The sequence below is a fragment of the Impatiens glandulifera genome, chromosome 7, assembly GCF_907164915.1.
Source record: "Impatiens glandulifera chromosome 7, dImpGla2.1, whole genome shotgun sequence".
NCBI classification, from domain to species: Eukaryota; Viridiplantae; Streptophyta; class Magnoliopsida; order Ericales; family Balsaminaceae; genus Impatiens; species Impatiens glandulifera.
Genome location: NC_061868.1, coordinates 40,328,803 through 40,389,806, shown reverse-complemented (window position 1 = coordinate 40,389,806; position 61,004 = coordinate 40,328,803). Strand labels below are relative to the sequence as shown.

The 61,004-nt window shown below is 28.3% G+C and overlaps 6 protein-coding genes and 1 long non-coding RNA gene across 7 annotated transcripts; 3 read left to right on the top strand and 4 right to left on the bottom strand.

Annotated features, from left to right (window-relative positions):
• Nucleotides 1-4,739: 4,739 nt before the first annotated feature.
• Nucleotides 4,740-10,290, top strand: LOC124945701 (protein disulfide-isomerase 5-2). The gene is made up of 5 exons (XM_047486180.1): nucleotides 4,740-5,058; nucleotides 7,010-7,113; nucleotides 7,437-7,807; nucleotides 9,423-9,730; nucleotides 9,825-10,290. The coding sequence occupies exons 1-5, from the start codon at nucleotides 4,855-4,857 to the stop codon at nucleotides 10,179-10,181; spliced, it is 1,344 nt and encodes a 447-aa protein (XP_047342136.1). The 5' UTR covers nucleotides 4,740-4,854; the 3' UTR covers nucleotides 10,182-10,290.
• Nucleotides 10,291-12,443: 2,153 nt separating this feature from the next.
• LOC124945423 (receptor homology region, transmembrane domain- and RING domain-containing protein 2-like) lies at nucleotides 12,444-15,922 on the bottom strand. Its single transcript, XM_047485860.1, has 4 exons — nucleotides 15,424-15,922; nucleotides 14,735-14,965; nucleotides 13,677-14,081; nucleotides 12,444-13,296 (listed from the first exon to the last, which is right to left on the bottom strand). Exons 1-4 carry the CDS (start codon nucleotides 15,551-15,553, stop codon nucleotides 12,662-12,664), a joined length of 1,401 nt encoding a protein of 466 aa, XP_047341816.1. The 5' UTR covers nucleotides 15,554-15,922; the 3' UTR covers nucleotides 12,444-12,661.
• Nucleotides 15,923-19,244: 3,322 nt separating this feature from the next.
• Nucleotides 19,245-20,860, bottom strand: LOC124945010 (protein ROOT PRIMORDIUM DEFECTIVE 1). Its single transcript, XM_047485369.1, has one exon. The coding sequence runs from the start codon at nucleotides 20,778-20,780 to the stop codon at nucleotides 19,437-19,439; it is 1,344 nt and encodes a 447-aa protein (XP_047341325.1). The 5' UTR covers nucleotides 20,781-20,860; the 3' UTR covers nucleotides 19,245-19,436.
• A 709-nt stretch (nucleotides 20,861-21,569) lies between these two features.
• Nucleotides 21,570-23,375, bottom strand: LOC124910687. The gene is made up of 3 exons (XR_007096448.1): nucleotides 23,300-23,375; nucleotides 22,528-22,845; nucleotides 21,570-22,088 (listed from the first exon to the last, which is right to left on the bottom strand). It is a non-coding gene; the product is annotated as an uncharacterized LOC124910687 (long non-coding RNA).
• Nucleotides 23,376-43,993: 20,618 nt separating this feature from the next.
• LOC124910432 (ABC transporter G family member 25-like) lies at nucleotides 43,994-50,802 on the top strand. Its single transcript, XM_047451073.1, has 3 exons — nucleotides 43,994-44,133; nucleotides 44,233-45,061; nucleotides 49,487-50,802. Exons 1-3 carry the CDS (start codon nucleotides 44,059-44,061, stop codon nucleotides 50,503-50,505), a joined length of 1,923 nt encoding a protein of 640 aa, XP_047307029.1. The 5' UTR covers nucleotides 43,994-44,058; the 3' UTR covers nucleotides 50,506-50,802.
• A 2,474-nt stretch (nucleotides 50,803-53,276) lies between these two features.
• Nucleotides 53,277-55,828, top strand: LOC124945252 (calcium-dependent protein kinase 11-like). Its single transcript, XM_047485650.1, has 7 exons — nucleotides 53,277-54,044; nucleotides 54,131-54,274; nucleotides 54,353-54,505; nucleotides 54,595-54,710; nucleotides 54,785-54,952; nucleotides 55,034-55,258; nucleotides 55,344-55,828. The coding sequence occupies exons 1-7, from the start codon at nucleotides 53,453-53,455 to the stop codon at nucleotides 55,503-55,505; spliced, it is 1,560 nt and encodes a 519-aa protein (XP_047341606.1). The 5' UTR covers nucleotides 53,277-53,452; the 3' UTR covers nucleotides 55,506-55,828.
• A 356-nt stretch (nucleotides 55,829-56,184) lies between these two features.
• On the bottom strand, nucleotides 56,185-59,544 carry LOC124945253 (transcription factor MYB25-like). The gene is made up of 2 exons (XM_047485651.1): nucleotides 59,172-59,544; nucleotides 56,185-56,984 (listed from the first exon to the last, which is right to left on the bottom strand). Exons 1-2 carry the CDS (start codon nucleotides 59,527-59,529, stop codon nucleotides 56,218-56,220), a joined length of 1,125 nt encoding a protein of 374 aa, XP_047341607.1. The 5' UTR covers nucleotides 59,530-59,544; the 3' UTR covers nucleotides 56,185-56,217.
• Between the last annotated feature and the right edge of the window lie 1,460 nt (nucleotides 59,545-61,004).

The following is a 61,004-nucleotide window of genomic DNA, read 5'->3' as shown; positions in this document are numbered from 1 at the left end:
AGGTTACTTTGGGAAACCGTTCTCAGCATAGTTGGGTTATTTGGTTGAGAAACGATGATAAAAACACAGTTTTTTCACGGAGTCTCTAAAACTCGAGTTAGTAATAATGTAATTAATTCAATAACGGTTCAAGGTTCAAGTTTTATAAGGACTTATTGTATGAACAGTTCAAAGTTAGACATAAGTTGGACGAAATTATTTTTGATTCTATTAGTCTAGATCAGACGACTTCGTTGGTAGCTCGGTTCTTCGTTGAGGAGGTAGAAGAGACTATTATGTCATGTGGTGGTGACAAATCATTGGGCAGTGACAATTTTACTCTCGTCTTCTTTAAGGAGGCGTGGCCGTTTTTATGGGAGATATTTTGGATGCAATAGAACATTTTTATTATTTCTCATTGTTCGATAAAAACTAGAATTCTTAATTGTGCTTATTCGGAAGGTCCTTGGGACTACCGACATTAAAAATTTATGACTTATTAGTCTTGTTTCATCTTTCTATAAGATTATATCAAAATGTTTGGCGAACATATTGTGTGGAGTTCTAGATGCGGTTATTTCAGGCAATCAGTTGACTTTCATAAAGGGGAGACAAATATTTGATGTTGTTTTGACTGCTAATGAGTGAATTGATTCGGCTAACTACGGTGGCAATAAATGTGCATTTGTCAAACTTGTTGTTGAGAAAAGCTTATGATCACGTTAACTAGGAGTTTCTATCTGATATTAGGAGAAGAATGAGTATGGAGGAGAAGTGGATCGAATGAATAAGATTTTGTGTTACAACTGGAAAAAAAAATATTATTATTAATGGGAGTTCTCACGGCTTTTTTGAGAGTACGAGAGGAATTAGATAAGGTGATCCATTATTTCCTTATTTGTTCGTCATTATCATGGAAGATCTTACTAGAATGATGATATTCGCAGAAAACATGAATCTTATCCGAGGAGTGGATTATGGGTCGAGAAGGTCCCCTTTTTATATCTCATTTGTTATTTACGGATGACACACTTTGTATGATTCATGCCATGGATAGAAACATCAAACATTTGCGAGATATCCTTTGGCTATTTGGAGCTTGCTTTGGGCTTCGCGTTAATTTTGGCCAGTCCAAAATCTTATTTTCTAGCTCTATTTTGTCTAGAGGAAGGAATAAATTGGTCAGTGTTCTCGTTTTGACGTTGGGATTTCCCTTCTAGGCTCCCATCTAAAACCTTTTGGAACCCTATTATTAGTACATCATACATTGTAAGTATTAATTAAATAAATTAAATATGTTAATATTTAAAGATTAATTAAATATATTAAAATAAATAATTAGATAATAAGAAATCAACGTTATTATAAACATCAATAATTTATATTAAAGTTTAAAAAGACATTTTAGAATTAATAATTAAGATCATATGTTTTTTTAAATTATTTGATAAATTTTAAACTAATTCAAATTAAATATTAAATGTACAGACAAAATTTTAATTAAATTGATTGATTTTATATAAATTTATATGAAAATAGATAGAATTGAAATTGTGTTTAATCGAAAAAATGTTATTACAAATTTTAATATATATCATTTCAATTAAATTGAAATAAAATATTTTAAAAAATATATTTTTAATAAAAAAAATTATTGTTAAAAGTGAAATTATTTTCAAATAAAGTCATCATTATAAAGTAAGAAGTAAGAGAAACTATTAAATAGACATTTAAATATAGTGCAATTACAACCATAAAAATATATGTGAAAATGAGCAAATAATAAAAAATTTAAACACCAAAAACTAATATTTTGATATATCTGCGACTACATCTACTCACACATTAGACATTTTGTTTTATTTATTATCGACCAATATCTGTCTTCACTTTGGACATTTTTCTCCAACTAATTCGTCATTATCGATCACATATCACATTATACCATCATTTTATGCATTTGATTCAATTCGAACCATCATTCTCTTAATCCTCAAATTCGCACTCATCCCATCTAAAATCTAAAATCTAAAATCTGACAATTCTTTTAATCTCTCAAATTTACACTCACATATACCATCATTATAATCATTTTGATTTTTATAATACACCATTTAAAATGCGCATCAACTAAGACACAAAACATAATCTCAAATTTGAAATATGAACACTTTAATTTTGTGTAGGTATATATTTTGTATATAAACTCAAATATATAAAAAATATTTTTTTTAATAAATTATTTGAAAATTTTAATTAGAGAGTTAAGAATATTTTTAAAATTTAATATTTAATTATATAGTATAAAATAATTAATATAAATAGAATTATTGATATATATATATAATTATTTATTTAAAAAATCCAAGTAAAGAAAAATATAAGATTAAAAATTACAAATGAAAAAAATTAATATAGTGACCTATCTAATAATTACAAAGAAAAAAAAAGTAATATTTTAAAATAAAAAAAATTAATATATAAGAGAGACAAAATAAATTAATTTATTTTTATTTAAATATATTATAAATTAATTTTTAAATAAATTATTATATATATTTAATATAAGCATATAAATTATAAAATTGTTAATAGATTACACACTTTGTAAATACATATATTCACCATGAATGAAAATCTAAAGTCATATTATCTAAATATATTTATTATTTTGATCTACTTTCCAGAAATGGTCGAAAAATATCTAATCACTCACCACACTTATATTCATTTGGAACATTATACACTAACAAATTTATCATTATTAGTCACATTTATCCTCACTAATTCGTTGTTATTGGTCACATTATACCATCATTTTAGGTATTTGTATCGATCATTTCTTTAATCCCTTAAATTCACACCCACATATACCACCATCACACAACTTTATTTTGAACATTATGCACTAACAAACTCATTTTAGACAAACAAACTCATATTTTAGACATTTTGATCCATAATTCTTTAATCCCTCAAATTCACACACATATATATCACATTTTTAATATTTATAATATCCCTTTAAAATCCGCATCAAGGACTCGATCTCTAGTCTCAAATTTGAAATGTGAACATTTTAATCATTACACCACTTGTATATGTATACATAAAGTGAGAATTTATTTTTATTTAAATATATCACAAATTAATTTTTAAATAAATTAATTTTTAAATATGTTATTATATATATATATTTAATATATAATTATAGATTATAAAATAATTAATTCAAATTTATTTAAATATATCACAAACTATTTTTTAAATATGTTGTTATATATATTTATATTTAATAAATAATTATATATATTATAAAATAATTAATACATATAAAATTATTAACATATATATATATATTTATTAAAAATAATTCATAAAAGGGAGATAAATAATCAAACAATATTATTTATTTTTGTTTAAATATATCACCAATAATATATCAATAAAATTATTAATACAAGTAAAGTTATTAATATATTTATTAAAAAAGTCATTAAGGAGACAAATAATAAAAAATAATAATTTACTTTATATTTAAATATATCACAAATAATATATCACAAATTAATTTTTATATAACTTATTATATATATTTAATATATAATTATATAGATTATAAAATTATTATTATATATATATTTCTGTATAAAAATATAAAATATAATTAAAAGAAAAAACTTTTTGCATTCATATAACTATATGTATTAGTTATTATTTTAAATATATAATTAAAACAAATAAACTTTCGATATAAGTTATATCGACCCATTAACTTACTATTGAGTTTATATTTAAATGAATCAACCTGATTCATTTTGTCTAACCTAAAAAAAATTAAATTACTCACATTGCTTGACCGCTAATTTAAAATTAAACATTTTTATATATACATAAGGGAGATTAAACTTCTGAATTAGAAGAATGCAAATTAAATGAATTAAACTAATTCATTATTTGCGATATTATATATCTGATTTTTAATATAACAAAACTCTATATTGATGAATACAATGTTTTTGGGTTCGGATATATACATATATATATATAATTAAACATCTTTAAATAGTACCTTTGAGATTGAAAAAAATATTATTACTTTATCGATAAAATAATATTTTATTACTTTAATTATCGATAAAATAATAAACGAGGTAAGATCTTCAGTTACTAATTAGGCCTCGATTCCCATGCTCCCTCTCACATAGAGGACCTCTGCTGGTAATAAACACCAATGAAAGAATTGATCATGAACCAGACGATATTAATGTCATATCAAGCATGTCATCAAAGGAAACATTTCAAACATTCAACACTTTAAACAATTATTTGATATAACATGAAAAAAACATATTCAGAGTTATTTATGATTTATATAAAATCAAGAATGAGATTAATTTTGACTTTGTTGAAAAGAAGAAACAAACTACTATAGATTCATATTTTAAAAATAATTAAATTTTATAATTTATATATAATATATAACAGCGAGAATATAATTTTACAACATTGGTCCAAGTTGGGATCGAACATAAGCGATGTTATTACTCTATCTTATTTTAAAACTCTATCTTATATTATTTTAAAGAGGTTTAAATGTATATATTATAATGGGGAGATTTAGTTTTATCTTATTAAAATAAAAAGATATGTTGAATTTGAATATTTGAAATTTATAAATTGATTAAGAAGAAATAATAATAATAATAAAAATGAAGTAAGAGAAAAGAAGTAGTATTGTGTTGTGTTAGTGAAGAAGTTGAAATAAGGGAATTGGTCAAATGCAGGGTCGGTCTGCGTTCTTGAGAGGCAATATCATAGATAGAACTATACTTAGCATTTGAACGAATCTGAGCTCGATTTGTAGCTTTAATCATGCGATTTCTCTTCGTATTCGCCACTCTATCGATCCTCCTTCTCTCTCTTCCTCTGTTCAGTTATTCCGCCCAATTCACCCTAGATGGAACCGTCTTGGAACTCACTGATTCCAATTTCGACCAAGCTATTTCCTCCTTCGATTACATCTTCGTCGATTTTTATGCTCCATGGTGCGGTCACTGCAAGCATCTCTCTCCCGAGGTACAGCGATCTCTCTCAGTGGTTTTTCTGTTCCGATCGGATCTTTTGGTTGGAATACATCGGATCTTATGTTGTTCGATATTATTAAATGGAACTTAACTCCTTCAGATATGGCCTTACATCTCAAATTGAACAATTTAGTAGATGCTTGATCATAGACACATAAAAGACAACCAGTAATATGATTAGATGATTATACATGTTAGTTCTTAGAACTAACTAAGCTACTCTGGCTAATCAGTGTTTCATGATTATGAAATACTGGAAATAATAGTTAAAGTTAGGTATAAGAAAGTTCCTAATAGATCTCTTTTCTGAACTCATAAGCTGACATTATTAATACCTCTTAACATTTTTTAAATCTGTGTTGGATAATTGATCACCATTACCTAATGGGTATTCTGATAAACAGTATAGTAATTAGGGAAAGGATAGTGAAGAAGAAGATATACCTAATGGATGTCTCATGTTTAGATTTGTGTTAGGACTGTAGTTGACTGCTTGAGACAAATTTGGTATAAAAACGTAAAAGGAACCATGTTTTGATTGAAAAATTACTACATAACTCACTGAAGTTCATCCGAAATTGGAACCTCACAGTTCATAGGTTAGGACCGTTAGGTAAGGGAAAACACTTCCGTGTCACTTGTTTTTCGGGAACAAAACTGGCCAACATGTGTGGCAGGTCCTGAGTAAGGCTTCAATGAACAAGGGCAGTCTTCTCATTGCATTCAACTTGGGAAAATTTCATTATCTTAATGTAGAAAGAAAAGCTCTCTACCCGTTATCAGCTTATACCAACTTCATCCTTACAGATTGGAGTTCTCCCTCATTCCCTTTACCAGTTTTGAAAATTCCCGTGTTCTCTAAACTAATTATGAACTCCTTTGGGATTGGGTATGCTATTTTTCACTGACATCTTGCTTATGGGTATTGGACACTGTCTTTTTTTAATCATGTGCATACATTGTCCCCATTCCTTTTATAACCAACAGCTGCAATGGAATTTATAGAGGTAAAGTGCGGTTCCATATTGCTGATTCATTCCTCCAGTCATATTGTCTCCTTGAGACCTTCATCTAATCTTCTCTCTCTCCATCCGTCATTTCAAAACTACATGTAGAATTAACTGGACTCAGAAGTTGTCAATTTTAGTGGAGATTTATAGTTTAATGGTAGTGTGCAAGAATTCTTTCCTTAAGATCATGAGTTCAAGCCTTCACGCCCGGACCATTTAAAAAAAAGTTTAATTTAAAAAGTTTGTCAATTTTAGCAAATAAATTGTGGATGGTAACATAAACAGTGTTCATCATCATGTGTGTTATTTATTAGCATCAATATGAGATAGTGTCCATCAAAATGCAATTCGAATAAAATTTGGCTTATTTTCATGCAAAATTAGTGACAACCACTTCATAGTTTGATTGAGGTTTTACAATCATAATAATCTTTTTGTTTCCTTCAGTTAATAGGTTTTAGTAACTCCTTCAGAAATCTATTTATCTTGTCCACTCTTGATTTTGAGAAGTTCACATGAAATTTTCTTCCGATCTCAGACCCATGCACAAAATGTGATGTTTTTTGAGTGTTTGTTTCAGTAGTGATTCTTGACTTCCATTTATACAGTTTCAAGGCTTATTCCTAATCTCAATTCAGTCAATCTAGTTTTTTTGGCGTTCTCTGCCCCGTTGCATTAGAATAACAATCTACCCAAAAAAAACAATCTAACAAAGCTATCCTTTTTAACCTAGATTCTTGACTAATACTATTATTCAGCACATAATCCATCACAATTCCCAATCAATAGTTTTGATAATTGATTTAAATATGAATCTTGCTTGTTTATTGGTATTGCGAGATATACTGTCTTTGTGATTCTCAAAACCTCTTTTGCTATGTAAGTTTTCATTTCAAACAGGAAGAATGACGGCATTTATTTTTGGTATCGCAGTTAGATAAGGCAGCTCCTATTCTTGCACAACTCAAGGAACCGATTGTAATAGCAAAAATAAACGCGGACAAGTATACTGGAATTGCCAGTAAATATGAGATTGAGTATGATTCTATTCATATCTGTGTACCTTTCTCTGCTAATGATTATTAAACTATACAGAGTTCTTTTATTCACAAAAAAAAACTCTATAGTACTTTGAAGACGGCTTTTAATTATTATTGTTATATGTAAGTTGCTTGTTGGGCCATTATTGTAGGGTCATGCAAGCTTCCTAAAATTAAAAAAATTGCAACCAATGCTTGCAGCTTATTAAATAAGGTTTATTTTTTATGCTGATAATTTCATTATTTCTATACTATATAACCTCCAAATTTCAAAATGATATTTTGTCTTGTTGTACTACTGAACTACATAACTTTTCCAGTGGGTATCCAACGCTAAAGATATTTCTGCATGGAGTTCCTACTGATTATTATGGACCAAGGAAAGCTGATTTACTTGTTCGATTCCTGAAGAAGTTTGTTGCTCCTAATGTTGCCATCCTTAGTTCTGATGCTGAGATTAGAAATTTTATTGAAGAGGCCGGTCTTAACTTTCCCATTTTTATTGGTTATGGCTTAAATGAATCAGTAATAACAAATGTGGCTGTCAAATATAAAAAAAGGGCTTGGTTTACTGTAGCAAAAGATTTCTCAGAGGAAGCAATGGCGCTGCATGATTTCGACAAGGTTCCTGCTTTAATAACTCTTCATCCTACCTATGATGAAAGAAGCGTCTTTTATGGCCCCTTTGAAGGTTAGTCATATAACTGTTGAAACATCACAAATCCCCATATTGATGCTTTTGCAATTTTCATTAATGCTTTTGAACTCTTGATCAACTCTTCTTGCCACAGGGTTGGTAGGGCTCCTCTAAACTCCCTGAAATTTTGTCTTAATATAAGAAGATATATTTATTCCATAAGGAATTTGATGCACTAAAAAATCTTTGAGCATGTGGATTTCTTGCAATGTGTAGTTGTTAAGAATAAATGGTTCCTTGGAGAATTTTGACAACGAGCCTATCTGAGAACTGGTATTTTGTCACCATCATGATCCTATTGAAAAATTGCCCAAACTAAAATTTTGAAGTGATTTTATTTTTTCCATTTGGTATAAGATTTTTTCAGATTTTAATTCAAATATGATCCAATTTATACTGTTATATATGCTTTATTTGGTATACAAAATATTTCTAGATCATGATTCAAATGATGCTGTAGATTTTTCTTTATAGAGTTTTCCTGGATCATGATCATATATTTTTTCTATCATATGATCTAAGATTATTTTCTAGACCATTGTGATTTTTTCGTATCATCATGAACATGAACAACAAAAATTGGCCAATAGTTGTAACTATTACTAACACAAATATATGATTTAGGTTAACTGAACAGTTGGAATTTGGTCTTTTATAACCTAGGCTATCTGAACAATTGAAATTCAATCTTGGGCCTATTCTTACCATTTCTAGTTACCACGCACATTATCAGTCATGACCTGTGATTACATTTTGTTACTTCTCGTGTTCTAAAATGTTGGATGTGGAAATTTGTCATGTGTTATTTATACTCTCTAAGGCCAATGAGCCATTTAATGGCTGTATTCTATAAGGCCCAGTAAGATATTGTAGAGTATATATATATTAGGGTTAGGATATGAAGGATGAAACTAGAAAAGTTTGTATCCGCATCCCCATTCTTCTAAGTCTCACCCCATTTCTCTGATTCTCATCCCCTTCTTGTTATCCTCAATATTATAAACGTTACAAAATCTGAACAGCCATTGGTGCATGTCACCCTTTGGAGTCATTTTGTTAGAAAGAACTAAAATGAAAAGGAATAAGAAAAAACATAATTGAATTGTATATGGTTAGATGAATAACTTAACAAGAAAGTTGAAGACAATATTATAATTGGATAAAACACCATCTTCAGAAAAAAATAGAAAGAATAGGCAAATACAACTCTTTCCTTATTCAAACTAACCTTCTCTTCATCATGAAAAGTTTCCTTTTTCTTTCTATTAAAGTTCTAGGGAAGTCGAACTTTCATTATATATTAAGTGTGTTATCTTGTTCTTTATGTCTTTCCCTAACAGCTGGCTTTGTTGTGACCATTAGAAAATATGATATCCATTTGGGAACACTTTTTGTTTTAGGCGTTTTTAGTGGGAATCGAACATGAAAACTTTTGGTTTCTTAAGCTAGACTCTTACCACTTGAACTTCGATATTCAAAAAGTGTTTCCTAATGGAGCCATAACGAGATTAGAATAATAATTTTAAGAAAATCATACGTGGTTAAATTTGATTATATTGGAAAAATCAATTTTTATGACCATTGTATTTTGAATACATTATTATTACAGAACCATTCTTGGAGGAATTTGTACAGCAGAATATGTTCCCAATTGTTATTCCTATAAACTACGAGACACTAAAACAGTTGCGAGATGATGAGAGAAAAATTGTGCTAACAATTATGGACGACGCAAAAACAGAGAAATCCAGACAATTAATCGAAACCCTAAAAGCAGCTGCATCTGCCAACAGGGATTTCATTTTCGGTTACGTAGGAGTGAAACAATATGCAGATTTTGCCGAATCTTTTGAGGTTAACAAGAAGACTAAATTGCCCAAAATGGTAGTGTGGGATGGAAACGAGGATTTTTTCTCTGTAAGTTGATCTCTCCTTCGAAGAAAGAATTTGTTTCTTGAGAAAAGAAAAATAGTCAGTCTAATGTGATTGGATTTTAATTCTACCCGGGCAGGTTATAGGTTCAGAAAGCATCGACGAGGAGGAAGAACAACGATCCCAAGTAACACGTTTTATCGAAGGATACAGACAAGGAAGTGTGATACAGAAACAAATTGGAGCTCTATCGTTTATGGGTTACATAAATTCGCTGATTGGGATTAGAACAATTTACATAATTGTTTTCGTGGTTCTGATTATCATGATTATTCAAACCATTAACAAAGAGGAACCTCTTACAGTTGGAACGCGTGAACAAGCTGCTGCTGCTCATGATCGCCCTGGAAGCTCTACTTCCGAGGAGGAAGAAGACGAGGATCATCGTCATCAACACGTATCTTCTTCTTCTCGATCTGGAAAGAAGGAAGATTGATCAACTTTTGATGAAACTAAACATATAACTTATTGTTTTTTTTGTTTTGGTGAAACTATGTGTACTTTGTTTTTAATTTATTTATCAGATCAGTTTTTAAACTTGTCTAGATTAGGGTATTTTTGATTTGTAGAATTTTAGCAATCATAACAACTCCAATTAAGCTTTTTTATGGTGATGAAATATGATGTTATAAAGACTGGAAATTTAACAAATTTATCATTTACGATTTTAAATTTAAGATAATATGATTTTACGAGTTTATAAATAATTTTGATTTTACGATTTTATACGATTTTCCGTTTGAAAATGAATTTATATTTAAAAATTAAAAAATAAAGTTATTATTTATTTAAATAAATTAATTAATATAATTAATTTTGTAAGTATAATTTTTTTTATAGTGTTATTTACTCATTATTATTTTTTAATTAATTTTATATTTAAGTATATAAATTTTTAAAATTGACTAGTATAAAATATTTAATTATATATATAAATAATAATAATATATAATTATTATTTTTTTAAATTAAACTCTTACGATTTTAAATAAATTCTAGATTTTATGAGTTTATATCTAGACAACGATTTTACGTAAACTCTCGATTTTGACAACATTTGGTACATGCAACTAAGGTTTAAGATTAAATATTTGACAAAATAAAAAGTGTTTTTAACCAATTTTATTAATCATTTTTTTTCTTTCCTAAGCTCAGTTTTCGTTCAATTTCAGGAAAAATGTTGTTAAATGTATGAATACATGTACAAGTAAAATATATTTTAAAATATTATTATCTCATTTAAATTAATATTAGAATGAAATGTTTTATAAAAAAAAATTATTGAAAAAAAGTTTATTTTCAAATCAATTTATAAATGTTTTTAAATTCACTCAAATAAAACTTTGGGTATGAATGTTAATCAAATTTTGTTGAGAACTTGACCAAGGATTTGATCTTGGTAATTTGGTACTATACAATTCTTTTTGTGACAAAGAAGCGCTATTAAATTGTAAAATTAATTTTATCAAAAATTTGGAAAAAAACTTCTATTAAACATCATTTCACTTTCAATCTCATTATTTATATTATTAAATTCATTACCAGTGAATAATTATCTTTTATCAGTGAATAATTATCTTGGTCGTTCATCTATACCTTTAATATCTCATTTTCAACAAAAAAACACTTTTAAAGATTTCCCTTTTCTTGGCCTGTATGTTTCATTTGAACTTTTTTTTTAAATTTTTTTAACTTGTTATTAATGTACTTATTAAATAAATACCACACATTCAGTTTATTAATAATACACTTCATTATTAAAAAAATGGAGAAAAAAAAAAAGATAAAAAATTCAAGCCAAACTTCACTAAATATCAATATTCGATGAAGAAAAATAAGTATCACCAAAAATCCAAAGAATAACATTCAAAACAACCTTTAAACTAGAACAAATCTAAATCTCACCTCTCTTTTTCTTTCAACTCATTTTTTTCCCTACTAAAAAGGAATTTATTCAATACCAAATAAAAATTAAAAGAAGACAAAGTACATTTGAACCATAGTTTATTCAAGAAAATATAACTTAATATAATTACAAGAAAAAAAGAAGTTAATAATGTTCAGAAAAATATAATTCTGATATTTTATAAATATTATTTAATAATTTTATATTAATTTTTATTGTAAGAAATATTAAAATATTATTTAGATATCTATGGAAAGCGATGATATAGAGGGAAAATTTGTTGTCATAAATGAGGTTAGTTCGATACTACTAGTACAGACAAGAAAAAATCAATAAATGAGAAAGATGATACTTCACTATTGTATATAGGTGTCATTTTATAAGTGGAGTACAGGCACGGGTAACATCGAAATAACCAATAAATGGTATCTTACCTCTTGTCACATCATTTCCGATACAATTCATGTCACAAAATTTTCGTTGTATCATTACTCATCATAAATATGTAGCAATAAAGACATCATTTAGGGTCGTATAATAAATATGTATAATAAAATTAGGTCTCTAAAACATATAGATAGTCCACCAATTACAATCCATAAAAACAAAACAAGCATCTAATCCCTCGATTAATTTATATAGAATATTAAGACCAATTATTAAAAACTAAAGATTTAAATTAAAAGATAATTAACTAGATTTCTTAAGAGAACATAAAGTAGTTTCTTGGCTAATTAACTTCGGGCCTATTTGTCACTCAAATTCAATGAGAAAAAAGTAAGCAAATAAAAGTTGTACTAAATTGATTGATGATACCTTTTATCTTTAAAACTAGATTGATAACCGTTACAAATTTTCAACACTCAAAAGCCGATAAAACTAAGATAATGACCATCACAAATCCTACAATATGAACAAGACACGCAAATATCAATCCTATCAAATTTTCGACCGCAACCAAAGTAAACAAACCAAACCAACTGAGACAATTAAGTGCTAACAGAGAGATTTCAACAACCTGGAAGTGATTGGGCGGAAGCAAAGGGAGAAAGGCTAGCAGCCGATTCGCTATAATGAAGTGTATTGTTACGTTGACGGCTAGAAGATGATCCAATATAACTCGAACCTCCAACTGGGCTCGGATAATAAGGAGACAAATATCGTGAGTTAAGAGGCGAAACCGATGGATAATAAGCCACAGATTGTGGAGACGAAGCTAGATGAGAAGTTTGCGACCTATGAGAAGAAATAGATCCATTGTGGTTCCTTATATCCATTGAGCTTCGGCTAGCACTAAGGTGGTAATTAGATGTTTGTCTATGAGAAGACTGGATCGACTGTTGCTGTTGCTGCTGACGACTGTAATAAGAGGATGATGACATGGCAGAGGCTGAATGGATTCGGGGAAAAGAAGAATGGGGTGGTCGAGATGATGACGAGGACTGATAGATATGTATGGCCGGTGACGAGGCAAGTGACGAGGATGCTGACGTGGATGGTATTGATATTGAGGATGAGGAGGAGAGCAACGGTGTTCTCTCCGATGGTGGTGGGTCACCTGTGCCCGTTCTTGCGTCTCGTTTGCAAACAGGACAGAAGGTTCTCCATGTTGTTAGCCATGCATCAACACATGAAGCATGAAATTCTGCAAATTTTTAAAACATTCAAATCATCGACCAAAATACATAGGCTTTTTACTCGAGGGTTGGTTATTTGAACAAAATCTGGGGATTATTTAGTATTTTGATTCGCGATTCAGAATAAATACAAATAACCCCACATCAAACAGGCTCTTGAATTTAATCCAGATGACTCTTTATCTCACATTAATCACCTCATCAATCAAATTACCAACTAAAATTCCCTTAGTTTATATTTAATATCAATTAAGGGATTTTAGTCATTTAATCCAAATAACCCAGTTTTTTCATCAAACAATCTTATTTTCAAAATTTTAGATTATTGCAAAAGGAACGAAATTAAATTCCTGAATCAAAGACCAGAAGTATAAAGTCGAGGACTTACTATGTCGACAAGGCAGAACTCTCAGCTTCTCTCCAACGGTATAGTCTTCAAGACATATGGCACATGTTGTTGAAGTGCAGCTTTCATCCAATACAGCAGTAAATATTAGGCTAGGCATTGCCTTCACTAAACGACTGCTCATTCCATGGAACTCTCGAACATGTGAAGATCGAGGCCTTTCACGTCTTATTCTATGCCTTCGAACAAAAAAACAAGTAGCCAATACAGCAGACATAGCGAGTAGAGAAATAAAAGATATAGCCATTATGGACCAAGCCGAGTTTTCAAAGCTTGGAACTATCCAAACTACCACATCCTTAGAACCAACATACTTGGCAAGTACTTCACCAGATGTCTTTGATACAAACACTGCATGAGTTTTTATTCCAGCTGAGTTTCCTGCCACTGCATTTTCAACAAATCAATTAGACGAGTCTCGGGATCAAAATCCATAACATAATAGGTTTAACTAGGAAAGAGAAAAGAAAATAGGAATCAGAACCATTAAAGGATCAAACAAACATTTTTTACCACAAAAATTCCCAAAGGAAGTCTTAATGCTAATGATTTAATTCTTTTGAGAAATTAGCACTAACAAGTGATTCATTTTTACGCCATTTATTACCATCTGAACTAGCAGAAACCCTTATTGCTGCTTTTTTGGCCTTTGTATCACATATTACCGGAATTACAAAAACAGGATATGTTTGGTTAAGGCGGAATTGGAATTAGAATTAGAACTGGAGCTGAGGGTCCAATTCCAAATCCTTTATTTGTCTGATGAGTTAAAATAAGGAATTAACATTGGATTATAATTCCAATGGAATTGAATGTATATAATCTTTGAAGTTTTAATTCCATCCTTTCCACTTCCGAATTGCAATTCTATTATTTCTCCAATTGAATAGTAATTCAAATCCAATTCTTATCAAACTGGAAATCTAATTCCAATTACACGCATTCAAACATAGCCTCAACTTTTTTCTTTCCTGATATTGCAAGATCTTAAAATTATAATGCTAGAAGAATTCAAGCCCGCAAAAAAAAAGGGTCCTTACTTGCAACAAGATCACCATCAACGCTGTCAAATATAATCGCCGCTTTGAAACCTGCATTCTGAGCTTTTCTAACTTTATCTTCAAAGCTGCATACTCCCCTGATAATCAATGCAAACGAAGCCATGGTGTCTTTCCCAGTCCTATTAACTTTGTTAGTCAACGTAGAACATGCATCCAAAGGCTCTGCCAGGTACAGCATGCCTGGTTCACCCGAGCCCTTCACAGATGGAGCTAAATTTTCCAAAAGAATAAATTATCAGGAACAGGTGAATATCTCCTTTAATAAACTAACTAGCACTTTGCAAATGAAATGGTTTCGTCATTTCAAAAGTAAACTAGTTCTTCGATTTCATCAAAAGATAAGAACATGACATACTATCAGACAGATTCCAGATCATTAAACTGAGTGTTCATCTTGACTCTTCAAAATTCTAATTCTACAGCAAGTTGAATTCATACACTTTAGGAATCAATCAATTAAAATTCAACAAAAGTTGATCCAAGAACTAAACTCCCTTCTTCTTAGATTACATATGTCCAAATATATAAATCCATCTCCATATTACTGACAATCAATGTTATCTCCATTTCACATCAGGTTTTCATGAGAAGATCGATTAACAGGAAAGGATAAGCATCGAAGAAAGTCTCCAGCGCTAAAGGACGAAAAAGAAAAGAGTGAAACTCACCGAAGTTAGCTTCGAAGTCGTCAAATGATCGAGTCACGTTATTACCGATAATAACAACGTTAGCAACAGCTATTCCAGACATTAGAGTGACAAAACACAAAACAAGCATCAACATCTTCACCTTCGACATCACACGATTGAAATCAAACAATCTAGAATCGGAAACACGCCTTGGAAAACCTAAGGTAAATGTGAATCGTATAGGTATATGGAGTTTAGAGCTTTATAAGAGAACATCAGCTTCCATCTCCCAGCTTCTGTATCCTGTCAGCTATGTCTCTTTCACTTTGTGCGTATCTCGTTCTTCTTCTCAGCCGAAATTGGATCAAATTTAGGGCTATTTTCTCTGGAGATCTGAATGATACAATCCAAGGATGAGATCAATTTGCATGCGAATGCAGAGAAAATGATATGATGGATTGATTGATTAATTGATTAAGGAGTAGAAGAAGAAGAAGAAAGAGAAGATATTCAAAATAAGATCCATTATTATTATTATTATCCTCAAGGTCAAGGACTAAGGAGAAAGGACTGGAAGTAGATGGATGATGAGCGAGCGGGTATAGATGGAGCCTCATATGTCTTGTTTGAAATAACTATTTTGGATTTATATTCTTAATCCTCATATTACATTTTATCAAAATTTCAACAAATTTTGTCCCGACACGAAAACATTACTCTAATCGAAGACGAAGACAGAAATATCAGGTATAGGTATAGTTATCTCTGTGCTAACTTTTTTCTAATACTTATAACTTCAAATTTTGAAGATCTAAAAGATGATTAGGCACGGTTCGTATTCGTACTGAAAATCAGTTCAAATTGTAGTATGGTGGCGGACTAGACTCAAGTCCCCTGGAAAGGATGCAAGAGAAGGTGAGAGTTTTGTCGTGTCCGGTCTCTATCGTACCGCGAGACGCTGTCATCGAGTTGGATTGTTTGGGAATGCAGACTCAATCGGACGATAAATTTCGTTCAAGGCTAAATATTGACGAGATCATGTATTTTTTTGGTTCGAGTCGAAATCAAGTCGACCCGTTTAACCTGATTAATAAAAATGTCAAGATCGGGTCGACTTGAATTGACCCAAAATATATTCATCAATTCGTTTATAATTTTCTTTTGCAGGGTTATATGTTTGTCTTTTTTTATTCGATCGTTCATTTTTTTTAGGGTTTTCTGTAAGTGGAATTGTGATTTAGATTTATTATTTTGTGTTGATGTCATTTGAAATAGAGATGTGATATGAAAAAATTTGGGTTGTATCGGGTTGAGTTTTAATTGAGTTAGGTCAATCGGGTCGGGTTCAGATCAATTACACACAAATAGGTAATGTTCGGTAGGGTTATTTGAAAGGGAATGAAAAAAATATATTTGATTTTTTTGGATTATTTAAATAACTCAACACCAAACCAGACCTAATTAACTTAAATATTTCATTTTTGTTTTATTAAATAATGTATTTTCCAAAAATGTCAGATTATCTTATCAAACAAGACCTGTAATGTGGGGCCAACCCTCCTCCCATTGTCTGGTTTATCATTTATGGAATTTTAAATAGTTTTTCATTAAACTTTAATTAATAAATGTGTTGGATTTGTTTTCTTGTTCAACTTATTCGATTAGGTCAAATTATTTTATTAGATATTAAATTGATTTAAACTGTCACTTTAATCTTCTGTAATTGGTTCAAGTTATCTATTTAATTTAAATTTTATTTTAAATCGAAATTACATTTAATTATTGGTTGAATTATCAATTTAGGACTTTTTTTTATTAGAGCCAAATGAAATTTAGACATAAATTTTCAAATTTGAGACTTTTTAGCGTTAATACAAAATAAAGTTTTATTCTAATTAACATTCATTGAATTATTTTTTATTTGACATTATAATTAAAAATAAAGATATTGTCATCACTAAAAAATACATTTCACTATTTGTTTTTTACTATTTAATATTATGATAATGTATATATAAATATAAATTAATATAGATCTTTTTCATTCTTGTGAGACTCTCTTCTTCTCTAACTCGCTATTCGCCCAATTCTCATTCACCTCATGAGTCAAATGGCTCAACTCGTTCATTTGGTTATATGCTCACTATCTTAACTATTCGGTTATTTTTATCGTCGATTGTTCACAATTTTAATTTCCACTTGTGATTTCGGAGAGTAGTGACTCCAACTGGAGAGTAAAGTTGTGAATAACCTATATTATTCGATTATTATAATAATGTTATTAGTTACTAAACTCATATTTCGTTTTTCTATTTAGTGGCGACGATGAGTTAAGTACTTTTTTAACATTGGCTAATCAATATTGTTTTTCTATTTTAATATCTAAGATTAATACCTTTGAGTTAACTAACCAGATATTTATCAATATTTTTAACAAGGTACATGCTTTTATTTTCCGTTTATAGACAGATTAACATGATAAGAGTTAGAGTCATGGCTGGTGAATGTCTGTTTGTTCAAACAACTTCAATATTTGAGTCATGCCCTTAAGATAACTAACCAACTATGGAAGTACATTATTTTTATTTTTTATTTATAAAGAGTTTAACAAGACTTTTTTTTTTATAAACATAGTCAAAGAGCTTTATCTAGAAGAATCAAGGTAAAATCACATATACTTATCAAGTTTTTCGTACTTTTGATTCATAATTTTGAAAATTATCTTAATGAAGAACGATTATAGGTACTTTTGATTCCTTATTTCGAAAAATATCTTCACGGAGAATCGATTGTCGTCAACTTTTGTAAAGTTAAAGAGATACTTTTCAACTTCATTATATTTTATGTTGAAAGAAAAATTCATAGTCTTATTGAAATTTGTTTAAAAAATTTCTAAATTCAAATAGAAATCATTTCGTGGTAACATCTTACTAAGAGAGAGGTGGGAATAATTGGTTGGCAATCCTCTGTTTTGATATCGATATTTAAAAAATTAAAATTCAATAAGCAGCCAAATATATTAATGGATGTTTAATACCATTAACATAAAAACCGAATTTAAATAAAGAATCATAAGATTTAAATATATATATATATATATCTCATTTGACACCAATAAAAAATTGTAATTGTAATTTCAAAATTCTGACTTTTAATTATTATATAACACATCGAATGTGACCTAAAATCAATTAAGATCTAATCTTAATATATATATATATATATATATATATATTATATATAATTATATATTATTATTATATAAGTTTATTTATAAATATTAAATAAATAATAATAATTATAATTATATGAGTTCATTTATTTAATAAATTGTTTGTAAATTTATAAATATAAATTTATTTTATCTTTATAAAATTTTAAAATCAAAATAATTTATAAATATTTAAATTGTAAAAAAAAATCTTAAAATTTACTTAAATCTATCTATTTAAACTATTGTAAAAAATTATACACACAAATTAATTATTTTTAATAAATATAATAAAATTAATTAAAATTTATCACTTAAAACACTTTAAGTTCAAGTTAACTACGTTATAAAAAATAATTTAAAAAACTAGTTAAAGTATATTTTATTAAATGTTATTACAAAAATTAGTCAAATAACACATGTTTACATTAAAAATTAAATTAAATTGTTAATTAATAATAAAACTTTAATTATTTTTAACAAATAAAATATTTTTAATTATGAACTATTACAATTTTAATTATTTAGAGTCAAAACAATTAAAATTATAATAACCCCCTATAACACAATTCAAACCTCCATGTCCGTAAAAAAAAATAAAAAAAAAAATCACAAATAACAAATGAGCCAAACACTTAATAAAAAATCTCGGTAAAAAAAGAAAATCTTAATAAACCCTAACAAAGAATTTGAATAATTATAAATACTTCATAACAAAATACAATTACAACATGACTCAAATCTAGAAGTTAATTAATGTCACATGAGAAGAAAACTAAGATAAATCTCTCAAAACACACCAAATATACAAGTTAGAAAACAATGATTCTATATCTTTTGCTCATTCATTGGCATCAAAAGTATCGAGTATCGGAATAGCCCAGCCTCCAGCATATGTTCCCCAATCATTCTCGGTTTCATTTGTATTCACATTCTCCTCATTTTCGAGCTCGTTTTGATCGATGATGATTTCATTCTCGGTTCTTGTTCTCAATTGTTTCGTATTTCGAACTCCAAGCAAGATCAGCTCTAGCATTTTCCTTCTAGCAGTGTCAACAGAATTCGGTTCAGCTAAACACCAACCAATATAACCTTCCCTCAGAAAAACAGTCTCTGCATTTCCCTTAGTTGAAATGTAAAATATACCCGGATGCTTCAAAATAACCTCACGAAGATTAACTTCAATCCCTAAACCTTTTCGAAAATGAACTAACTGCTGAACCTCAATCATTTTCGAAACAGTCAGGCACAAGAATTCGTGAAGAACACCCACCACCCGCTTCTCAAACTGATCATTCCCTTTGTTTGTTCTTATTCTGACTGATTCTGTTCTATCGTAAGGCTTCACATAAGGCAGCCTCTGCCAATTCTTCAACCTTTCTCTAAATCCCGGTTCGAAACTAAAACCAGTAGGAAAATTGATAGGGAACGAGTACTTAGTCTCGAACTCACTAAGCCATTTCTCTCTAAATTCCTTCTCTCGCCATTTCTCAACCTCTGCAACTCCTCTCAATCCCTTTTTGTCGCTTTCAACTAACCCTACAGTCTCTAAATCGATCAACACAAAATCATCGCTATATTTAGAAAGTATAGATTCCCGGAAATCAATAGGCAATCCTAATTCCCTTCTACTCAGCCTCAAAGCATGAATATTCAATTTCCCGTTAACTGACATCATCAATATCTTTTTCAACCGAACTACATTCTCTAATTCCAATTCCCTAACGATAGACTCTTCTTCTCGAATCAAATCCCTCATCTTCTTAGTGACTTTACAACACATATTCCTCCTCGGTGGGAGGGCAAATACTTCGAAAATATGCGGGTATTTTCGAATAAAACTGCCAGGTGGGATGTTGAGGCTTAAAACATTCTTCCAACGCGATATAATCTGAAGTGAGACATAAGGACCGCGTTTTCTAGTTGACATGATTTGCTGGAGAGAAAGTGCACGGTTCAGTTGGCGGAGACGGAGGACTAGCTTGTCTAGTTTATGGTCTCTGGTTCGTTGTTCCTGCATCCTGGTTTTGGCAGTTTCTTGCAATTTCTTCCATCTTCTTTGTAGGGAGGAGTTAAATGGTCCATATGGGATCTCTGACAATGAGGAATGAACTTGATTGGATTTCTTGAACAGGAATTGTGTTACATTCACCTTCTGCCCTAATCGTACTAATATTGTCATCATCCTTATTGGAGGGATACACACATGGGGGAGTTCACTTCATACTTGCAATGTGGCGGCTTCAAACATTAAAGCAAGACAAATAAGATAATAAGGGGTTAACACTTCAAGCACATTACCCTAGTTTTTGACTTTAATGATGGCTTTCAAATAGACTGTGTATATGTCTAACACAAATAAGGGTTGTTTGATGTTGAGTTATTTGGATTAAATCCAAATCATCATTAAACATCCCATCATTTATTCAATCAAATCATCAATTAAAATACCAAAATACCCTTAATATTCGATCATTTAAGCTATGGCCTTGCTTGAGTTGGGGTTATGTGAATAACCACATTGTTATTTTCAAATAACACCATTTGATGTAGATTATAAAAAATACTGTTATTTTATAAATCTTAATTGGTCAAATGGTTAAAACTCCTAGGATAGCTCAAATGGTAGGTCTTAAATTTGATTCTCACTGAGAACGTCTTAAGTTGAAAGGGAGTCAAAAATTGTGCTACCCCCCTATAATTAAAAATTTTAAAATCATGTTTTTTGAGTAAAAGGGCATTAGGTGTAAAAATATATATTATGATTTTTTTAAACAGAGGAGGGTATTTCAGTTGATGAAATAATTATGTGATGGTAGATTAGATAATGTGTTATTCATCAAACAAAGCCTAAATAATCCTCTTTCTCATCAAACAATAACCCTATGTCAAACAAACCCTAAATTAATTCCAATTATAAAATGTATTTATGGTTTTAATGTGGGTTTTATCTTGTAATTACAAAGTTATAGTAGAGGGGGATCAATCTATACAATAATGTTATCAACAAAATACACAATGATGCCAGATACTATGGTGATAACAGAAAAACCCTATCCTCAATCATATGAAGAAATAGAGTTAACAATAGTTGAGAAATAAGAAAAGAGGGAGTTCTTGTGTTTGTACCTCTAGAACTTCCAATTTTTGACAATAGTCCATAGATATTCCGCCGAAGAATGAAGATAACAGAGGAGGCAGTGATGAAACTGTCGAAAATTGAGCAAAGGGCTTGATAGTGTTCAGCCAAAATAATAATCTGTGACAGAGTTAGGCAAAAAAAATACAGTGTTGTTATCTTCAAATTAGATTACAAGGATAAATTAACATAGTCTAGTATTTCCATGCATTATATACATTCCACTGATAAAGTGAACAACAATAATAAAAACAAGTTACAATTCTCAGCTGCCATTCATTGTTTTCCTTCAACATTCATTGTGTTTGAAACAATTAACCAAACAGCATCAAGTAGTTAAGGACACCATATTACCTGTTTAAATATGGAATCAATTCATTTAAGATGTCAAAAAAATACAATGACAATGACACCAATAGCAAAATTGTCAAGTTAAGATGAATGGGATGCCTTATATTCCTCCAGCAAATTAAGCATTCGAAGATTAAGTTGAGTTACCATTGCCATCTTGTGCACACTAAAATTTTATATAATAAGAAAGTCATTCACTGTCTGCTACCTATCAGTTACTTGTAGGGGTAACAATTAATAATGAATCAAAATGAGAAATACTTGTTTTTGTTTCAGCATCAACAACCAAATGATTGAACACAAATTCGGGATCATTTGAGATATTTCTTTAGAAAACTATATTTTCCCAGTGTGCAAGCTTCTCACAAGTAGCCAGTACAAAATAAAAGTGATTAACTGAAAGAAAAAAAAAACAAAATCTGGAAAAAGTACAGAAACTCACATGAATTATGTCAGTGACAGTTGTATATGTGGCTATGAAATGCCCTCAAGATCAGCTATTCTATCTTTGAGACAATGTTTATGTCATCCTCTAGAAAATAATCAAGATGAGGAAGTTACACTGTAAAATGTACATTTCCTCTTGAAATGATTCAAGATGAGGAAATTACTCTGTGACTGGCATTTTTCATGTAAGTTTCTGGACTTCAGTTTTGCCAGTTTTTGTTCTTTTTGCACATCAATGCACTCATGTCAACAGAACCATCAATGAAATTGTAAAGATCTACAATGTCATAGCTGGATTTAACTCAGTTTTCCCCTGTACATGGATAATAACCAGAAATCATCAATGAAAGCAGATACAATATTCAGTCTTTTCCAGCAAATCAAAAATGTACAAATGAAAATGGAGACAGCCAGAGCCTAATTGTGAATAAGTGATTATTTATGTCAATAAACTATCAAAGAAATCAAAGACCTGATGTAATAAGCATAACTCTTGCTATCCCAGACTTAACAGTTCAATTCCATACCAATTTACAGGTTCAATTTTAATCAGTAGTATAAAAACGAAACCATTAACGAGATCAATTTCAATGAAATCATTAGATTTCAACTACAAATCATTAAACCACTTCAATCCATGTCATTCCCCTCTATAAGCTCAACCAATTTATATTCATTCATCAGTGTTTTCCCATTTCCCTAATCTAAATCCACAGTAAAGAATCTCCAAACAACAGACTGAAATAAAATCGGCTGAAGACGCTCACCTGACGAACAGATCGACGGCGGCGCGAGGGCGGACTTCGGAGAGCAAACCTTATGGTTTAGGATTTAGGAGGTCGAATATTCATATTAAAATTGTATAATTTAATTTATTTTTAAAATGTTATACTAAAAACTCAAATAAATTTTAAATGTGAAAAAAAATGGGAAATTTGATAGAATAACCCTCATAAGAGGGTTATTTCCACTTTTAACATGTGATTAATAAATTTATCATTTTTGACCTTTTACCAAAGCAAAAGGTCAGTTTTATCCTTTATTAAAAAAAAAAAAAAAAAATTAAATTCAGTAGTGAGTGCGCATTTCAGTTACTGAAATGTCACTTTCTTCTCCATTTCCCTCCTCTCCATCAACCGTCCTTTCCCCGTCCTTCCTTCATCATCATCAACGCTTCCTTCATCAAGGTTCTTCATCATCAAACTTCCTTCATCATCAACGGATCCTTCCTTCATCATCAACAAAACTGGAACGTCTTCAACATTCAGGTTAGACGTTCGTCGATTTAGGGTTTAGGATGTAGGTTAGGTCATGGAATAATGGTTTTAGAGCTTGGCTGATATGTTTTACAGTGAAATATACATCCGACGAAGGTGACGAAGGCGACAGTGCATCTGTCGCAGGCGACAGTGCATCTGTCGCAGGCGACAGTGCATCTGTCGCAGGCGACAGTGCATCTGTCGCAGGCGACAGTGCATCTGTCGCAGGCGGGAAATGCATCTGTCGCATACGACAGATGCATTTCCCGCCTGCGACAGATGCACTGTCGTCTGCGACAGATGCACTGTCGTCTGCGACAGATGCACTGTCGCCTGCGACATATGCATTTTCCTCCTTGCATTTTCCTCCTTGCAATTAACACTGACTGGTCACTGTCACTGACTTCTTTGAATTTTTTTCAATTGCAGATCACATGAATGTTGGTGTTTTTCTACTCTTTCAAGTGCACATGCGCCAGATGCATTTCCCGCCTGCGACAGATGCATTCCATTTATGTTTTGTGTTTAATTATATATATATACTATATTATATTTGAATTCAAAATAGCAAACTACATTACATTCAAAAATAAATACATAAGATTTACATTCAAAAATATACATAGCTAAATTATGTCCATTTTCTATGGGTCTATTATATGGTGGAACAACCTAACTGCCCATTTTTGTCTCCAAAAAACAATGTTCTCTGATGTCACAGCTGATATATCCAATTTTGCAGTAAGGTACTCCAAATACATGATTGTAAAAAGACCACAGTCTCCACTCTTCGTGCACTTGGGGACTCTTGGGTGTGGTATTACAACATATGACATTCCTTCCAAACTGAACTTAGGATACTTGATCCTGTCAAACTCGGTCGTTTCAAATAGAAAGAGATATGGAATCATTTCACATAGTGGTTTCATGAACTTGTCATAGTGATTCTTTTTGATAAATCCTTGTTCGCAGTCATAAACATTGATGCACCAATCTTGTAGTTGCACCTCACAAAGGACCCAATGCTTCATATTAAGATTCATAGGGAAATATATCTTATCTACAATCATCCAAGAAGTCATCAATTTTCCTTCATCACCCCTGAAATATTCCATCAAGTCATCGTCGAATTGGTATGTTTGTGGATTTTTGGAGAACTTTGAATAACGTAACGACAACCTCGTAGTGACATTACAGTCACATATTGAGAAATCCATCGGTTGATAAGTCTTGGGAAAATTGGCAACCCTTTTTTTAAGAATGTAACATGCTGCATCTATCTCCTGCGACAGATTCGAGAAAATGAAGTAAGCACAGAGTATCGAATGAATTAAGCACAGAACATGAAGAGAAATAGCAGGAAATGCATCTGTCGCAGACGACGATGCATCTGTCGCATGCGCCATATGCATTTCCAGCCTGCGACAGATGCACTGTCGCCTGCGACAGATGCATTTCCTGCTATTTCTCTTTAACCTGCTGTTAATACAATACCCAAAAAACAGTTTCAACAACAAAAACTTACCTGATCATGTAGCCAATTCTGAGGCCTCAACATTCTGTTAAACAATTCTCGACCAGCATGGAAAAGAACCAGATTTATCTTGTCATCATCCTCCAGCTTCAGCCATTGTTTCAAATCATCCAACAGTTCACTATCATAATCTAAAAGAGGATTTACAGTTACTGGATCAATGAGTTTAAAGGATTTTCCATTAGGATCTGTATAGTTCCCCAATTGTGTGGACCTCTTCTTTCTCCGAAAACTCTGTCCCTGAAATCTTGTTGGAGTCAATACCAATACATCATCATCCTTCTTCTTTCCCAACTCAGCCTCTTCATCATTCTTCTTTCCCATGTCAGCCTCTTCATCATTCTTCTTTCCCATGTCAGCCTCTTCATCATTCATCTTTCCCATGTCAGCCTCTTCATTCATCTTCCTTTTCTTGCCCAACTGCTGCAACCTATTTTTGGCCAAAACTACCTTCCTCTTCTTCTTCGTGGCCAATTCTTTCTTTCCCAACTCAGCATTCTTATCAACAACTGTTTTGCCATCAAAGTATTTATGGACTAGGGGTGGACATTCTTCAGCGTGCCAGTTTTCAATCACAGGAAATCTTCCAAAATTTAGGCCTGTTACCAAGGCATATTCCTTCATGCCCTAGTAAAGCTGCTGACCATTGACTAAGAAACTTATTCCCTTCGAATTGGAGCTGCTTTTCCTGATCAACATCTAGTGGATTATTGTTCCTGAGAAAATGACAGTCGGGGCTTTCAATAGATACTGAAATTGACTCTTCATAGCCCTTTCCATAAGACCAAAGTGATTAAACTTGTCCTTGGTCTTTAACAAGCAGGTGCAAGTAGACTTCCATGAAACACGTCCAGAAAAGTTCTCAATTACAGTTTTGTTTTTGCATTTGGTTGGTGCCATCTGCAAAAAATCAATAAGTCAGAATAATGAAAGTAAATACCACTAATTTAAAGGAAATATGACATCTGTCGCAGACGACAGTGCATCTGTCGCAGACGACGATGCATCTGTCGCAGACGAATAGTATATTCTGCCTGCGACAGATGCATCGTCGTCTGCGACAGATGCATCGTCGTCTGCGACAAATGCACTGTCGTCTGCGACAGATGCACTGTCGCCTGCGAAAATGCATCGTCGCCATCGACAATAAACCCAAAACCCTGCAACAGCCTTCGACAGAAGCATTTTAAACCCAAAACTAAACCTAAACAATAAACCTAAACAATAAACACTAACTAAACCTAAACCCATACCTAAACCTAAACAATACCCTAAACCATTCCTCCATTATAGCATGCATGGATATAAAACGGAGAACTAGGATAGAAACGGATAGAAACGGGGAAGAAATACTAACCTTCGACGTTCTGGAGTTGAGATTCTCGTCGGGGGCTATTGTTTGTCGTCGGAGCTCGTCGGGGTTCGAGGGAGGGTTCGAGGGAGAGGACGTCGTCGATGTTTCGGGGGATTTTCGTCGTCGTCGTCGTCTTGGGGGTTGATCAGTCGTCTTCGGGAAGTTGGAAACGAGAGAGAGGGAGTGAAAGGAGAACTGAATGGGAAACGACTTTCCCACGACGGGGGAGAATGAAAATCAATTTTTTTTTTTTTTTTAATAAAGGGTAAAACTGAAAGGTCAAAAATGAAAAACTTATTAATGGCATGTTAAAAGTGGAAATTCCCCTCTTATGAGGGTTATTCCATCAAATTTCCCAAAAAAATTGAGGTAGGAGAGGTAAATTGAAGGTTATTTTGATATTATTATCACACTAATAAAATATCATTTAAATTTAAATACTATAAAAAATATACTCATTTAACATATTTTAGTTAATCATAATTATTTTTATTTTCTCTCTCCTTCCTTTTCATTAATTAAACTAGTTAAATTTATTTCATTCTAAAGTTTTTATTATTTTTATATTAGTTTCTATTTTTTATTTCATTTTTTTATCAGTTTTTATTTATATAATTCATAAGTTTTTATTTTTGAAAATTTTTAAATAATTTATTTATGAATTTTTTATTTTACTTTAATAATTTTTTGAAGAATTTATTTCTTATTTAATTTAATATGAACAAAAAAATAATTAATAATTTTTTATTTAATTTTTTATTCATAATTCATAGTAATAAGGAAAATTTTGTTTTGTGTAATATTTGATTATTATTTTATTATTTTTTTATGAATGAGTTGCTATTATTATTTAATTTTTGATTATTAATTTATTTATTTTTCTGTTGAAAGATTTTTTATTGTTGAAAGGATAAGTCATTGTTATATCCATTAAACAATTTTAAAATAATTAATAATTAATGTTAATATAAAAAAATATAAAATTAAAATAATTAATAATGAATGTTCATGTATGTATAAAAAAAATAATAATAATAATTAATAATAAATACTTATATATAAATTATAATTTTTTATAAAAAAGATAAAAATAAATAGTTTATTATTTAATAAAAAAGAAGAAGATATAAAATATATTAATATTTAATTAATAAATATATAAATTAAAAATTAAAAATTAATTATGATTTGTTAAAGGCTAAATAAGTCTATTTTTAATAAGAGGAGTGATAGAGGGAGATAATTTAATAAGGGAATTTGGTGAGGGAATGACTTGACATCACCTTTCATTGGTTAAAAAATGTAAAATAGGAGGAAAGAGAGAAAAAAGAGAAATTATTTGACTTTTTTAGATTATGCCAAGTCATTCCCTCACCAAATTTCATCACCAAATTCTCTTACCTAATCATTTCTCTTTTAATAATAGGTAGGTTTAAATGACATTTTATTAGTAAATGAGCTAGTTGTATCATTACATACGATCGTTTAAATGAGTTTTGTATTTATTTATTAATTTCCCTATCCCAATCATTTAAAAAAAAATTAGTGATATTTTATCTTTAAATCATAGAATGCATACTTATAATTAATGATTTTAATGATTGGATTCAACATAATTTGAGATACTAACTGAACTAGAAAAAGAACTAGCCAGTGATGGATTTTGAAAAGAAAAAAAAAATTAAGCCAACAATATTCACATTTGATTGGTTACAATAGTATTTGAGATCAAGCCAATAATATTCACTTGATTGGTTACAATAGTAATTGAGATCCTAAATTCTCTATTTGCCCTTTCACATATAGGATTACTTTTTTACCCATACCCAAGAGCAACTAGATGATTTTGTAATTAGTTTATTTCTTAATATACAATATATATATATATATATATATATATATATATATATTCTCCTCACAAAAATCTCTTAAAATATTTTTTTATGTGGTGTAAAATAAAAAAAAGTATATCTACAAATTTGTCATGTTGTGAGTTTACAATTGTTTAGTTGTAAGCTTTTTAATCAATATCTATTTTGTATTTGAAATACAATACAAATTAACTAACTTTTATAGTTATTATTTAAAAGGATGTAAATTTATTAGAAATATAAAAGATATTGTTTTCTCTCATATTAAATGTTAATAAATTATTCAGATTAATATTATCAATTATTAGAAATTTATATATGAGAATGATATTTTTTTTAAGTTAGACTTTTGAATTGTGCAAAATAATTAGTATTTGATAGTCACATTATTGAAAATTAAGTTCAACATTATATTACAAACAATTTAAAAAAAAAAAATTCAGTTACATTGTCAATATAGATAAATGCAATATTTTTTATGAAAAAAACAATTTCTAGTCTCATTAAAATTATTTAATAAATAATTTATAATAATTTTGTTAAACATTTTTAAAATTAGTTTGTATATTAAATAATGTGAAAAATATAAGAGTTAAAGATAAGATATAGTATTCCGATTTGTTATGAATTGGATGGTTAATATAAAGTAAAATAAAATGGTTATCAGTTTTTGTTTAATTATATTATATCGCAGCATAAATTAAAATTTTATTTTAACGCAATAAGATATACTCAATATTATTAAGAAAAACTATTTAGAATATACATTTAAATAATGTTGTTTGAATTTTGAATAGAAAACAATAAAATTGTACAAAATTTGATCATGCAGACACTTTTTTTTTATAGTTTATCTTGCAAAATTGACTTGATATTTTTTCATTTAGATGAAAGATATAACTAAAAAAAATAAAGTAGTAAATATTTTAAGTATTTATTTTAAATATTTTCCTTAAAAAAATTAATTAGTTAGATTTTTTTTAAATTCTTTATAAGAGATTTTACCTTTAAACAATGTAGACATAATAGTGCATTTTTGTTTAATATGAATGTGGTAATTTTAATGATTATTTGTACAACTTTATATGATTGATTTATTATAACTTATAGTTATCTAGATATTATTAAATATTATAATTATGAGATACATTTTAATACGAAACATAATTCATTGTTATTAATTTATTCCATTCCTATTAAAAATTTAAGATACATAAATTATGTAATATATACTTTATATTTTCTCATTGCACAATAACGTATTATTCTTAACCGTAATAGACTTAGATTTTATTTATATAAAAATATTTAATTATAATTAAATATTATTTTATTTCATTTATTATCAATCAAATTATTCATACATTAACCAAAATACTAAAATAATTTTTATTTATTTTTTTCATTAATATATTAATACATTTTAAGATTTATTATAATAAATACATACCTAACATTTGTGTCTTATTAGAGAAAAAAAATTGAAACTCAATTTAGAAGATTTTATTTGAAAATACTTATTTTTTATTAAATAATTAATTATTTAAATATTAACTTAAATTATATTATATTTTAAAATATAACTTAAATCGATATATTCATTAAATAAATTAAAAAATGACCTGAATGATTTCTAAATACTAAAAGTCACTATTTAATTCATATTTAAAATTTTATAAAGTGAAATAATACATGATCATACTACCTTCAATATATATATATATATATATATATATATATATATATATATATATATATATATATATATATATATATATATATATATATATATATATATATATATATATATATATATATCAATTTATTAATATATTAATATATTTTTTATGACCTCGAATTTGAAAAAAAATAAAATTGAGATCTCATTATTGACTTCATTTGTTCGTGTCAGAAAAGCAATGGTTGCAACCTTGCCAAAAAAGGAATCAAGACTTTGAAATTGTTTTCTTATAAGTTTGGCTTTATGCCTTTATTTTTAATTTATGACTTTTTGGATTAGTTTCAAATAACCCACAATCTTATAATAAAATATTTTATTCAAATTATTAATTAAAAATATTAAATTATTTGTATGAATCACCTAAATAAGCTTAAATAACTCATTTTTTAATAAAAAATTATTGATAGAAGAAAGTTAATATCATTTTAAATACTATAGAGTAATTGTTTGTCATTTATTTTAATCAAAGTTAGGACTGATTAGCTTAATTTTGACTATTTCTTTTATTTTTTTTTTAATGAAAGTGTGCTAAATTATTTTTAAAATAAAATATCATCTCAACACACCACTCTTTAGTAGGTTAAAGGTAATATCTTATAAATTAACATAATAATTAATTTATTTAAATAATCATTAACCTAAATAACAAATTATCATTTCATTATTATTTTTATATAATTTTAAATATAACATATAAATAATATTTTAATTCTAAATAAATTTGTTTTAAATAATTATTGGAGGACAAATCTTTTTAAGAATTAGACTTTTGTGAGATGTTCAAATCGATGTGCGCATCATGACGAGAAGACAAAAATTAAATCACTAACCTAACTAAAACGCAATGTCTATTCAATATATTTTTTAGTATACGATGACTAGTATGATACTCACACTCATGACACATATTTCAATTTTAAGTGTTTAAATGGAATTCAATTCGTACTCTTTGATCTTTTAAAAATCACTATGGTCACATAAGTTACTTTAAACCATCTTAACCATAAAACTCATTTTCAAACTTAATATTCAGTAAATGTTTAATCAAATAATAATTTATCTCTAACCCAAAAACTCATTTTCAAACTAAAAAAAATACATTCTTCAAATATTCTTTTCTATATCAACTTTTTCAATACCACTTTGCTTGATAAAATTATGATAAAATTAATTATATATTAATAATTTATATACATTAAAAAAAATATTATTAATTATATTTTTAGTTTTTTTTATCAATATTATTTATTATTATAAATTTGATAGGTAAAAAAATATTAATAAAAAATCTAAATAAATTATATATAAAAAATTAATACTTATTAATAGTCTTTTTACAATAAACTTCCTATTAAAAAAATAGGAACTAAAAAAATTATAAAGTTTACCCACATGTAAATAGTGAAAAGGACTCGTTTAAAATTTAAAAAATGTTGAATGTTAATAATAAAATACAAATATAACTATTTAAGAGAGATTGGAGAAAAAAATACAAATGAGTTGAAGAATGAGTTGAAGATGGTCTTTAAGTTATATTAAGGTCTCATTATTAACGAATATTAAAGTCACAAAAATTATTACATATAACACAATATAGGTAAATTCATTTTATATACTATTTTTAATATTTAAATTAATTATTTAATTGAGTTTGATATTTTGAGAGACATTTTTAATGAAACAACTCTTAGGTCACTTTTCTCAAAATTTATATACAAAATATTTTTTTTAAAACTTACTTTATCATCCAAAAATCTATATCTATAGAAACTCATTAAAATTCTATTAAATAAGCAATCAAATCAAATAAAGTCTTAAATAAAGATTTAATTACCTGGTCCATAACACATGGATTTGTATTTGAATAGTACTACTACTACTACTTTTGAATTTGAATGATATAATTTAATTAGAAAGAAATATTCTTCAATAAATTGATGAGACATTATTTCAATAGGTGTCAATTATCTGTAATGCGTCCCTCCTCAAAAAGTCCCATATATTCCGCCGCTGCTGCTTTTCTTCCTTTTTCCTTTCATGGTTGGTCACCCTAGCTACCATAGCTACACTTTTTTCTTTATTTTAGAGATAAAATAAAATAATAAATATAACTCATTATTATTAATAATAAAATTAAAAAAAAAAGAAGATAAAGCTGTACAGCTAATATTTACAAGACGTGTTAATCTCCCCGTCTCTCTTCTATTATTCTGCTTAAAAAATAAATAAATAGTGAGCTAGTTTGATTCACCTAAGCACATTTACAACAGTTTTTCAACTTATTTAATCGTTAAATTTGAGTATGTTTAATTCAGCTTATATCCCTAGTTAGGGGTGAGCAAACGGGTAAACCCAACCCATATTCAACCCAAATTAAATTTACCCAACCCATAACCCAATCCATATTATTTACTAATATGCGTTGGGTATGGGTTGGGTTGGGTATGGGTTAGGTAACCCAAATTATTATTTTTTTATTTTTCATTTAACATGTATTTGACTCATTTAATACATTTTAATCCATTTAACACGTTTTGACATTTTAACACGTTTTCCACATTTTTCACATTTTTGGCACGTTTAACACGTTTTTTTAAAGTTTTTGATACGTTTAACACATTTAACACGTTTAACATATTTTTGATACGTTTAACACGTTTTTGGCACATTTAATATATTTTTGACACGTTTAACAAGTTTTTCAGATTTTTGGTATGTTTAATACGATTAACACGTGTGACACTTTTTTCAAAATGATGACACATTTAACATATTTTGACATGTTTTTCACGTTTTTAGCACGTTTAACACGTTTTGATACGTTTAACATGTTTTTCACATTTTTCACATTCTTGACACGTTTAACACGTTTTTAACATTTTTCACATTTTTACACGTTTTTCACGTTTCCCCATTTTTGGCACGTTTAACAAATTTTGACATGTTTTTCACGTTTTTAACACATTTAACACGTTTAACATGTTTTTCACGTTTTTCACATTCTTGACACATTTAATACGTTTTTAACATTTTTAACACATTTTCACACATTTTTCACGTTTCACACGTTTTGACACGTTTAACACATTTTCTACATTTTTGGCACGTTTTGACACGTTTAACACGTTTTGACATGTTTAACATGGTTTTCACATTTTGACACGTTTCATACATTTTTTACACATTAATGTGTCAAACGTGAAAAACGTGTTAAACATGCCAAAAACGTGAAAACGTGTTAAATGTGTAAAAAATGTGAAAACATGTTCAACATGTCAAAAACGTGTTAAACGTGTCAAAAACGTGTTAAACGTGCCAAAAACGTGTTAAAACTTATCAAAACGTGTTAACGTGCAAAAACCATGTTAAACATGTCAAAAATATGTTTAATGTGCAAACACATGTTAAACGTGTTAAAATGTCAAAAAAGTGTTAAACGTGTCAAAAACGTATTAAACATGAAAAAACATGCAAAAACGTGAAAAATATGTTAAATGTACCAAAACATGTTAAATGTGCTAAAAATATGTTAAATGAGCCAAAAACGTGTTAAACGTGTTCAACATGTCAAAAACGTGTTAAACGTGCAAAAAATGAGGAAAACGTGTTAACATGTGAAAAACATGTCAAATATGTAAAAAACGTGTTAATAATGCCAAAAATGTGAAAAACATGTTTAATGTATGAAAAACGTGTTAAATGTGTGAAAAACATGTTAAACGTGTTAAATGTGTGAAAAACATGTTAAACGTGTGAAAAATGTGTTAAACATATCAAAAACGTGTTAAACGTGTTAAAATGTCAAAAACGTGTTAAACGTGCCAAAAACATGAAAATCGTGTTAAACTTATCAAAAACATGTTAACGCATTAAATATGTCAAAAACGTGTTAAATGTGCCAAAATATGAAAAACGTGTTAAACTTGTCAAAAACGTGTTAAACATATTAAACATGTCAAAAACATGTTAAACGTGACAAAAACGTAAAAAACGTGTTATTAGTGTGAAAACGTGTTAAAAATGTCAAAAATGTGTTAAACGTGACAAAAACGTGTTAAACGTGACAAAAACGTGTTAAACGTGCCAAAAACGTGTTAAACATGTGAAAAACGTGTTATAAGTGTGAAAACGTGTTAAAAATATTAAAAACGTGTGAAAAACGTATTAAATGTGTGAAAAATGTGTTAAACGTGTGAAAAACGTGTTCAACTTAAAGTTGGAAGATGATTAGTTTATATTGGATTAATAATAGAGATTTAAATTAAATTTATATAACTTGGGTAATTTGGATAACCCTAACCCAACCCAAATTATATCCAACCCATACTCAACCCAACCCAAATTAACCAACTTGAATTAATATTTTGGGTTTGGGTTTGGGTTAAGGTTATGTTTGGGTAAACCCAAATTATGCTCACCCCGACCCCTAATTTATTTATTTATAATATATTTAATAATTAATATTATATATTTATTAATTTAATTTTAAATGTTAATAAATGATTTAAATTAAAAAAACAGTATATATTTTTTATATTAATATATTAATTTTTATAATTTTCTGTTAATATATAATTTTAAATATTATAAATGACTTAAATTAAAAAATAATATATTTTAAAATAATTGATATGAATATATTGATTTTTATAAACATATAATTTTAAATATATTTAATATAAAATATAATATAAATGTTAATTCATTTTTTTACTCTCTCCCTCTTTGTATTATCATTCATTTCTGTCAATCATCTTTTATTTATTTTGTAATCGATATTTTTACATAATTAATTAAAACTAGTTTGATTTCTAAAAATATTATTATATATAAAAAATAAAAATATATTTAAAAATATTAGCATAGTGTATTTATATTTTATATTTTGTTTAATTATTTTATATATTAAAATGTATATATTATAAATAATAAATAAAAATATATTTAAAAATATATTTTTTTATTATAATAATTTTTTGTAAATATATAAAAATATTATAAATATATGGAATAGATAAGAGAGAATGAATAAAATAATTAGAAAGAGATTAAATAAATGAGAGAGATTGAATAAAATAGATGTGAGAGAATGAATAAAAAAATATTTAAAAATAATAAGAGAGAAAAAATGAGATTATAATTTTCAACGTTTGAGAAGGGAGGTAAAGAGAAAATTGAGTTTAAATACAAAAGTGTGTTTGATTATAATTTTTGCTACTATATCTGTAAAAGATTATTACGCAAACGCTCATACACGACTTATAAACACCACTTATAAACGTCAAATCAAACAATATTAAATGCGTGTAAAGTTTATTATTCAAAACACTAAGATTGAATTTATTTTTCATTTGAATTATAATTTTAGAATTATTGATATTAAATTACAATTAAATTTTTTTATTTAAAAAAATTATAGAATTAAATAGTAATTTATTTTTTTATTTGGAAAAATTATAATTCAATTATAATTTTTATATTTGAAAAAAATATAATACAAATAATTTGAGTATATTATCTATATTATTACAATATTTGTTTAACACATCACAAATGTCAAAAATTTTAAATCTCAATAAAAAAAACATGTTTCATAATGCTAACTTCTAAATTAATATATATATATATATATATATATTATTGAAAAAAATAAAATGTTTCACACAAAAAAAAAATGTATTCACCATATATAAATAATATATATTATATTAATACAAATTAGGCTTAATACAGAGAAAATGAAAAAAAAAAAAGAGAGAAAGGAATGACTTATTAACGCATGTTAATTTCTTAAATTCAAATCAAATGTATGGATTAAAAATGTTAATTTACTAAATTATAAAAAAAATATGATTCAACATATTAACTTTCCAAATAAAAAATATATTTAATTCAACATATTAACTTTCTAAATAAATAAAAATGTATCGAATTCAACGTATAAATCGTGTCGTAAATAATAAGATATTTTGTTTAAAAAATATAAAAAATAAATAAATATTAGAATTTCAATTATGAGCTTAAAAAAGTTTAAAAAGTGTAATTGAGAATAGTAATACTATATTAATTTGAATTCCATTGTATTCTATTTTCAATTCTAAATTTTAAATAATTATATATCTAAAAAAGCTTAAGAATTTGAATTAGACCCAATTATAATTCAAATTTCATCTACCAAATTCATTGGATCTGTATAGAAATAATTAAAGTGATATATGTCTAGGAGAATGTCAATTTAATATAGCTCATAGGGTGTATAATTTCTAACCCTAAGATTATTGGTGTACACGTATGTGTCTATCTATATGAAAGATCATATGAATGTTCAATTTAGGGTATGTTTGATGATTCAAATTATATTAACATATTCTCACGTTTAATTCAACTTATTTTATCCTAATTTTAGGTGAGGTAGGTTTAATATTATATATATATATATTTAAATATATATTTTTTATTAACTTGATTTTAAATGTTAATAAATAATTTAAATAAAAAGAAATTGTTTTAAAATAAATTATATGAATATATTAATTTTTATAAGTTTTGATTAATATATAATTTTAAATTTTTATTAAAATAAATAAATAAAAAACTCTTTATTAAACAAAAGAGTATGTTTAAAAATTATTAAATTAAATTAAAAAAATTGCATCTAAAAATATGTTTAGTATTAATTTTTTTAGATTTTGTTTTGTTTGTTAATATTTTATTTACATGTTATCTAAAAAAAATATAATTAATCATTTTAAAAATAAAATAATAATATTATATTATTTGAAATAAAAATAAGATGAAGATATGTAAATTTATATTTAAATTTATCATTCTAGTGTTTTTGTGTATTAAAAAGGAAGAAAAAGAGGTATAGATGTTTAAATATAAAAAGTGACGATTGAGAAAAAAACATTAAAATTATAAGTTTACTTGAGATTATAAGTTAGATGATATAGAGATACCAAAAAAAAATTGTGTCAAATCCACACATTTGGTAAGATAGATAATAATGTATATAAATAATATTATTATAATATATATATTTTTTAAAAGATTCATGTATATTAAAATTTAAAAGTAAAAAAATTATAAACACAAAAAAAAAAAATTACATATAATTAACGGATAAAAAAAATAAGAAAAAATAGTATTTAATAAATTATCAACTCGTAAATTTTCGAGAAGAATGATTATTTTTTCAACAGATTCTACTAACTTTCCTAAACGAATCTTAGAAAGCATCACATAATAATAATATTATGAATGATACGAATTAAACGACCACGATTGTTGAAAGTTCGATGATTTCTCTCCAATAAGATAATCTACCAAATAATAATTTGGATGATAACCCAAATATGTAAGTATGCTGTATCAACTGAATCAATTCAAACTTCTCAGCAACTACCTAAAGACTCGGGCATCACTCAATGAATCTCAGTAATACTCCACAAAAGACTTTAAATAATAGTCACCCTCGACAATGCAAAAGTAATTGAGTTGTCGATTCAACATTTTCTCGACACATACGACTAACCATAATAAAATATTTTTTTCATGCACATATTATCGGTTAATATCATTATTGTATTATTAAAATGGAAAATATTGATAGAAAAGTATAGGGAATGATATTGTTGTATTTATGGTGTAATAATATAATAATAATAAAATATAAATTTAAATATATATATATTTATTTGTAATTTTTTTTAAGCACATAAGATTACATAATAAATTTATTATATATATAATAAAAATAGAAATAGTAAAATTTAAATTATTGATAGTTTGATAATATATATAAATAATATTATTTGTTTATAAAATATTATTATTTTTTAAATCACTGCAAAAATATTTTATAATATATAACTTTGCTTTATATGTTAAAATTTTTATTTAAAACATAAAATATAAATAAATCATAATAAAAACATTTGTATAGATATCTTCTTATATCATATTTATATTAAATATATATTTAAAATTATATATTAATAAAAAATTAAAATAATTATTTTTAATATATTATTTTTTAATTTAAATAATTTATTTTAATTTAAAATTAATATATGTACATATAATATTAGTTATTAAATAATATTATAAATATAAAAAATAAATAAGTGATGCTTATATAAACTAAATCAAACTTGCTTAAAATTATCGATAAAATAAGTTGAATCTTATCAAACAGTTGAATCTTATCAAACGTACAAACTACTCCAAACTACTCCAGACACATACAATATTTTAGGGTCAAGGCATTATGGTCCTTGTAAGACTTTAATTAATAGTTTAATAAATGAAAATTCAACGCGATTATTTATTACCTCCATATTTTGTTATTTTTTCAGTTATTATAACACTTTTGAACTGGTTACAATTTTTTTACATTATTTTTTAACTAGAAAATTTTTGGTGTGATACACATATATTAAAAAAATATAAACAAAATAAATTTAATAAAAATAATTATAATAATATATATTTATTGTTTAAAATTTTTTTAATAAATCAGGAATAATACATTAAAATAAAAAATAAAACTCTTATTACATTCATTTCGATAAAACAACATATCTTCTCACATCTCACATATTTTTTCCTAATAAACCTCTCATCTCGTGAACTTACACTTTCATTTTAGTCAATCAAATATTTGATTCATATTTTTTGAACTAATTTCAATTGTTATCGATCTATTATCCCTTGACAAACCACATCCCGATCACACTTGGTTAAAGTGTTGTACTTATTTTGTTAGGTTATAAGTTTGAAACATGCATATAACATTTTTAATTTTAATTATTTTAAGTTTATGGGCGGGTAAACCCATTGTCCGACTCAAGTATCAATTTCCCCTCACATATATATTTAAATTAACCACAACTCTCGACCCGAAAATTCAAAATTCCGGACATTTTAAAATTTTTCAACTTCATATATTTATTATATAAATGAATCAATGTAAACAATATTTCACTATAAATTAATAAATTTTTATTTTGCATCAACCCATTTAAGGATATGCTTTATTATCTACCTCCTTATTTTGAAGGATTTACAACACTAACAAGTATACTTTACTTGAAAATTATATTCAACATCTTTAAATATCGTTTTTAATCTCAAATTGTCCAATTCTTTTATAATCTTGAATTTGAGTATTTTATAGTTGTTTATTATTTGTAATGCTTGACTTGAAATTAAGGTCTTGATCGATATAAATTATTTAAATAATCATAACTCAAAAATATTATAGTATTTTTAAATTTTCATCATATTATTCAATTTATTATCAAAAATATTAAAATGTTTTAAATTTTAAATTATTATTTTCTATTTTATCATTATATATCCATATATATTTTTTAAATTTATTTTACTAAAAATTATCACCACCATCCTTATTAAAATTACCGTCAATAATTATTTTTTAAATAATTAATTGAATAAACGAATCCAAACAAAGCCTAATGTGAGAGACAATAAAAGATATTTTGATATTATAGTAATCACTTAAAGAGACTAGCCAGCCGTCCTATTAAATTTGTTTATCGTGCCAAGCTAGTTGCCGTAAGGATTGTTTTAGACCACATGATTTTTTTTTAAATGTTCTATGAAAAAGAAAGTATAGTTAAAAAACAAAAATAGAAATATTACATGAAAAATGAGAATTTTCTAAGAGAGATAAATAATTAAGATCGTGTGATAATGGTAGTGTAAGTAAAAATAAAAATAAAATAGACAACGAAGTAATTATGTAGTCCCACAAACACACTTAACCAAATGTAAAACTTTTACCGTCTGACGGGCTTGAACTCAAGAACTTAGAATTAGAATCCACCTCAAGAACTTAGGATTAAAATCCACCTCTTATTGCCACTATCGACACCGAGAGAGAGGGATTAATAATCCTTTACAATTCCGCCACTAGGTTAGAAGAGGGATGTTAGTGTAAATATATCTTACCGACGATCTAGTTATTAAATGTTCTCTATTTCCATTCCAACCAAATAATGAACAGAAAAATAGTTTTGTATTTTAAAAGAGATTCAAGGCGATGAAACATTTAACCTGCCATTGCTTTTTTATTATTATTTTAGTTTGTTCAATTGTTTTATCAAGACAATATATGTTTGTGAAACATAATTTAGTAAGAAAAAATATTTAAATAACAATAATTCAATACGAATTAAATTTGATATGAACTCAATTCAAAAAAAAAAATGCTATTATTTATTTAAAGCTTAATTTGAAGTTGTTTGATTTGTCGGATAAAAGAGTTGTGGTCAATTTGGGTAATATATATATATATATATATATATATATATATATATATATATATATATATATATATATATATATATATATAAATATATAAGAGTAATGAATACTTGGTGGATAGTAGGTTGACTCGCCAATAAATTTGAAACGGTTAAAAAATAAAATTAAAAATGCTATATATATGTTTTGAACTTGCAACATAACAAAAACAAGTGTAACAGTTAACAATTAAACTAATAAGACTTTATATTTTAAACTCAACATCAAATTGATGAATGTGTGAAATTTCTAATCTTATAAGTTCAACTTTTTAATATATATAATTCTTAATTTGAATTTGTTTGGTTTGTCAAGTCGAGAGTTATGGTTAATTTGGATATATATGTGAGAGTAAATGAATACTTAAGTCGGGTCGGGGGTTGACCCACCCCTAAATTTGAAATGTACGATTAATTAAAAATAAAATAAAAATGTTATATGTATGTATCGAACTTAATAAATAGACATATGAAAAAGTGTGAGTCACAAAATATCAATTAGTACTAATTGATAATAAATATTAAATACAAAATATATATACATACACAAAATTACAAAATTATTGAATAATCTCAAATGGTCTATCAGTTAAGGTGTTCATATTTCATGTTTAAGACCAATATTTGAGAGATCGATTTTAAAAAATGCATTTTTGAGTATAATATATAGTGACATAACTTTTACACAAGAGATAAGAGACATGTGAAAGTGTGATGTCTAATTTATTGGTTGGTTTGACGAGCACTTGAAAGTGTGAGATCACGAGATGTAGGTTAGGTGGTGGGTGATTTGTCAACCGAGGGGTAAAGAGACATATGAAAAAGTGTGAGTCACAAGATGATAGTTATTTGAGGGGTTATTGGTTGGTTTGGCGAGGTATAAGAGGTGTGTGATCAATTGATATGGGTTATTGATTTGTTGAAGTGGAGGTAAAAGAGGTCGTCTAAGATTGGTGTGTTGTTTGTCAATGGGGTAAAGAGATATATGAAAAAGTGTGAGTCATAAGAGGTCGACTAAGATTGATGGGTGGTTTGCCGAGAAGATAAGAGGTGTGTGAAAGTGTGTGAGCTCATAGAGATGAAATATCAATTGAGATTTGGTGGTTAGTTTGCCAAAATAAGGTTAAATATAAGTGGTCTTCTTAACAAATTAGATTTTAATGGTTAAAAATATGTGAATTAGATGTTGATTGACCGAAGTGGTCGATTGTGAGATTGGTTGTTGATTTGTTAAATGGGGTAAGAGAAGTCACAATAAAAATAAATATGATGAAATGCGAGGTAGGGATTTGTGATTTATTTTTCAGGATAAGAAGCCAATAATAAAAGGAGATATCGATGGTTAAAAATATATAAATTAGATGTTTGATTGACCGAAGTATAAACGTGTGTGTGGTCACGAGATTAAAGGTCTAAATTAGGATTGATGAGTGGTTTTCCTAGGAGATAAATAGGCATATGAAAAAGTGTGAATCTCGATTGGGGAGATTGATGTTTGGTTTGACAAGGGATACGAGGTATGTGAAAGTGTGTGTAAGGTAATAAGATGATATGTCGATTGAGATTTGGTGGTTGGTTTGCTAGAAGTGGGGAATAATTTAAGAGTTTGGTAACAAATGAGATATTAGTGGTTAAAATATATGAATGAGATGTTGATTGATCGAAATGTAAAAATGTGTGAGGTCACGAGATTAGAGGTCAGTTGTGATTGGTAAGTTATTTGTCGATGGGTCAAAGAGGCATATGAAAAAGTGTGAGTCACAAGATGAGAGGTCTTGAAAGATTGGTTTGACGATGATATGTGTGAAAGTGTGAGATCACGAGATGAGACGACGATTGAGATTTGGTGGTTGGTTTACCAAAGTGGGGGTAAAAAAAGAGATCGCGATAATATAAAAGATGATGGTAATAAATGAGATATTAGTGGTTAAAATATATGAATGAGATGTTGATTAATTGTAAAAGTGTGTGAGGTTACAAGATTAAATGTTGATTAAGATTTATAAGTGATTTTTCGAATGGATAAAAGAAGAATATAAAAAAGTGTGAGTCACAAGATAAGAGGTCGATTGGTGGTAAAAGAGGTCGCGATAAGGGTAAAAATCATGAGATGAATGGTGAGATTTGTTGGGATAAGAGTCCGATAATAACATGTATATCAATAGTTAAAAATAATATGATTGAAATTTTGATTGACCGAAATGTGAAAATGTATGAGCTCACGATACTAGATGTCGATTGAGATTGGTGGTTGGTTTGTCGAGTGTGATAAGAGTAATGTGAAAAATGTGAGGTCATGATATATATGAGAGCTCGATTGAGAATGATGATTAATTTAATGATAGATAATAAGTACTTAAAAGTGTGTGAGGTCACGATATGATATGTGAATTGTATGATTGGTGGTTGGTTTATCAAAATTGTGGTAAAAAATTCACGGTAATAAATAAGAAGTCGGTAATAGTGTAAAGCACGTCTAACATTAATTTAGATAAGAGAAAAATGTATGATACAAATTGATCTATAGTAACTAACAAGCAGCTGAAGGGTGAAATTTACTTGATTCTCACTTAAAAGAAATTTATATTTATTTAAAATATTTTAAATTATAGATTTTTTTTTTAACTTTAGATATTTAATGAATTTTAAAATGTATGTTAATATTTAATTTTAAATTAAACTTAATTTTTATAAATTAAAAATAATTTTAAATTAATTAAATTTAAATAACATTAATTTTATTTAAACTATTTATAAATAAATCTAATAATCATGCCTTTAGTACTATACAACTAGTATACTTCTCTCTATTTATCAAATAAAAAATGATTGAGAAGTTGTAAAGTTATTTTATTTACGGCCTAATACATATTTTATATTTTTATTTTTGTATATTGTAGGGAAATTTTTTTAATTACTTAGATTTGAGTTGGTATTGTGTTTTGTTTAGTACAAAAGTTTATTTAGTTAAATCAAATTTGTCATCTCATTTTGTAATCTGAATAATACTGTTAATTTTTTGATAAATAGTCTTTTACTTATACCATTTAATTGTGTTTTAATTGTGTTAGTGATCATTTCTCAAATTCTTATTTATCTTTTTTTTTCACTAAATAAGATAATGTTGAATCTTAAGTTTTTTCCTTATTTTATTATAAAGAATTTTTAAAATTTATTACTAATTTGAAAACCCTTAAATCTTGGTTTCGATGAGTTTTACGTAAAATTTTACCATATTTGTATATAATTAATTATTATTATTATATAACGTGCATGGTCCCATTGTAGGAGCCACGTGTCGGAATGACGTGTCAAACCATTAGCTCTCTTAAACCCAAATAAATAGTTCCACTTCTCCTCTCTCACTAATATATGATTCTTCTTCTCTCTCTATAATAACACACATCAAAGAAAAACATACAAATCTAAATAATTAATAATGCTATCGTTAAACAAATCCGACGACGTTTCTCCGCCACCTCTTTCATCAAACTGTCTCCCAGTCACTCTTCAGGTTAATCATATTTTACGTTTAAACTCAATTTTCTTTTAAAAACGATATAATAATCGAATCAAACTTACCCTAACTTGTTATATTTTTGATTCTCCACAGTTCATAGACGTTACATACAAAATCAAACTCGATGAATCAACAACAGTCCAATCATGTCTCATATCCTCCGGCACCGGATCGTCGCCGGCGACAACAACAGAAAAAACAATCTTAAACGGCGTGACAGGAATGGTAAACCCAGGTCAAATTCTAGCCATATTAGGTCCATCAGGAAGTGGTAAATCAACTTTACTAAACGCCTTAGCCGGTAGACTAAACGGTAACTCCTTAACCGGATCAATCCTAATCAACGGTCAAAAACCATCCAAACATACCCTCCGCCGCACCGGATTCGTCCCTCAAGACGACATACTTTTCCCACATCTAACCGTTAAAGAAACCCTAGTCTTCACTTCACTCCTCCGTCTACCAACTCACCTATCAAAAACAGACAAAATCCTAACGGCAGAAACGGTCATGTCGGAGTTGGGTTTGTCTAAATGCGAGAACACAATAATAGGGAACGCATTCGTTAGAGGGATTTCAGGCGGTGAAAGGAAAAGAGTAAGTATTGGACAGGAAATGATTGTGAATCCTGGTTTGTTATTATTAGATGAACCGACATCGGGATTGGATTCTACGGCGGCGTATAGGTTAGTGTCGGCGTTGGCAAAGGCGGCGGTTAACGGAAAAGGTAGGTCGGTTGTAATGTCGGTTCATCAACCGTCGAGTAGGGTTTATCAGATGTTCGAAATGGTAATGGTTATTTGTGAAGGAAGGTGTATTTATTTTGGAAAAGGAAATGAAGCTATGGGTTATTTCGATTCATTGGGATTCTCGCCGTCTTTTCCTATGAATCCCGCCGACTTCTTACTTGATCTTGCTAACGGTTAGTCATTTTCTACTCTCTCTCTCTTTTTTTCTTTTTTTAAATTTATTTATGTTTTATAGTTTTCACTTTCGGTTAATTATAAAATTAGAAGGAATCATGTTTGATATTTTAATATGGGTAATTGATAAGGGGTGGAGTCATGTCATCTCCATATCTTTTTTACTTTTAATTTATGAAATAAATAAAATATTAAAGTAATTTTAATTTATTTATATTAATTTTAAATAAAAAATATTATAATAATTCAACCAAATAAAAATTAAATAAGTATTTAGTTTTATTTTTCTTTTACTAATCTCTTAGGTTAGTTGATCCCTTCTTTACCAATTAGATTGAGAACTAATTAAATTATATTACTTTATTAATAAGAATGAAATAATTAACATAATTTTATTTTTATAAATAAAAAAATATTATAACAATTCAATCAATTAAATATTAAATAACATTTTTTTTATAGAATAATTATTTATGTATTTAATTGAATTATAGGATGATTCACAAGTTTTAGTTAGATCTATAAATAAAAATAAGACAAATCAAAATTTCAGTTATTTTATAATAATTTGGAAAAACAAAACAATTTTATTGAAGAGATTTAGATTATTTGAATAACTATTTTTTTTTTAAAAAAAAAATAGGTTTTTTATAAAATGGAAAGAGAGTGCAACTATATGGTTAAAGTCATATCTTCATTTTTCTTAAAAACGAACATAATTTTTTTAAACTATATTTTAAATGATATACACAAATAAAAATAGTTCAATAATTTTAAAATAATAAGAGGTAAATTTTAATATATAAAAAATAAGCTTTTGTATAAAATATCAAAATCAAGGTCTAAATAAATATCTCAATTTCAATTTGAAATTAAAAATGGTTCGATTTTGAGTTATTCAAATAACAAAGAAAAAATCAAACATTTCACCTTCTATTTTATTCGTCAAATTAATCAATTCATTAACCAAAATATTAAAATACGTTTTATTTTTAATTATTATTTTTTATTTTATTTATATATATTAATATCATTTAAGTCTTTTTACCAAACAATATTTACATCTCCTTAAAATCATCACCTAAAATAATTTCAACCAAACAAGGTCTTATATTTCAAAATATTATTTATATTAATAAATAAAAATAAAAACTATTTAAAAAAAGTACATTGTTAGTGTGTGGTACTGTTGAGTGATCATAAATAAGGTGCACTGAATTAAACATAGAGCACAACAACTTTTGCACCACCAAGTACCAATTGTCACTATTGAATCATATATGGTTTGATTAAATGTTTTTATTTATTTTATAATAAATATATTTTTTTGTTAGTTTTTTTATTTAATTCATATTTGTCCCTATTCATCCCATATTATTATTATTTGAATGGTAAAAAATAGGGAAGCCTTTTTAAGTATAGTCTTTTGTCGGTACTATTTTGGTGAATAATACTTATTTATATTTATTTGTTAGTACTCTATGATATATATAACTCACATAATACAATGATTTTAGTCTCAATTGGTGTGCTTCCCTTTGTCAAGTGGATTAATAATTCTCCATTTGAAAATATTTATTTCTTTTTTTTAATTTGATAAATTGACATGTTGAAATATTTAAAAATTAATTTTAAATACTTTTTTCTATTTGAATTTAGGTTGAAAATAAAAGGTTTTTAAATGAGATTTGATAGTATTTGTGCACAACATTTATGTTCTCTTTATTAATGTTATTTGTGCACAACATTTAAGCCTTTTATGATTTTATTTAGTCAGAATAATGAACATAATATATATTTTTTCTTATAATATGAATATTATAAATATTTATCCCAAGTTAACTTAATTTTGGATATTTCTTCAAATCACATCTGGTGATGATTTCATTTTCAATATCTAGTTTTGATTTTATGTCACAACTTATACTAATTAAATAGATAGTCATAAGAAAATCCCTAAATATAATTTGATGGGACTCTACCCAGATTTGTTGTCATCCCCATACTTGTCTTCCACAATAGAGTAGAGGGCGACAAAGTTAGCTATCGATAATATTTCTTAATTTAAATGTCATAAGTTCGAGTTTTCATGACTATTTAGAGGGAAAAAACATGATTGGGAGCTTCCATATAGTTAAGGAAGGTGCAATGTGATTGGATTGTGTTATTTTTTTCCTAGTGGAATACTAAAGTGCGTCACTTTCTAATCGAGTAAATAGTTTTCTCTTAGGCACTTTTCATTATATATATACATATATATTAAATTATAACATTTCCTTATTTTATAACTAAACTAAGATAATAACCTTTATTTTATTGCAATTCACAATATATATATATCATGTATTCTATCTCAAAATGGTAACCATTGATGAAGAATATATTCTTTTTGGTATTGCTACATATGATAAAATTAAAGTCACAAATTTAAAATGTGAGTATAATAAATTATAAAGTATTCATCCCATGATATATACACATTGAGTGTCTAATATCCAATCCTTTTACTAAAGTCTAATTGGGCTCCATTTATTTGTTTCCTATGGTTTACCTTGAATCCTTTTATGAAAAAAAAATCGAAGGAAATATCGGAGATTCACTATTCTTTTCTTTCATTCGATCTCATTTTACTTATTCAACTTATCGAAATCTAATTAAATTTATCACCTCTAAGTCCATTAGAGAACCATATGAAATGGGGGTGACATCAATGATGTGTTATATACAATATAAAGTTTCTTAAATTTGATTGAAACATACCACTCAAGTTGAAAAAGGTACATTTCTTTAGTTATGGCCTATGGGTCTACTTTTATTTTGTTTTTAATTTAATTTTATTTTATAAAAGTGAGTAGAAAAGTCTTGATTGAATTGGATTGGGTTGGGACAGATAGTAACCAAAAGCTGGCTATTTACCACAATTTTTTTATGGATCAGGTTTATAAGATTGCTTTTTATAAATAGGCCATGTCATACAATGTTCTCTAGAAAAGGAAAAGAAAAAAGATAGTGGCTCCACTCTTAAATAAACTTTTTTTTCATAATGATATTGATAGTAGTGGATTAAGAAGGAAGATGACAACATCGATTGCGTAACACACCATTTATAATCTTATTTAGTTACATATATTAAGTCGGGTAAGAACCGATGAAGAAAGAAAACATATTATTTAAGTGAAAAGACGACAAGAAATCATTCATTTTGAGAAGGATTACTAGGATAGTTAAGTTCATTATACACCAACTTTGGGGGTGGGTGGCATGGGTTGACAATTTTTATTATTTAGTGATTCACTTTATATAGACCTAAATCTTTAATTACTTTCCTCTTTGAAAAAAAATTATTAGGCCCACTACTTTGGCTTTGATGAGTGGCTAAAAGTGTCATCTTTAGTGCTTTTACTTATATCTCACCCAAATGAAATTATGTTTTTAGAAATTTGGTCGATTAAATGGAGGGTTTTTAGTGGGAATCGAAAATATCATCAATTTTTTATGATGTTTATTCTTATAAAGGAAAAAGAGAAGACACTTGTCATGTTTTGGTTTGCACATGATGAATGACTTACTTTTAATTTATATATATATATATTAAAAATGTGCTGTCCATATTCCATTCATGTTATAGGAATGACTTTGTATTTGTAATTGAATTGTATGTCCAAAGAACACCACGTGTTGGGTTACTTTTGATAACAATTATTAGGACCCATTATTAATTTGGTTTATTTCTAATTCCCACTAAAATTATGAATTATGAACTTTGATGGGTATATATGGTATGAAAAATTGTTGATCATGGTGATGGTGCTGGCTTTTCATCATCATCACCAACTTGAAATGGATCTTAGCCCCACCACTAACTACTCTTTTTTCTTCTTTATTTATAAGATATTATTGAGATTTATACAAATATTAAGGACTCCTAGTCCTAGGTTTTATTATTCCAATTTAAGTGTTTACAAAAATTAATTTGACATATTGAAAGATGATGATCCCTAAGTTGACTTTTTATATTTTGATTTAGAGACTATCCACTTTTATTGTGTTTCATTTATCTAATGTTTTTCGATTAGTTTTAACTTAATTCAATTTTCGGGTTTTTGATGGGTAAAACTATATGATCCCTTTAGGTCTAATACATCTCCAAATTTTAAGAAATTGGTTGAGAATGAGTTCAATTGAACCCTAAAATATTGCATGAGTTTTGAGTGATCATTAGTTCTAAGTAGATTGAGTAATTAGAGCGGATGAATTTTGAAATTCATGATAAATTCGAGGGCCAAACTATGAGCTTTCTTGATAATATTATAGTACAATTAATTGTCACTAGGTTGGTATATTGATATTTGTATTATTTGTAATTCAATATATTTTACTCTTAATGTGAATTTATGTAATTTTTGTTCTTTAATTCTTTGTAGATGTGTGGTTTCACGATGGCGCAAATGCAACCGAAAGAGACAAACTCATAAACGTAAAACATTCTCTCGTAGCGAAATACAACACTCTTCTAGGTCCTAAAGTTAGAGCCGCATGCCTTGAGAACAAACTAACGACACTTAGTCGGTCTATGACTATTTCAAGATCATCCAACAAAACAAACTTCATAGACGACGTTTTCACTTGGTTTAACCAATTCAACATCCTCTTAAGGCGTAGCCTCAAAGAACGTAAACATGAAGCCTTCAACTCCCTAAGAGTCTTCCAAGTTCTCGCAGCCTCATTCCTAGCCGGTTTCATGTGGTGGCACTCCGACTCGAAAGACATTCAAGACCGGTTAGGTCTCCTCTTCTTCATTTCAATCTTTTGGGGAGTCCTTCCATCATTCAACGCTGTTTTCGCTTTCCCACAAGAACGTGCCATCTATTTGAAGGAACGAGCCTCGGGAATGTACACGCTCTCGCCTTACTTCATGGCACGTATAGTTGGTGACCTACCGATGGAACTAATTCTCCCAACAATATTCATTTCCATAACTTATTGGATGGCCGGTTTAAAGGCTGATTTGGTTGCTTTCGTTTTGACATGGCTTGTTTTACTCGGGTATGTGCTTGTTTCTCAAGGTTTAGGATTAGCTCTCGGGGCAATGATAATGGACGCTAAACAAGCATCGACAATTGTGACTGTTACTATGCTCGCATTTGTAGTGACGGGAGGTTTCTACGTGCATAAGGTGCCGGCTTGTTTGAGTTGGATGAAGTATGTTTCAACTACATTTTATTGCTATAGACTTCTTGTTAATATTCAATATGAAGAGGGGAAGGGGATTTCATCGTTATTGGCTTGTACGCGATATGGGACCGATATGGCTAGTTGTAAGTTTATCGAGGAAGATGTGCGTGGCCAAATTCCCCATTCGGTTAGTGTAATCGCACTTCTCGTTATGTTCGTTGGCTATAGGTTGATAGCGTATGTCGCATTGAGGCGAATCAAAGCTTAATGATCGATTGGTTTGGAGGTTCATGGTTTCATTGATGGTTGATGGAGATAATTGACTAACTGATTTGGTTTGATCAATGGGGATATGAAAAATAATGATATAAGTATTTGCAGACGAAATTAATATAATTGTCTGCTATTTATATGGAAATGTAAATGAACAAATTAAGTTTATATATTATGATATTGATCAATCAAACGATTGAAATAAGCATATCCATTAATTAATGCTAATAATGCTAATCTTTAAATAGTTAATACTACTTTTGAGTTTTGATAGTTTGATATATTCAGATTTTAATACTTATCTTGAAATTTGAAGTAAAATATCAAGATAAACTAACCTTAGTGGAAAGAAATTAAAGAGGAAAAAAACAAAGCACATGAAGCGGGGAGTAGAAAGAAAAAATTAAATATTAAAATAAAATGTCAAAATTAAATATTAAAATAAAATGTCATATATATAATTTTTTAGGGTTTAGAGTTTAAGATTTATGGTTTAAGATATAGGATTTATAATTTATGGTTTATGTCATATATATATATATATATATATAATTTTTTATTTGTTGTGTTTAATTTAGACATCGTTTTAATCTCTGAGATAATCTTTTTAGCAGATTCTCGTGGTTTTAAAAAGTGCTAAAAATATGAAAGAGGTTAGATTTTAAAAAGTGTTCGAATTAGAAGGGAATACCAAAATGCGACGGTTATGAATGTTAAGAATGGGATGTGAAATCCTTAAACAAATATAAATAATAATTTATATTTTATGCTCTATAAATAAACAAAATACCTTATTGGGCTGAATTTGTCATAAAGAATGTTTTTTGAATTTAAAACTTTTTGGGCTGGGTCCTCCTTAGCCCATGATGTCTAAAGCAAACCTTGTGGAGTTTAGAATAATATTTATTTATATATAATCAAAATTATTTATAATACAACTTAGTCTAATAAATTAAATTGTTATGTTTATTATATTTATATTTTGAAATATATATATAAAAAAAAGTTATGGTTATATTTATACTTATAGAATCCCTTATGAAATGGTAAAAAAAATTGTCAGAATCCTTACTAATGCAAATTTGTTATTAATGTTACGTAAATTTTGACCAAGGAAATATACAATAATAATATTTTTTTACCGTTTTTTACAAAATTATAAGGATTATTCCAATGGAATGTCAATTAACTTTTTTATTGTTGAATTTTATAATAAGGAATATCAATTAATAATTATTCTCAAAAAAAATTCTACCACTTTAAATAAAAGAGAAATGTGAATATTATGAATATATTACAAGAAAATATCAATATAATTATTTTCTTAATTTTTATTATTATTGAAGAATGGTAAAAATATGAGATCACCTAAATACTTAATTTTTTTTTAGAATTTAAAATATGGGCACATAAATCATATAACCTGCAAACACACTTAATCATTTAATCAGGTGCGAAATTTGTCGTCTGACGGACTCAAACTCAGGACCTCTCAAAAAGGTTGAGGATATTCACATCTTATTGCTCGAACCTAAGATCTCTCAAGAAGGCTAGGGATATCCACATCTTATTGCTCGAATCCTGAACCTCTTCAGAGACTAGTGAAATCCATATTTTATTTCCGCTAGAGTAGAAAAGGGGATCTCAAATACTCAATATTAATTATATATACACATAAATATCTCTTAATAACCATTCACATACTTAATTCTAGTTCAAATGACCAATTTAGATATAATTGAGAGAATAGTACTAAGATGAGTACCCTATACAAATTTTTCATGTCGCATACATATGAAAAAAAATTGATTTAAAGAAGTTTATGACGATTAATGATCATGTTAATCCTTCTTAAAATAAATATAATCTTTTAAGTAATTTAAAAATGTGTATTTTAAACAACTATGTAATACACGCATAGTAAAAATTCAAAGTTACTATATTATTTATAATTTAAATAATCTTTGAAATATTCTAATATAAATGTTCACTCTCTTTTTTTGAATTGTGATTTTAAATCATTCTTTTAAACTATAATTTGAAACTTCAAAGGTTTTGTATTAACATTTTGAAATTGTTAAAGACAAATTCTCATTTTTTTTTTTTATAATTTTAACAATAATAAGAAATTTCAAATTTTAAAGTTTTAAAGAATATGTCAAAAAATCAAAATGGACCATAATTAAGAATCTCTCAAATTGTGAGATTTTGAAAAAAGATGTCCAAATCATAATTGGCCCAAATACAAAGCCTTAAATTGTGATTTTTTTTAAAAAAAAAAAAAAACAAATACGAAATTATAATTAACCTCCAATAAGTAGTCTTAAATTATAAAGGAGAGGTCCAAAATTACTTAGAAATGTGTAGTGCTTCAGACTTGTTATGTCTTGAATAAATTTAAATTTGGTTGTATATTCAACCGGTTGAATGTATAATAATTCAAATAAGTTGATTTTATAATTTTCTAGTAATGTAATATTTTACATCAATTTTAATATCTGTATTCAATTATTTAAATAAACATTATACCCAACCATAATCAAACAGCAGTTTGACTTTTGAGATAGTATAAATAACTTTTCTTTATGAATTTTGATATAGTATACATAACGAGATTTTATGAATTTTCCAAATCCAAACAAATTCAGAAATCTCATTTTTCAAATAATACTAAAAAAAATAATGGTACATAGTTTTTATTTGATATTTTTTCCTAAAAATATATTTGATTTTATTTTTCAAAAAAAGGAGAGAGAGAGAGGAAGAGAGAATTGTTGGCTTAGAGAGGGAGAGAGAGAGAAAGCGCGCGCTTATTATGGATTTGGAGAGGAGAGAAAGTGTGTGTTAATCACGTCGTTCGTTCTTCGATCTCCAAATGGCTCAAAAACTATAATCTCAAATCACAGATCTGAACATTTCTGCTAATCCAGATCGATCAAACTATGAAATCTGAACATACGCAAGAGAAGCCGCCGGTTCCATGGAAAGCATCTTCATCTTCATCATCATCATCCTCCAAACCTACCTCCGCCGTTCTCCCTTATCAAACGCCGCGTCTCCGTGACCATTACGTTCTAGGTAAGAAACTAGGCCACGGTCAATTCGGAACTACTTATCTCTGCACCGAGAAAACAACCGGTAACAAATTAGCTTGCAAATCCATCCCTAAGCGTAAGCTTCTATGTCGAGAAGATTATGATGATGTATGGAGAGAGATCCAGATCATGCATCACCTGTCCGAACATCCTCACGTCGTTAGAATCAAAGGTACGTACGAGGACAATGTATTTGTTCATTTGGTGATGGAATTGTGCGCTGGAGGTGAATTGTTCGATAGAATTGTTCAAAAAGGACATTTCACTGAGAGAAAGGCTGCTCAATTGATCAAAACTATTGTTGGAGTTGTTGAAGGATGTCATTCTCTTGGTGTTATGCATAGAGATTTGAAACCTGAGAATTTCTTGTTTGATACTCCTGATGAAGATGCTAAACTTAAGGCCACCGATTTCGGTCTCTCCATTTTCTACAAGCCTGGTTTGTTTTCGTCTTTCTCTCTATATACACATATTGTCAATTGATCGAACTCAAATCATAACATCGTTTCATTTCGTGAAATGTAGGTCAATACTTTACTGATGTTGTTGGAAGTCCTTATTATGTTGCTCCAGAAGTTCTTCATAAGTATTATGGACCTGAAATTGATGTATGGAGTGCCGGTGTCATACTATATATCTTGTTATCGGGAGTTCCGCCATTTTGGGCTGGTCTGTTTCGATTTTTAAACTCAAACTTCGATTTGATCAAATCGTAATCTGACTTGTTTTCCTTCAATTCGATTCCAGAGACTGATTCGGGCATCTTCCATCAGATTTTGAAAGCAAAGTTGGATTTTGATTCTGAACCGTGGCCTCATATTTCAGAAAGTGCAAAAGATTTAATAAAGAAGATGCTTGACAGGAATCCTAAGAACAGGATATCTTCTCACGAGGTTCTATGTAAGTTTGATTGATTGATGATAAGGAAATGATGTTTACTTAGTTAATGAAGATTTTGATTGTATTTTGAATTTGATCCCATCAATCAGGTCATCCATGGATAGTTGATGATAAACTTGCCCCAGACAAGCCTCTTGATCCTGCTGTGTTAACGCGTCTGAAGCAGTTTTCGGCAATGAACAAACTGAAGAAGATGGCTTTGAGGGTATGTGTGTTTGAATAATTTAATATCCAAATAGTGTGTTCGTTCTGTTCTTATATGGAATGGATTGGATGCAGGTTATAGCAGAAAGGCTGTCGGAAGAAGAAATAGGAGGATTGAAGCAATTGTTTAAGATGATAGATACTGACAACAGTGGAACAATAACGTTCGAGGAACTGAAAAATGGTTTGAAAAGAGTAGGTTCGAACTTAATGGAGTCAGAAATCATGGCGCTTATGAATGCTGTAAGTCGAGATAATAAGATATAGATATCGGAAAAATAGCTCTCATAATAATAATAATAATATATGATGATTGTTGTGTAGGCTGACATTAACAATAGTGGAACAATTGAATATGGTGAATTCCTTGCTGCAACATTGCATGTGAATAAGATGGAAAGAGAGGAGAATTTAGTTGCGGCTTTCGCATTCTTTGATAAGGATGGTAGCGGTTACATTACTGTGGATGAGCTCCAACAGGCTTGCGGAGATTTTGGGCTTGAGGATGTTCATCTCGAAGATATGATTGGAGAAATTGACGAAGACAACGTGAGTTCTCTTTCTTTTGATAATAATAGGGGTTTGTTATCAAATGAACTTTGTACTGATTTAGATTGCTCGAATTACGAGACAGGATGGGCGTATAGACTATAACGAATTTGCGACAATGATGAGGAAAGGAGACGCGGGAATTGGTGGTAGGAGTATGAGAGGTAATCTTAACTTTAACTTAGCAGATGCATTGTCTGGAGAAATCAACAAAGACCCTTCTGATGCTGCTACTGCTACTGAGTAATTTTACTAATTGGTCATACAGTTGTTATTTATAAAAAGAACATGAACACACATACACACAAAAATAATATAAAAAACGAAAGAAAGAAAGAAAAGGAAATTGCTCTAGTTTAGTTAGTAGTTTCATTTTCTTAGTTGAATTTATTCTTTTTTAAAATAAGGCCATTCATTTTGAATTTCTGCCCGGATATTTTTTCTATATATATTTTATGTAAGTCTAAGGATTGATGTAAGGATATGTGTGATCCAAAAGGATATGTAAACCATGAATTTTATGCTCTAAACTATTCTTATTTCAATGGATGTTTTCTTAATTTGATGTATATTAATATCTAAAATATTCTCTATTTTTCCTGGACTTTGGAAAATCATCTAAACAATTTTATAAAAAAAAAGGACCAAGAAAACACAGAAATTGATATTTGAGTTCACTTTATATCAAGAATTCCTTCTCGCCCTTTTAAAATTAGCTCAAAAGGCTATATATATATATTATATAGTATATGGGAATATGTCTCATTATAATAGTAGTAGTAGTAACTAATGTTTTAAGGCTTTTAGTTATATTTAATAATAAGAAGAAGAAATTGATTTCGACACAAAAAAGAAGAAGAAGAAATTACCCCGAATGTGCGCTTTTTTGCAACTTGAATTCAGCTCCTCAAGCTTTATTCTTCTTCTACTTGGGCAGGAAAGGCAAAACCAATCTGTGTTTAAACTGAACCACTCCCTCCTTGATTCTTCGAAACACTTTCTTCTTCTTCCGGTTCTACCTTCCTTTTTTTACTATTTTGGTCAAGCCCGCTTCTAATCCAAGCAATTTTATTCAAATCAGCAGCTATTGCAGTCAACTCTTGACTCGACGAAAGAGCCAACTCCTCACCCTCCTCGTCCTCAAACTCAACAAACTCCGGTCCAAGTAATGACCATCGTTGATCCTCTCTCTGTCCATCACAACAACCATGCCCGCAACGCAGAGGAACAATTCCCCCTCCTTTCACATCATCCAACCCGCAGTTCAGTAGTATATTATTGCAAACCCCAATGTTGTTGTTTCCCCACATTGGCGTTGTTTTCTTTGCTCTAGTACAACCGTTTTCATGATCAGAATAAAGGTTATAGACGTTAAATGCGCCAATATGTGCAACAGGGCGAGAAAGGGTGGTGGAAAATGTTCTTTCCATCACAGTTTGTTGATTCTCCTCTATTTTGCTTTGCTGGATTTCATCTTTCATTTCCAGACTGTTGTTGCATGATAGTGTTTCTTCCGAGGATGCTTTTGTTCTTCTCTCCTCTATGTTATGGGAACTCGCGGCTATCCTTGTTTTCAGTTTGTTCTGATCTTTGCATCGCCTCCTCAGAGTTGAATTCCAGTGGTTTTTAATTGCATTGTCCGTTCTTCCAGGTAGGATCTTTGCAATTGCTGCCCACTTATTCCCATGGATCGCGTGTGCAGATAAAATTATATGATCCTCTTCGTCTGCATCATTTATAAAAAACACTAAATAAGAGATCAGAACCAATAGTAGCAGCACAGTAAGATGTTCAAATATACATGTCTTATGACCAAATCGTGAAAGCTGGGAATTCTTGCATCAAATTAGAAGTGTGTCTATCCAACCGCAATAATGAGTTAAGGACAAAGCATTGCATGCCCTAACTATTACCTTTTTTTAAGTGTAAGGAATACAAAAACAAAACACTTATATTCAATTTGCAGAAATTTAAAACATGATTTGGTATTCATCAGATAGAAACATTCCATATATAAAACTAACAGATTAAACTAGAAGGAAGATTTTGATATAATTATATAAAATCAACCTGTTATGAACAAATGATTATTGTATGTCACTTGGATCCTACATTGAGAATATGTGATTCATTTAATAATCCTTAAGTTCTCACTTCAATACCTAGATTTTTAGGTCAAGTGTGTCTATGATGACTAGTGCACAGCCACCCGTATGAATGTTGGGCTGTGAAATGTGTAGTTTTATTTTTTTGTAAACAGGGTTCCCTGGCAGGCTTTTCGGGCACCTCGACTAATCCCTCAAGGAGGCTCCTTCCACTTCAATCTGGTGCTTTCAATGAGAGTCAAACATCAGACTTAGTGGTAATAAGCCTCTTAGTCCAAGCCTCTTACCATAGAGCTACCCAGTACCCAATGTGTGTAAAAATGTGGTAGATAATTATGAACCACAAGTTAAGGTATGATATCTGAAACTCGCATCACAAGTATACGACTTTAATGTGATGAAGAACATTCCTCATAATTCGATAGTTAGCTTTTGAGTCACGGTTCTCCTTAGCCATGCAATGTAATTCCTGTCTATTCAAAGGTTCATCAGCCTACTTTTCACATTTATAAGAAAAACAGAACAAAAAATTAGCTTTAAATTTCAGTTTCACATCCTAATCAACCAAGACAATCTAGAAGATAATTTTTCTTTGAGTGCACCTATTTCAGCTAGGTTCTCTCAAACTCCAGCACTAAACTGTTCTTACTTAGTTCCATCCTTTCAAAGCTTTTACTATAAAAGATGAAAGCATTGTTAATATGTTATATAACTCTTATAATTTCATCTGATATTGAAGCTTATACTCAAAAGAAAGAGAGTGAGAGGCTTATGAATCATTACAAGATAAATATTTTTCAGTTATTACTGTATAAACTCATAATGTGACAAGATTGAACTAACTATATGCATGTAAACTTGTAACTAAATGCTGCAAGGATGGATAAAAAGGAACAAACAAACTGCACTGATCATCCAGAATAGGAATAATGACATACCCAACAAGATGTGATTTGAAAAAAGCCAAGTCACAATTATTTTTCCATTTCATTTAATTGTAGCTACTACTTTGTTTATTGCTTTGGAAAAATAATCCAATGCCAGGGTAATACTACATAGTTATTTAAGATGAAAAAATACAAATTCATAGGTATAACAACTACAAGGGAAAGAATCAGGACATGGTCAGGCAACTCAAATTAAATATTCCAAAAACTATAAGAGCAATACAAAAAAGGGAACAATAGTCCGCATGATTAAACCTTACGATACGACCTCTGGGCCAAGAAAGTTCTTCTTCGTGAACATACAGCCAAAAATAGCTGCATCTTAGGTTCTATTCGACATAGAACAGCGAACAAAAATTCAAAAGCTGCTTCCAAATGAGCTTAGTTAAATTCCATAATTAAGTAATGCCACAAGACAAACATTCTTACTGGGATATTGTTTCCTGATATTAGTTAGTAAACACATTTTCAAAAACTATCAACAAGAAAAAGATAATAGAAATTTTCTGTAAGTTCACTCACACACTTCCTGACTAATTCATGTTAATGGAGATTGAAAAGCTGTATGTATAAACTTAAATGTAAACATAAAAGTACCTAGAATGTTCGTTAACAAGCACAATCTAATTTACAGAAACAATCTCACATTGCCTCATCATATTAGCATAATTTCCTGTGCAAAATCTCAGCTACGAAAACCCCTAAAACAAGCTTAATGAACTGTCAGAGTCTGAATCTAACGAAATCAATATCAATAGTAAGATCGTAACACGGAATACGAAACATCAATCACTACACAAACAAAACGATAGAATAAGAAGTTAAAAACACAAAAATGAGAGAAAAATATCAACGGATTACCAGTAAACGGCTTGCGTTTAACAGAAGGATCGAGCTGATTACACCACCTAAGTCGACACGACTTACCAGACCTTCCAGGAATTCCTCTAGCGATCAAACTCCAATTTCTAGCCCCAAACTTGTTCACAAGACCACTAAGTATAGTATCTTCTTCAGGTGACCATGGTCCTTTAACTCGGCTTCTAGAACCGATGTTTTCAACTTCATCGGTAGCAGTATCAATGAGCATTATCTCTGAATCGCCGCCGTCAACCGCTGCCGCGGCGGCGGCGGCGAGTAGTGTTGAATAACTCGGTTTCTCTTCCTTAACCGCCGAATCTCTCTCTTTATCCATCATCATCTTCGTCATCATCATCATCTTCTCCAGATTCCCTCTCTTCACCATATATGTGCAACCGTACCTAACTGCAATTTCTTTGTTCATAAAGGAATATTAGTTTTTATTTTTTTATTTTTTTATTCTTTTTCGACCCCTTTCCAAGTAAGGCGGTTATTATAAATTCCGATCATGTTCTTCCCAATTTCTTTTTTCTTTTTTTTTAAATATATTAATTAAAAATTATTATTATTTTTAAAATTAATCTTAAACCACTTTAAGTCAAGTTTTCAAATAATTATTTTGAAATTTTTAAAAATGAGATATAGATAGGGAAAGAGGATTTCAAATTACATTCTTACTCAAATTGCTAACAAAACTTAATTCAATCTTTCATAAGAAAGTACATGCTTATAATTTAAAAATAAATAAATATATTAGTTAGGTTCTAGGTTTATTGATAATTTAATAATATATTTATTTTACACATAGTTTTGAATAAGCTGTATGTGTCACATTATGTATTTAAATATATTATTTAATTGGGGGAGAAAAGCATTTTATTCATCTCATTATTTCCTATTTTCCAGGATGTAATGGAGAAATTTATGGATATTTGATGTGGGCTAATAGCTGGACTCTAATTTTGTTGGATTAAATAATTAGGGTTTTGAAATATATAAGAGATTTTTTTACTTTTATAAGTTAACTTTAACTCTCTCATTTTAGCATGTTCACTTAATTAAAAATAATATCATTTCATTTTCTTTTTAGGTTAAGGATGTATGGGTTTGAAGTCTAGATATTTTTTTTTATTTTTTTTTTATTTAATTCACTATTTACTTATTTAATTATTAAAAAATAATTACTATTTCAGAAATTATTAATTTGATGTAATAAATAATATAAAAATTCAGATCTAAATTATTTTATTTGCTAAATATATATCTTGTTTTCATGATAAATGTTAAAATATTATATTATATTTATTTTAAAATGTAGTTATATGAAATAATTTTAAAATATAAAAGTATATATAAACAAAGTGTTTTTAATAAAAAAAAAAATCAAATTTTATATTTAATATGTATAAATTATAAAATAAACTTTTAAATATATTTTAAACATCCCATTCTTATTATTTGTTTTTGGTAATATAAATAAAAATATATTATATAATAAATTTGAAACTTTTATTTTAGATTTTGTAATTTTTGTATTGATTATAATAAAACTTGGATTATTTGAAATAGAAAATTTATCTCTATAAAAAAACCTCTAAAGAGAAGACGTAAAGTTATATTTTATTGCCTTTTCTAATAATAATTTTTATTATTGTTTTTATATTTAGATTTGAGTTAATGATGTTTTTTTATGTGACATTTATTGAATCTAATTTTTTATCACAAATTTGTATATTTCGAATAATATTTTTAGTGGTTGGTGGGTAATTTGTTGTTCAAACCATTCGATTGTTTTAATGATAATTTTTCGAGTTCGTGTTCATCTTATTCTTA

Coding starts and splice junctions, on each gene's coding strand:
- LOC124910432 (XM_047451073.1), top strand. CDS start 44,059: ATGCTATCGTTAAACAAATCCGACGACGTTTCTCCGCCACCTCTTTCA. Junction 44,134..44,232: donor GTCTCCCAGTCACTCTTCAG/GTTAATCATATT, acceptor GATTCTCCACAG/TTCATAGACGTTACATACAA. Junction 45,062..49,486: donor CTTACTTGATCTTGCTAACG/GTTAGTCATTTT, acceptor AATTCTTTGTAG/ATGTGTGGTTTCACGATGGC.
- LOC124945701 (XM_047486180.1), top strand. CDS start 4,855: ATGCGATTTCTCTTCGTATTCGCCACTCTATCGATCCTCCTTCTCTCT. Junction 5,059..7,009: donor GCAAGCATCTCTCTCCCGAG/GTACAGCGATCT, acceptor TTGGTATCGCAG/TTAGATAAGGCAGCTCCTAT. Junction 7,114..7,436: donor GCCAGTAAATATGAGATTGA/GTATGATTCTAT, acceptor TAACTTTTCCAG/TGGGTATCCAACGCTAAAGA.
- LOC124945252 (XM_047485650.1), top strand. CDS start 53,453: ATGAAATCTGAACATACGCAAGAGAAGCCGCCGGTTCCATGGAAAGCA. Junction 54,045..54,130: donor CTCCATTTTCTACAAGCCTG/GTTTGTTTTCGT, acceptor CGTGAAATGTAG/GTCAATACTTTACTGATGTT. Junction 55,259..55,343: donor GAGAAATTGACGAAGACAAC/GTGAGTTCTCTT, acceptor ATTACGAGACAG/GATGGGCGTATAGACTATAA.
- LOC124945253 (XM_047485651.1), bottom strand. CDS start 59,529: ATGATGATGATGACGAAGATGATGATGGATAAAGAGAGAGATTCGGCG. Junction 56,985..59,171: donor TAAACGCAAGCCGTTTACTG/GTAATCCGTTGA, acceptor TAAATGATGCAG/ACGAAGAGGATCATATAATT.
- LOC124945423 (XM_047485860.1), bottom strand. CDS start 15,553: ATGTCGAAGGTGAAGATGTTGATGCTTGTTTTGTGTTTTGTCACTCTA. Junction 14,966..15,423: donor CGACTTCGAAGCTAACTTCG/GTGAGTTTCACT, acceptor TGGAAAATTTAG/CTCCATCTGTGAAGGGCTCG. Junction 14,082..14,734: donor TGATGGTGATCTTGTTGCAA/GTAAGGACCCTT, acceptor TTGAAAATGCAG/TGGCAGGAAACTCAGCTGGA.
- LOC124945010 (XM_047485369.1), bottom strand. CDS start 20,780: ATGATGACAATATTAGTACGATTAGGGCAGAAGGTGAATGTAACACAA.